Raw genomic sequence first — 72,089 nt, forward strand, 5'->3', positions numbered from 1 at the left:
GTGTTATCAACTATCAAGGAAGGAATTAATAAACTAGTTGTGGATCCTCCAGAAGAATTATGTAACAGGATTAATTGTAACAACTAACCACTACTCACCTTACTCTTACGGCATCTTTGGTTTTTGATATTATTTGGAAGACAAGAAATGTCATCTCTTTGAATAATGAAAAAGTTGAGCCTAATATCTCATGTAGAGTGCTTCTTAAAACGTTTTAAAAAATAGGTATATACATGTGAGTAAAGTCTTATATTCAAAAAGATATCTCATGTGGAGTACTTCTTAAAACATTTAAAAGATTAGGTATATAAGTGTAAGTAAAGTCTTACATTCAAAAATAATTAAAAGAGAGATTAATATTACAAATAATTAAATGTAAACTCATAATCTTAAGCTTTTGTATTAAATGGTGTCCTTATATGTTATACTTACTTCACAAGATAGTTATCTTCCCAACAAAAACATTTGATGTTATCTTCCCAACAAAAACTTTTTTTTTTTTTAAATTAACTATGGAATCATTATTCTTACCTCTTACAATCGTGAGGGTGATTATGTTAAGTTCTTCTTAAGTTCTTTTTACCTCCCACTATGTTTTCTTAACTCTTCTTATTTCAATTGTTGTTGTTGTTTTTTAAGCTAGTTTTTAGTATTTTGTTACACATTTAGCAAAAAAAATGACAATTTTTTATTTATTTTACATTTAGCAAATAAGCTACCAAAAAACATAATTAGTTTTATGCGTAGCATACCCATTAACCGGTCCGTCTGTAAGTTATAAATAAACTTACGTTTCCCGTTCACTTCCCAAAAAATACGGTGCAAGTTGCGTTTTTTTTTTTTTCAGAATTGAAAATATAATACTAACATTATAATCGGCCGGTTAAAAACTCATCTGAAGGATATAAAATTGTTGCTGTCAATAAGAGATATCTCACTTTATAAAGCCCAAAAGATAACAATTCAAGAAGATAAAGTGATAAATTTTAACTTACTAGAGGCCTCTAGCAGTAGTCAAAAACTGCCAACCTCACACTGCCAACTGCCTTTCTCCCATTTAATATATCTTTCTCTTTTATACTCCCTCCTTAAATCTCTCTTATATTAATTTTCCCCTCTTAATCCTCTTTTATCTCTTAATCCTCTTTAATCTTCATCAAAATATTATTATGGAATGAATAGTAATTTTTTATATAAAGAGTAAAATTAATACATTCAAGAGACAAGTACTAAGTAGGTTCAACTAAAATGGATAAATAGCAAAGAGGTAAACAAGTTCATTATATTATTTTTATTTAGGTAAGATCCTTGATTTTAGATTTATGAATAAGTAGAACATTATTTGATACGTAATTTGATTATTCTTTTCTAGACAAAAATTAGTGTTATTGTTGATTTAATTATGATTATTGAAATAATTTTCTTTATTAAGTAGATTATTTCACATTAAATTGTTGAGAATTTTCCGTATACTATAATATGTTGAATTATTGTATTTATCTCCAAAATATATATGGTTAATGTTTCTGTATCTTTATTGCGAATCTTTAAAATATAAACGTATTATACTCATACTATATATATGTACATTATTTCTCTATTCTCATATTTTTCTACCAAATTTTTGAAACATACTTTTAGAAGATGCCAAATTATAATAGTTTGTATACTTATTGTATTATACACACATACTATATATTACTAACTATGCCGAAAATTACTACATACTCAACGACAGACTTTAGTAACATTTAAATTTAGCCCAAATAAAAAAGGGGCAGGAGTGGATTCACATGAGATTAACATAACCCAATCTTCAAAGTAAACCCTATATGCAAGTAAAACACGCATGCTCTTACAAATAGAACTTTTTGAACCAAATACTACAATTTTCTAGGCCCATTTAACTCAATTAGTGCAAATTTCGGCCAACTCTACCCTCCCTCTCTCTCCTTCAATCCAAACAAGTAACTCACTTTACAAAGCCCAAAAGATAACAATTCAAGAAAATAAAGTGATAACATTTGTGTGGGCCTTTTTTTGCAAGTGTTGGGCTGGGCCACCTGCCGCTACACTAGGCCCAAAGTTTTCTGGATCGAGGAGTTGGGACCGGTCCGAGAGCAAACCTTCCTGGTCCGACTTGTGCACAAACAATGCCCTTATTAGTCAGGTCTTGATCATGCGCTTACAGCAGGCAGGATTATCACGTTAACTACAGCAAACAGATATAGTAAAGACAATAATAGGAATTTAGACAAAAATAGTCAGTGGGCCTCAATGAAGGGTGCCCATTTTTTACACAATGGTAATAAAGAGATGAGTTTTAGATAGACAATAAGGAGCATATTAAAGAAATAAATGTCATCCTGCCGCGTTAAGCCATTCTGCGTCAAGAAAGGGAACTACTCCTTCAACGCTACTAATCTCTCTGAGAAAGGAATTAGCTGCTTTGAAGGAACGAGCCTAAGTGGCTTGGGTCGAGTGAGGTTTCTTCCTTTTGTCATCAGAGAGCATAAGTTAGAGGGGGAGAGGAAGATTAACCCATTTGGTGCATGCCAATCACTCTATTCTCTCTGTTTCTCTCTTACTTCTTTTTTTCTCTGTTTCTTTAATCCTTTTCTTTTGTTTTTCTTTCTTGTTTTTACTCTATTTTTATTCTTTCTCTCTTTTTCTTCTTGTTTCTCTTGCTCTCCTGTTTTTGTGATTCTAGCGACTATCTCACAGAGGTTTTTCGTCCTCCCCCCTCTTAGCTGTGCACAGCAGGGCTCCTTATATATAGGGCCAGTCGTGCTTGACTTTTTACCATTTTAGCCTTTAACTGTTTTTGTTTGGTATGGGTTCCTTTGCCGACCGTCACTGACTGGTCAATCACCTAACCAGCGCCCATCTGCCTCAGTTAGAGAAGGCTTTTTTTTTTTTTTGCTTACTCCTTGTGGCATTCTTATCTGCCACGGTGTGAATACTCTACTTCCCTCTATCTCTCACAGCATGCACCTAGTGGTTCCCACTCAGCCTTACCTCTTTTGGTTTGTATGCCATCCTAGCAGGACATTGCTTCCAAAAGGGCTTAAGCAGGAAACACGAAAATGAGTTCCCCCCCCCCCCCACCGCCAGACCATACCCCTTTATCTCTGACCCATGACCTCACCATTTCCTGTATTGGCTGGGTACAGGCTGGTGGTGCCTGGGCCTTGCGCGTGCCTTGCTTTCTTGCTTGTTCAAAATTCTGTCTGCTGCTCATTTGTCTACCGCGGTCTGAACGTCAAACTGCCTATTTTGCTGCTTATTTTTGGCTTCTTTCGACATGGGCTATTTCGCCTAACTCTTCATTTATGGCCTGCATCTTCTAAGGGCTGGGCCTTACCTAGTTGTGGGTCATTCCATGTCTTTATTCCCAGCTCCTGTTACTTGCTTCCTGTCACACAATTTTGTTGTGCCTGCCGTGAGGTCTACTTGACCCAAGCCTGCTGGGCCACTTTAGATCTTTTCAGTTTATTCTTTCTCCAGAGGCCCAATGATCTTACTGGGCCTCTTGCTACTCGCAGGCTCCCTTGTCCCACCTACTTTCATTTGGGCGTCCTTGGCCCACTTACTCTCTCGGGCATCCTGGGCCCTTTTTCAATTCTATGTTTCCTATGGGCTTTTACTAACTTCTTAGGCTTCCTCGGCCCAAGTACTTCTCACCTTTTCTTTGGGGGTCATGAGTTTTTCATAGCCCTTTATTTTCTTTACTTGTACTACTTTGGGCCTGCTGTACAGCCGTGGCTCATTCTCACTTTTCCACATTCATACAGCCCATGAGTTTGTTGTTACTTTCTTCCGGGCCTTTTTAGGCCCACTTACTTCCTCGAGATCCATTTATTTTCTTTTTAGACTCACTATCCGTTATTCCTGCCACTTAACTTAATGACATTCCATATACCTTCTTTTGCCCATGACTTTGGGCTTGCTTCCCTGCTGGGCTCACAAAAAATGAACATCTACAACATTAACTCACCAGAGGTCTCTAGTAGTAGTCATAAATTGCCAACCTCACTCTGCTAGCTTCCTTTTTCCCAATTTGATATATCTTCCTCTTTTATACTCCCTACCTATATCTCTCTTATATTATTTTTTTCCCCTTAAACCTCTTTTATCTTCATCAAAATATTATTATGGAATGAATAGTAAATTTTTTATAAAAAGTAGAATTAATATATTCAAAATGGGCCTTTTGGACCAATTCTGCAATCTACCATCTTGTAAGCCCATTTATGTTCTACATCCTACTCCAACTTAAATATATACACATGAGCCCATTTAATTTTCTTAGAGCAATTGCAGCAATGGAGCTAAATAACTATATAGCTATTTTAGCTCCACTCAAACACAAAAAATCCTCCTACAGCAGTGGAGGTAAAGTAAAAAAATTTAGCTAAAGTGCTACAGTGCTCATGTATCAATACATGAGCACTATAGTTGAGAGCTAAAAAAAAAAAAAATTTATTCACCTTTCCAATTAAATTGTGGTTGAATATTTTTTGGGTAGTGGGATATATTATTTTATTGTAGTAGATATATTATTTTATTGTGATGTTTATATTATTTTATTGTATTGAAAGCTAAAATAGATCCACTGCTGCAGCATGTTTTGTAAAATGAGTAGGTAAAATAGATAAAGTAACTTTTTGTGGAGCTAAATTGCTAAAATTTTAGCTCCACTGCTGTGGATGCTCTTACAATAACACAGAACTCAAAAACCTCTCAGAGACACTGGCAGAGTAAAGGAAGAGAGCCTAAATAAAAAAAATGGCAAGAATTTGAATCAATGGTTCAAATTCTCGAACCTTCCAAACTCTAATTCCATCTCCAACCTCATCTCTCTTCTCTCCGGTTCATCCTAAACCCTTCCCCTCCGATTCCTTCATTCTCTCCAGTTCCTCACGCGTTCACTTCTCGGACCTTCCTTTCTTCCAATCTCGACCTCTCTCTTCTCCCTCAGGTACCTCTCAATCCCACATTTCCATATTTTTTTTCTATATTTATTAATTTACTTTTTTTTTAAAGTTTGATTATCATCGATTATTACTCTTAATTAGGAATTTAATATTTGATTATCAAATTTCGATTATTGTCCCTCAATTTTTAAAATTTGCAAATTTAGTCGCTGAAATTTTTTTTTTTTAAAAGATAAATTTCAAGGACTAATAAATTGATGGAGTAAAATTGAATTTAGGCCAAATTACAAGGAGAAAACATTAAAATTGATAATTTTATAAGACTTCTGTAAGATCAAATGTGTTTTTGTGGGTACTAAATGTTGGACCGTTAAGAAGTAACATATATTTCATAAAATGAGCGTAGTTGACTTGAGATGAAAATGTTAGATGGATAACTGGAAAGACAGGGATGACACCTGTCAATGAAAAGATGAGGGGAAGTCGTGTGAGAAGTTTAGAGAAGAGTGGTTGATGTACCAGTATAAAAGAGTAGATAAGAAGAACATGTCAATTAAGGAAGTAACAAAGAGTATGACTTCATATAGAATAGAATGACGTGGAAAGGAATATATGTAGCCGACCCTAAATAACATTGAAGATCCATAGACAACTCAAAAATTATGACCAAGGTTTGGTTATTCTTGCATTAATATTAACTTGTTAATATTAAAATTTGGTTTGGTTTGGTTATTAAAAATTTTCTATGGAGAGCAAGCCGTAATGCACTTCCTACCATGTCCAATTTGGTTCACGGATGTGTCATTGATGATCCAACATGTCCCCACTGCACAAACCAACATGAAGATGTGCTGCATGCGCTTTGGTACTGTCCATTGGGACGAAGACCCTCAATGGAATTTTAGGAGAAATATGAGTTTTTCGGACTTTCCACTGCTACTATCTTTTGTTCTGAATTCAGATTGCAGCCCAGAATTTTTTTTCAATGCTCACCTGGACAATATGGTTTAGGCGCAACAAGGTCAGATTTTCTCCACCAAGTTTCGCAGTGAGCAATTATTTCTCTCATGAAGTTCGGGTAGCACAACCAAAGAGGCAGCCCCCAACAGCTAGACCAAGAGCAAGGTGGACAGCGCCTCTAGGTGAGATTTATAAAATAAACTTTGATGGGGCAGTATTTACAGGTGAAGATAGAGCTGGGATTGGGGTTATTATTCGAGATAGTCAAGGTATGGTTATGGTCTCCATGTCTCATAATATTCCTCTTCCCATATTAATAGTGGAACATGAAACATTGGCAGCAGCTAAGGCTCTATAATTTTCCATAGACCTGGGATTTGTTTCAGCTATTTAGAGTAAGATTTTGAGATAGTTATGAAAGTTTTGATGGATGATTCGCCCTCGTTGGCTTCTTTTGGCCTTCTAATCCGGGATGTAAAAACATATGTAGAACAATTTCAATGAATTTAGTTTTTCACATGTTGGTAGTGAGGATAATTCGATAGTTCACAATCTAGCTAGGCATGCACGACATATCATTAGTTTTTTTTATGTGGATGCATGGAAGATGTTTCATTGCACACCCTTGATGTTTATTAGGCATACTTGCCTTTAATAAGAATTTCAGTCTTCCTTTCGCAAATCTGAGTCAAAATGTACTATTGTACTATAAAAATTATAAAGTTTCAAAGATGTGTGGATAGGGGTGATACGGAAAACTTCAGCAATGGCATTAGGTTGTTCATATACTAAATATGGTGGTATCATCTGCTAAGCTACTCAACCCCTTCAAAACAGGTAATTAGGCAAACCCATTTCTAAGATCCTATACTCATCCCAAAGGATTGATTTGGACATATAAACTGGGATGTCCTTTTCTTAGGACCTTTAGAAGCAGGTTATCTAATAAGCAAGATAGTTGCAAGTTGGTGCAATGTCAATTGCCAAAGTTAATTATCCATAATTAGTCACCAAATCAAAAGAATTTTTTGGGTTGTGGTTGCCAACCTTCACAATTCACACAAAGCACCACTCTTTGTGGCATGCGGGATCACAATACTGTCACACTGTTTCCATATAAAGGGGTTTTCTTTTCTTTTTTCTTTTTTCTCCCTTAATAAGATATTTATATGGATAAATTACACAAAATTCTATGGGGTTTATTAAAATGACACTCCTAATGTTTGTATAAATATCAATTGTCCTTGAGGTTTGTATAAATACAACAGTTAAAGTCTATTTCTATCAAAATTAATTGATAATATCTTCAAAAGTTTATTGTTTGAAAAAAAAAAATTTCTTGCATAAAATATGAAGAAATGACACTTTCCTCCCTTGACGTTTGTGAATAAATAACATTACTTGTATCATAGCAAAAATTTAACTTCTGTATTTATACATATCTCAAAAGGGAGCGTCATTTGATTATTGAAACCTGTTCCCTTCATTCAAGCTCAAAAGAAAGAATGAAGAGATGGGAATGGAAGTCCATTCAGCAAGGGAGTGGGCTATCGAGTTAGAGCATTCACGGCAGTGAAACTAAAAATTTAGTTTTTTAGCTCCATAAAAAGTTACTTTATTTATTTTACCTACTCACTTTATAAAACATGATGCAGCAGTGAATCTATTTTAGCTTTCAACACAATAAAATAATATAAACATCACAATAAAATAAGAAATCTACTACAATAAAATAAGATATCTACTACAATAAAATAATACATCTACTATACACAACCACTGCACACAATCATCACAGCGCCACACACCCACAACCACCACCACCACCACCACCACAACCCACAGCAAAGAAAAAAAAAAAAACCAAGCCCACACCCACAAGACCCACCAGGCAACACCCACACCCACCACCACGAAACCCACCCGAGCCACCACCACGAATGCACCGATCTACCCACAAACCCACCCATAGCCCACTGATGCCGACGAACCTAGCCACAAACCCACCCATACCCACTGATGCCAACTGAGAAAACAACGGTAACCCATTTGGGTACTTGGGAATCGGGTCAACTCAACGATGGGCCTTGGGGAGATCGGCGATGGGGCTTGGGGTGGGTCGACGGAACAGATTGGCGATGAGGGAGCTAGCCGGCGAGCTGAGGGATGAGGGAGATGAGGGAGTTGGCCGACAAGCTAGAGAGAAAAAAAATTGAGGAAGAAAGAAGAAAGAAGAGAAGCCGGAGGGAGATAAAGAAAATAGGAAATGTTTATTTAATGAGAGAAGAGAGAGAAGTGTAATAAAAAAAAAATTACCATTGAGCTATAATGCACATCTAAAGATAGATGTGTACTGTAGTTGAGAAGCTAAAATTTTTAGGTTTAGCTCCACTGCTGCAACCTTCTTTTTTGTGTTTTGGTGTAGATAAAATAGCTATTTAGCTACACTGCTGTGAGTGCTCTTAGCTTACTAGAGTAAATATTTAAATTGTATACATGTTTATTGAATACATATTTAAATTGTACCCATTCATCAATACAAAAATATATTTGTGAAACCGTTTCTATTTTGTTTGATTTTCTAACTTAAAATTCTGTACTTACATTTTAATTCTTGATTTGAGTGAAATTTATATTATTAGAGTAGGGATTATGTGGGTTACATGCAAGAGGGAAAAAAACTATTAAAAAAGCCAAATCAAATATCCTAAATTCATATTACCAAGTGTTCTCCACAAACAATGTATTTGATATTACAAATATACAATCTATGTTGCAGCCAATTTTGGATGTATTTGAAAGATTGAAGATTATTTGACATCTCAAATTCCAAAATCAATCTCTCAGGCATAACACCATATTCACATTATTGAAGAGATACCTAACCTTTTTTTTTTTTTTTCCTGATTTTTAAATCAACCCACTCTGTAACTGTAAAATCCCACCAAGTTAAACTAAAAACCATAGTGGCTTCGTGGTTACTACCAAATATGCATTAATTTTCGTGGAAGATGATAGAAGCACTTAATTTGCATATTTTACCTTATCGAAAGAGGAAAGGACAGAAAAAGTTAGTGCCTTTGGATTTGGTCTTGGCTTAGCCAATTAGCAAAAAGTTAATAAGAAACTAATTCTATCACGAAAGTGAAACCAAAAAAAAAATTCTATCACGAAAGTTAACAATTATTTCGACCATTATAGCATTTTATGGAGCATCCGTACCATTTCGTAACAATCTTTATTGTATAGTTTTATGGGATGATTAACAACCCACGACCATAAAATGTGAGTGCCAAATACATTGCTTAAACAGTTCCTATAGCTTTTAATTAATAGCACTTCCCATTCTCTACTGTACTTGAAGATTTCTTCAATTTGATTCTGTATAGTGCATGTTAGTCCACATGTGCCACTTTACACAAAACGAATGGCAGAATATATAATTCAAATAAAATAATGAAGCATGGATAAATAGGTTACGATAATCGATCATATATCAATTTTTTTTCTAGCTAAGTCCAGTTTGCATTTTAAAATTGCATTATCAATTGTCCATTAAAACACCTTAAATTTGCCAAAGGCCTTATATCTGAATTGACACCTCTCCATGTACAAAGTGTTTGGGGGTGTAAGAGAGAAAAGGTTCGAGCTGCGGAGTTAGCAACATATTGTAATTATCTCTCTCAAAAAAAAAAAAAAAAAAAAAACCTCAAATTTTGTTGGAAAGCCTTCTCTGCCTATAACTCCGTGAGAATTGCATTGGTCAAGTGTTGCCAAAGACTACCTAATCCACTTCCTGTTTACAACTGGATGAATGTATCTATACATGTATCCATATTACGATTTTTCTATATTCTCCGCCTATGTTGACGCGAGGACTCTGGGGAGGACTCCGATCTTCGCTTCAGTAGATGTGAGGACTCTGGGGAGGACTCTGAGGAGGACTCTGGGGAGAACGCTGAAGACACTGAGGAAGACTCCGGAGGACACCTTACTCTAATGCTCCTGAGCAGTTCCTTTGGCAAAGGATTTCTCCCACAGAAATCTCTAAATACCTGGATGCAATAACATAGTCATTGTCAACATCAAATAAGAGTTGAAGCAATTAAGCTAAGCATTTGCATCCAAGTTTGCAAAAAATGTTTTATCTTTCCATCTAAAAAGTTAGATTATCTATTGTACCATATCATTTTACAATACACCCAACATCTTGGTACTTATTTTTAGAATTCATTAAAATAATATATATACTTTCAACCAAAAAAACTCAGCGAAAAAAAAAAAAAAAACCCCTGCTAATCTCCTCCGCCACAACAACCAGAAAAACCACCGCCATCACAACCATTGCAAACCTAAAAAAATTCAACCCATCTCAGCCTAAAAAAAGCCATAGGAAAGCTAGCCAATCATTGCTGTTCTCAACACCGACAAACACCAGCTACCAGTGAAAGAAATCTGGGTCAAAAGCCCAAAATTATCGCGGTAGACACAAATGTTCTACAGTGATGTTTTTTTTTTGTGACGTTCGAAAATGTCGCAACAGAGCCACTCTTTGACAAACCTTTAGTGACGTTTTCTAAATAATATAACATTTTCCTACATTTAGGTACGTGTTTGCAAATTATCAATCCCATAGCAGTTGTCCTCTTGCTTTTTAGCAACGTTTTTAAAACATCACTATAGGGTTGATTATTTGTAACATTTCCATAACGATTGATCTCACCCATAAAAAAAAAAAAATTAAATAAATAAAAAGCAGCTGATCTCAACCACCATACCATCGTTCACCAGCCATATCCCATATTGTCGTTCACCAACCACCAACATTGAAACTCAATCATCACCACCTGAACCCATATCGAACCAAATCACAACCCATTGACCCAAAACCCACTGCCACAAAAATTACAACCCATCAATCCACAGCCCAACTGTCAATCCATATTCACCCAAAGCAAATCTACAATCTTAACCACCAAAAACTGTTGGGTTCTAAGACCTTTAGGTTTAAATGTATTAGAACTCTAATTTGTAATGTTAGCAAACCATGATCAAAACGTTTTAGTTTTGTTTAGACGTGCTCAAAGTATGTGTCTTTTATGTAAAGTTGGAATCGAGTTGCTATAGGATTTACTGTGTAAATCTGTCTAGCCCGATCGATCGAGAATTAGACTCGACCGATCGAAAGTCATGCAAATTGTTTTCTGCAGAATTTTCCAACTCAGTCCAAGCCCGTTTTACGTGTAGAGTTTTATGTTTTACCCTAGGTATAAAAGGGAAAACCCTAACCACGTTTTATTAATGCTCTTTATGCTGTGTGTGTGTGAATCTTTTATGAGATCTAGAGGTGTTTGCTTTCACATACACTTAAGGTTATCAAGATCTAAATTGATGTCAAAAGTTTGGTGATCAATTCAATTGCAGATTCAAGAGCTTAAAGATATACAAGCGGGAGTGCTTGTGCTTGCTGGAAATTCAAGAAAGAAGTAGTCCGTAGACTCGAAGCTGTCACGTGGTCATGGTAGTAAGTTTCCTACTCGGAGTAGCAATAGGATGTTAGTAGTTTAAGTCACTTTTGTGTAAACTTCAATTTTTTCATAGTGGATTTAGTTTTACCTTGAGGATAGTTAGGTTAAATCCTCCCCAGGTTTTTTACCGGTTTGGTTTTCCTAGATCATCATATCATTGTGTTCTTTATATTTCCGCTGCTTTGTATGATATGATTTATATGTGTTAACCTAAATTTGCATAATTTATCTAAGTTAATCACTTGACTAAATAACTAGGTTAAACTGGTTGTTTTAAGGAGTCTAAAAACGTACAAAAACTGATCTACAACCACAACCATACACACCCAAAATGGCAAGGGAGAGAAGATAGAGTCGGAGAGTGAGAGGGAGAAAGCTGAAAGAGGAGAGAGTGGGGGGTTGAGAGAGGAGAGAGAGAATAAAATAAATGATTTTTAACTTTTTAAGTTTAGAACCAAGTCACTATAATTTCCATAAGTATAAAATAAATTTTTTTAGCAATAGCAACCCAAGTAATGCATGTGTTTTGTGGTTTAATGGTATAAAATAGCAAATTGGGAGTTCTAGAACTACCAATGCTAATGCTCTAATTATGATAAAGTCATCCAATGCTTATTCCACTAGGAAGCCAATAAAAGAAGAAATTTTTTAACCTCTTTTGGCGCCTTGCCACCTCCAAGGGCAAGGATGGTGTCTCGGAACTTGGTCCCCATTGTTTTCATAGCCCCTTTCACAACCTCATCCTGTTGTAAGACATAAAAATCACTCCCAATATAAAATGAGTACGACATAAGAAGAATTTTCAAAATAAAAAATCACTCCCAACATGAATGTAGTAAGACATAAGCAGAATTTTCAAAATGTTACGAAGCTCTGACCGCTAATTGTTAAAAGAAAACACATGAAAGACGCACAAAAATAACATGCCTTCCAAAAAAAAAAAATTGCAGCAATGTTTAGTCTCTAGAATTATGTCACACTACATCACACAAAGATTGAAAAGTGCACATAAACATTTGTATGCAAGGTTGATGACCCTAAAATGACACTTCAATTTGGGATGTTTGTCTCAAGTCCTAAGTGGATGCCCCAAGTGGCACAGACAAACAGCCCTCCCTATCACCATGGTCTACAATCCAAAAATCTTTATTATATTGGAAGGGTACAAAGCTCCAGGTTTAGATGGTTTTACTATGGCTTTCTATCATCATTGTTGGAGAGTAGTGGAGAAAGACGTTTTAGCTGTCTTTGAAGAGTTTTTTCAACATTATAAGTTTGAAAAATCTCTTAATGTTACTTTCATCGCCTTAATACCAAAAAAGAATGGCGCCTCCTATATCAAAGATCTCTGGCCTATTAGCTTGGTGGGAAGTGTGTATAAAATCTTGGCTAAGGTTTTGGCAAATTGCTTAACGGCTTCAAAGTGGTCTTATATCAGTTGATCGCTGAGTCTCAATATAGTTTGTGGGTGGAAGACAGATCCTTAATTCGGTTCTTATTGCAAATGAATGTGTTGATAGTCAAGTGAAGAGTAGGGTTCTGAGGGTTATCTGTAAGCTTGATATTAAGAAAGCTTACGATCATGTGAATTGGGAGGCTCTTTTGGATTTGTTGAAGAGAATGGGCTACGGGGAGAAATGCTGTAAGTGGATTTGCACTTGTATATCCACAGTTCAGTTCTCTGTATTGATCAATAGGTCTCCAGCTAATTTTTTTGGTACTTCAAGGGGATTGAGACAAGGAAACCTGTTGTCTCCTATGTTGTTTTTTATCGCGATGGAATTTTTCAGTAGGATGTTGAAGAGAGTTAATGGTGCTGCCTTAATCCGTGGTTTTAAAGCTAATGGCAGGAGGGGTGGTGGGGAATGTGTTTCACTTCTCCTGTTTGCAGAAGATACTATTCTATTTTGTGATGCAGATGTGGAGCAAATCCTTCATGTTCAACTGTTGTTACTTTGTTTTCAGGCTGTGACAAGCTAGAAGGTCAATGTGCAAAAGAGTAAAATGGTTCCAATAGGGGAGGTAAATGACGTGCATGCCTTGGCTGAGATATTGGGACGCAGGATTAGAACTTTGCCTATGTCTTATCTTGGCATGCCGTTGGGGGCCTCTCATAAATCACCTTCAATTTGAAATCTATTCTAGAAAAAATTGAGCGAAAGTTGGCTGGGTAGAAGAACTTGTATTTGTCTAAGAGGGGTAGATTGACGCTACTCAAGAGTACGTTATCTAGTCTTCCTACTTAATTTCTACCACTTTTCACTATTCCTACTCATGTGGCTAACAGAATTGAAAAGTTGCAAAAAGACTTTCTTTGGGGTGATACCAAGACTCATTTGGTAGGATGGGATAGAGTATGTGCGCCTATGGCCAACGGTAGTTTAGGTATAAGGAAAGTAACTACTTTCAATAAGGCTTTATTAGGGAAATGACTTTGGCAATTTGGGAACAAAGAGAATCGGCTTTGGAAGAGGGCAGTAGCTTCAAAGTTTAGGGAAGAGTGGGAGGGATGGACTTCTAAGTTGGGTAGGGGAGTTCATGGGTATGGTTTATGGAGAGGTATCTTATGGGTTCGGAGGATTTTAGCCAAAATACTTAGTTTGTTGTTGGGATGGGGAATAGAGTGAGATCTAGGCAAGATGGGTGGTGTGGGGATCAACCTTTTCAACTGGCTTTCTCGAGGTTGTTTAGTATTGCCATTGACAAGGAGGTCTTTGTAGAATCTTCTTTGACAAGGCTAGGTGTGGGGGAGAGAAGAAGTTAGGATGATCGTTTCATTCGGGACTTTAATGATTGGGAGATGATTGAAGGGGTGACCTTTCTTCATATCTTGGGAGCCAATAATCCTTTAATGGATGTTGGAGATCGAATGAGATAGAAGTTGAAGCTTAATGGGGATTTTGACATCCAGGGGTTTTATAACAAGTTGCAAGGTTCTCCTTCTGTTGTCCTTCCCTAGAAGGGTATTTGGAGAGCTTAGGCTCCTCGGCATGTTTCCTGTTTTGTTTGGTTTGTTGCTTGGAATAGCATCCTTACAGGTGATAACCTAAGACTTAAGGGGTTTGATTTGATGGACTGGTGCATTATGTGTTGTCGTTGTGGGGAGATGGTGGATCACTCACTACTTCATTGTGAGAAGGCTTATAGGTTGTGGAGTTTTATTTTTACATCTTTTGGTATTTCGTGGGTCATACCTAGAACAATTCCATATCTGCTTTTTGGTTGGTGAAATTAGTTGGAGAAGCACTCGTCTAACATCTGGAATTTATTTCTGTTGCGCTTACTATGGTGTCTTTGGAAGGAGTGGAATTGGTAGCTTTTGAGGACTTGGATAGTTCCAAAAATCAAATGCTTGCTTCTTTTAGTGGAACTCTATTCGACTGGTCTCGGGCTTGGGAACTCACGACTAGTGATTTTCTTCCTTCTTTTCTTAGTTCTCTGCTCTTTTGTAATTAGTTTGCAACCTAGTTTTCTTTTGTTTCTTTTTTCTTTTCTTGTAAATGTAGGTTTGCTTGGTGCTTTTCATGCATAAAGCAGCCTTTTGTGTGTGTGTGTGTGTGTATATATATATATATATATATATATATATATATATATATATATATATATATATTATAAAAAAAAAAAAACTAAAATTGGAGATGATCCGCAGTAGGTAACAAAATTGTGCATCCAAAAATGCATTGCAATGGACACTGCTAAATCTTCAACGAGGTGCCCTAATGCATCGTCATTTAGATAAGGCACTACAAATAGAAAGATCAACCACGTGCAATATGGAGATGTGCTCTTGTTTAGAAACTGTATCCTACATGCATAAATTAAAGTATAATAGAAAAAATGAATGTAAGTGACACGACTATGAAGGCCTATCTTTTCAGGCAGCTCTTTTGGACTTACCTCCTCCTGATTCAGTCCAGCCTCCTCAAAGGCAGAGAATGCATCTGCCGACATCACCTCAGACCACTGCCAAATGCAGAAATATGATTTCATGGTAAATTTAGAAGGAGGAATAAAAGAAGCGTAGACATACAACAATAGAAAACATGCCCACAATTCATGAAAGAATTACATAGAATGCGAAAGATAATTATGAATACTATAAAAATAAATAAAACCTTGTAACTGTAGTATCCAGCTGCATATGAACCTAATATTCACAAAAAGTTTAATAAAGGAAACTATCGAAAGGTGGTTAAACAAGCAAAAATAATAATTAGAAAGTAAATCTGAGAGTGAAAACAAACCTTCAAATATATGAAGGCAACTACAAAGAGAACTATCTCCTGGTAGTAGAGGGACCACGTGCGTTCCTTTAGAAACCCTCCTATAAAAATCAAAGATGGATTCTGACCCACCAGGAACGTAATTTGTATGCAGCTCCAAATCTACAATCGCAATTCTTATCTGCAAAATTATAATGAATGCTAAGAAATTAGTAAGTCAATAGTGCATATGAACATCATAGAAATTTCAATTTATTATTTCCATAATCATGTAACTGAGCGACAGAGGTTTATAATTGCGACTTCCATGACAAAAATGCAACATCAAAATCAGGATAAACAGTAATCTTAGTCTCGTTTATAATTTAGAAAATTTTGGGAAAAAAGAAACATGACAATAATTGAAATAAGGGATTGAACTCAAACTTTAAATAATTCCACTCAGACAAAATATCCAAATTAACTAGGAACATCTTTAAAATGACTCCTAAAGAAGTACTTACCATACTAAACATGCTTAAACACTTCCTAAATCAAAAGAGTTTTCCATCATGAAAAAAATCCCAAATTAATAGTTGAGTACTCAAACCAGCCTTCCCTCATATCCTACAAGCCTTCAAAGTGGGCTGCCGGTTACATTTCACGTTAGCATGAGATCAAAGCTTTCGAATACCCATTCCAACACTACCCTGACATGTGTCCTTTAATTAAATTTAAATGTAAGATTAAGAATATTTGGAGGAAACGGAGGAGATGATTGCTTAATATGGCACAACCATAGTGTGGTTAAGAAACAAAAAACCACTTTGGAAACCTAAGGTTTAGTCAAAGTTCAAGAATAAATGTCCTTAGTAATTAGGTCATTAGTATTTTAGTTTATGTTCAATTTGTAATTGTTGGGTATGGGCCATGGTTGTGGGCTTTGAGTTTTTTATTTTTAATTTTTATAAGTAATTGGGTTTCAATTTATTATTAAGTTTGTCTTATTAGTTTATGAGTCTTTATGTAATTGTGGTGTGCCTTTGTATCAAAACTCCTTTCCCTCTCCCTTGTGTGTGTGTTTGTTTTTAAAAAAAGAAGTTTATGAGTCTTTATAAATGAACTTTGGTTAAATTCAATTAGTGTTTGTTTACTGGTCAAAGTAGGCATGATCAGGTCCTATTAGGAAACGTTTAGATGTGGGGTCTGTTATGAGTTGAAACTAGGGGTAAAAGTATACTGTGAAGTATTTGCCTGATGGTTTTATTGAGCATTTGAAGGCTCGCATGGTTGCCAAAGGGTATACCCAGACATACGGTGTCGACTATGTCGAGACATTCTCATCTGTTGCTAAAATTTCTCCTGTCCTGATTTTGAGCTCCTTGGCTGCTAATTTGGGCTGGCCATTATTTCAATTAGACGTTAAAAATGCCTTCTTGAATGGCGATTTGAAGGAAGAGGTGTATATGGAGCAACCACCTAGGTTTGTTGCTCAGGGGTAGTCTAGAAAAGTTTGTAGGTTGCATAACCATCTATGCTCTTAAATAATCTCTCAGAGCTTCGTTTGGTAAATTCAGTGAAGCAGTGATAAAGTTTGGATTTCGATGTTGCAACTCTGATCACTCTATTTTCTCATACGGTGTCGACTATGTCGAGACATTCTCTTCTGTTGCTAAAATTTCTCCTGTCCTAATTTTGAGCTCCTTGGCTGCTAATTTGGGCTGGCCATTATTTCAATTAGACGTTAAAAATGCCTTCTTGAATGACGATTTGAAGGAAGAGGTGTATATGGAGCAACCACCCAGGTTTGTTGCTCAGGGGTAGTCTAGAAAAGTTTGTAGGTTGCATAACCATCTATGCTCTTAAACAATCTCTCAGAGCTTCGTTTGGTAAATTCAGTGAAGTAGTGATAAAGTTTGGATTTTGACGTTGCAACTCTGATCACTCTGTTTTCTCATACCTCTGCAAGAGGAAAGATTTTGTTGACAATATATGTTTATGATATTATAATCACTGGTAATGATCAAAAGGGTATTGATGATTTGAAGAGATACCTTCAAAACTCCTTTCAAACTAAGGATCTAGGTACACACTTTGTTATTTCTTTGGTATTGAGGTAGCACGATCTAAAGAAGGCATCAGTTTATCACAAAGGAAGTATATGTTGGATATTTTGGAAGAAACTGGCTTGTTAGGATCTAAACCAATGGAAACTCCTATGGATCCTAATGTCAAATTGTATGAAGATCAGGGGGAGTTGTTATCTAATCTTAAGAGATATCGTCATCTGGTTGGTAAACTGAATTATCTCACAATTACTCTCCCAGATATATCACTTACAATCAATGTTTTTAGCCAGTATATGAAAGACCCTCGCCTTCCACATTGGGAGGCAGTTATTCGGATTGTGAGGTATCTTAAAGCACATCCAGGCCATGGTCTTTTGTATAAAGCTAATGGTCACCTGTGGGTAGAAGCCTATGCTAATGCTGATTGGGCTGGATCGCCGTCAGATAGAAAATCCACTACTGGGTATTGCACTTTTCTCGGAGGAAACTTGATTACTTGGAGAAGTAAGAAACAAACTGTTGTTGCCAAACCTAATGCAGAGGCTGAATATAGAGCCATGGCACACACATCATGTGAGCTTATATGGATTAAGCATTTACTTGAGGAATTAAGATTTATTGTGAAGTTGCCTATGACTAAGCATTGTGATAATCAAGTACCAATTTAAATTGCCTCCAATCCTGTGTTCCATGAGCAAACCAAGCATTTTAAGTAGATTGTCATATTACTCAGAAGAAAGTAAAAGATGGTGTGATTGCTTCCCCATATGTTTCTACAAAGAGTCCAAATTGCTGATATGTTTACCAAAGCTTTATGTAAAACTTGTTTGAGTTTTTGATGTGTGCTCTTTTTATAAGCTATTATCTAGTCTTACCACTGATGCCTTTTCTTGGGAGTGTATATGGCGTATTAAGGTGCCAAAACGGGTGTCTTTTTTCTTATGGACAGCAGCTAATGATGGGATACTCACCATTGACAACCTTATTAAAAAAGGTCAGTTTTTGGTTAATAGGTGTTGCTTATGTTGCTGCGATGGGAAATCAGTGGATCACCTACTACTTCATTGTAAGTTCTCTTATGCCTTATGGTGTGAAGTTTTTGCAGTGTTTGGGATTCAATGGCTAATGCCAAGGTCAGTGAACTCTTTTTTCTATATTTGGAGAAACTAGTTTGGAAAGCATCGTTCAACCATTTGGAATATGGCATCGGCATGTGTAATGTAGTAAGTTTGACAGGAACATAATTCCCGCATTTTTGAAGATAAGGCGAGAACTTTGGAACATCTAAAAAGTCTACTTTTTCGTACTTTGTTTCTTTGGGCTCGTGTTTGGAGGTGTACGAACTGTACTGCTGTATCTGATTTTTTAGTTTCTATTTCCTTTACTTCTTGATTTTCTTTTATTTGGTTCATTGTTCAACGTGTTCACCATCGTGAACATGATGTTCAATTATTTTCAATAAAAGTCTTATTACTTATAATAATAATAAAAAAGTAAAACTTTTTTGGGTTTATTATGTAACAAGCTAGGATTGTAAGATATATACTCTCCAACTTAAGGGGGAGTGTTATGAGTTTAAACTAGGGGTAAAATAGTAATGCTATTGCACTCCTTTATATATAAATAATATTTCATGTGTTAAGGTTAACTTATCAATCCCTAAACACTTTCATCTTAACAACAAGGTCTACATAAGAGCACTTGCACAAGTTATTGCAAAATTGAAAAAGTGGTCTGTTTTATGCATTTTTGCTCAAAAACTACCTACATCAGTCCATATATAACACAATATATATACATTATTGCTATAGTAGGAGCAATTGTACTAGTCATCATAAAAAAGAAAAAGTGGTCAGTTTTACATATTTTTACTTAAAAACTACCCACATCAGTTGGTCTATAACATTGTACATATACAAAATTGCTACAGTAATATCATATATTTACAAAGTTACTGTAGCTTTCTATTTGATTATTTAAATCTTTTTTTCTTTTTCCTCTCTCACCCTCGTCGAACTCTCTCTCTTCCTTGACTTTCTCTCTTTCCCTGATTCTCTTCAATCTAGAATAAAGGGTCTTCTATTGAGGATGTAAGAGGTATTTCCAAAACTTTATAGAATCAATTGTAATAAGGGGTCTTCTATTGAGGATGTTGTGAACTTTCTTAACCAGAGGCTTCATTAGGATCTTCAATTTTTACACTTTTCTGGATCTTATCAATTCTATGCCTCTTAATGGTGAAGGACAGGACAAACTATGTTGGAAATTGGCAGGGAATAAGAATTTTAAAGTGAGTGAGTGCTATCTCTACCTTTTCTCTACTCCTGACACTTTTTTCCCTTGGAAACTTGTGTGGCATTCAAAGATCCCTCCTAGGGTTGCTTTCTTCTCTTGGACCGCCGCATTAGGTAAGATTTTGACTCTTGAGAACTTATGGTATAAGGGTGTCGCAATTGTAGATTGGTGCTATATGTATAAAAAGAGTGGGGAATTGGTGAACCGTCTTCTTCTTCATCGTCCTATTTCTTATGAATTATGGTCTATGGTGTGGGCTCTATTTGGTCTTCTATGGTTTATGCTGTATAGTGTCACTGATTTTTTTTCAAGTTGGCAAGGTTCCTTCGGTGGACATCGGGGCATTAATCTATGGAGGGCTCTACCACATTGTGTCCTACGGCAAGAACGGAACTCAAGATGTTTCGAAGAAAAAGAACACTATTTTGGAACTTAAATCTCTCCTATTTCACACTCTGCTGGAGTGGAGTTAGTCCTTTAATCTTTTTCCTTATTCTTATTTTTTAGAAATACTTGAGGTTTTGAGGATCGAGGCTTCTATCACTCTTTGTCTCCTTCTTCTGTCATTAATTTTCCTTGGAAAATGGTGTGGCAATCAAAGGTTCCTCCTAGAGTAGCGTTCTGTACTTGGACAGCTGCTTTAGGTAAGATCTTAACTACAGAAAATCTTTGGAAGAGGCATATTGCAGTGTTAGAGTGGTGCTTTATGTGTAAAAGGTGTGAGGAATTAGTGGATCATCTTCTTCTTCATTGTCCTATAGCATATAAGCTGTGGTCTATGGTTTTTTGTTTGTTTGGTATACATTGGGTTATGCCGTATAAAGTTAGTGAGTTGTTAGCTTCTTGGCAAGGGAAGTTTGGTAGATATCAAAATATAGGTTTATGGAGGCTTATGTCACATTGTTTTGGTGCTTATGACAGGAGCGGAATGCTAGATGCTTTGAGGATTGTGAACGGTCTATTCTTGATATTAAGTTTTTCTTTTTCCGTACTCTCCTTGAATGGAGTTTAGTTTTGCTTTCTTATTCTTGTTTTTCTCTCCCGGATCTTATTGATCGTTGTAATTTGAGTTCTTGATTTGTGCCACTATAGTACACTTCCAATGTACTAGGTTGGTTTATTTTTAATAAAATTTCTTACGCTACTTATCAAAAAAAAGAAAAAAGAAATACTTGACCATTGTAATTTAAGTGTTTGATGTACTATTATCCATGTACACCCTTGGAATACCTAGATTTTTGTTTAATATAATTTGTCTGTTATTTATCACACAAAAAAAAAAAGGATTAGAAGGTGAATTCAAATGAAGCAAATTTCAAAGAATTATCCACTATGAAAGAAAGTTTAGATAGGCTATCGGTCATTCTTCTAGGGTCAACCCCCATGTTTCTTCAAACTTAATATTTATTTCTTCTTTAAATCCCTATGGATCAAGCACTAGCCAGGTGCCTCCACAGCAAGCATAACCAATATTGGGCTCACACATCATTGTTAGTTTATGAGTATTTGTGTGTGGGCTTTGGTTCAATTCATTGAGGATTTAGTTACTACTCGAAGCAGGAGTCCTGCTACTTCTATTAGGAAAAGTTGCAGCTTAACGACCTTATAAGTGGGGGTTTTTTTTTTTTTTTTTTTTTTGGTGGAGAAGTGTGTAATTTTACTCAAACAAAGATGTATTTTATCAATTAAACTACCAAGTGTTTAAGTATAGCGGCATGTTGCCTTTTATGGTTCTTTTATCCTTTTCTCCTTTGCCTCTTTTTGATATTCAGTCATTATTCATGGTACTACTCACACGTAACCTAAATGTGCATTGTTAACGCATACTATTCCCCTCAAAACCCTAATCATTTTTGAACCTTAACCCCTTTTCTTTTATCAAAGTTCTAAACCATAAATTCACAAATCCCCCTAGCTCTATGCCTACCAAAAGCACATCCCAATTTGTCCTACGACTTTGCTAATGAGTTCTAGCTCAAATCGTACTTTTCCTATAAAAATGACACGGAGGGTCAGATCATGGAATCAAACTTCACTAGGTCCATTTATATCCTATCAAAAAAGAATTATTTGTATCTTCCAGTCAAAGACAAAAAATGAGGTGATCACAGCAGTAGAGCACCTTGAAACACCACCAGACCCATACAAATACATATAACTATTTGGTTTCCCTTGTTTTTCATGATTTACGCTAATATGGAATCAATGTTAATATCCTCCCTCCAGGTTCTAACAATTTTATTGTCAAAGCTTCTAATTCAGGTATTTCCCAATCCATTAAATTAAAAAGATGCATTAATCATAGCAATAAAGGAAAACTTGCTTGCTTTATTGTCAAGCTGATAGACACCACATTTTTTAATACGAAAGTCAATCTCACAAATTATGCGGCAGTGCTCTCTATCTCTATTAGAAGTTAGAACATTCTAAAGATTTCTAATGCCTTTAATTAGCGCCTCTCTAAGACCTAGATGCAAATTATTATCAATTAAGACAACACAATCTCCCCCAAGTTACCTAAATTCCAGATTGTTTAGGTATCCAAAATGGGAACTGGAACATCGTATGCCACATAACATGGAACATGAGTTGAAATGAAAACCCAATACAAAAAACACACCAAAATTAATGAAGGATATATGACTAATACATGGCAAAAGAAAGCAAGGAAAAATAACACCGACCAAATACACTGACCTGATTAAGACGTTCTATGCTTCCCAATAAACCCTTAGCGTCAAGGAAATTGAAACAACTAAATTCATTGAGACTCTTGCCGAACTCATAGTGCTTTGCAATGCCCAAGAAAATATTCCTAAAGAACCCATTAGTAAAAATTAGATGATGAAAAGCTAGTATGCAACATGATAGCTTAGTTAGGTATAGTATAGGAAAAGCCTTGTCTCAATATGGATCAAAGTTCCTATTATATCCAGTGCACAAATGAGAAGTTCATGAAAATTTAATGCCATAAAGCTTAGTATCCATGAAGACAAAAGTTACTTGTGATAACACCATTTTTCCATGAACTGAGAAGAAAATTCGGCAGCATCCAACTCTATCCCTCGAATACCAGCAACTAGGCTCTCATCTTGCTTAGTCAGCATATGCTGGAGTGAATGACCAAATTCGTGGAAGACAGTCACAACCTGCAAAAAAATCATTAATGAATTTGACAACAAAAATTATTTCAAACTTCAAAACCCAAGTAATTATCTAGCATTTTTCAATGTTTTTTTAATCTTAGCGTTTGGATATCGCTTATTTTGCTGAAAATTGAAAACAATAAAAAAATAATTTTCGGTTACTGTTCATACTGATAAACACTGTTTATATGCCTTGATGCACTGTTCATGACATGAACAATGCACCAGGCACTAGTCCCAAAGAAGAAAAGAAAAAAAAAAAGGCTGAAACGCAGAAACACAGGGCTGAAGACGCAATTCAAACGCTCACTTAGGACTACATTATATACCATAACCTAAAAGCTTATGTAATTGGGTTTACTTACCTCCTTAAATAACAATAAGCTTGGTTTTCCCCCAACTGGTGGTGTTAGATTGTACACGAGGAAGGCAAATTGGCAACCTATCACATGACATAACACAATTTCGACCAAAAATCCCAGTCATCCATGTACTTCTCGTTTTCCCATATGGTCGAGCATATGGATCCAAATAGAAGTAAGCAATAGGATTATGTGAAGAATCTTTGACACAATAGAATTTGACATCATCGTGCCAAACCTGAACATAACAATCGTATATATTAATGGAAAGTGATAGAAAATATAGCAAAGCACAATGTAGCAACTTTATTTAAAGTATAAAGTAAGTAATATAAAATACCGAAGCTAAATGATCAACTTGCTCAATATTGATTCCAAATAGTGTCTTCGTAAGGTTGAAAAGGCCATCTAGAACTGCTGGCAAGGATAGATATGTAGCCATCGATTCCTGTAGAATACAAAAGAAGGAAACACTTAGTACTATGTTTGGTATATATATATATATATATATTTTTTTTAATAATGAATTGGAAATGACTGAAATTGATAAATAATAAAAGGGTGAAAAAGAATGGATTGAAAATATGGCTAGTTTTCTCTAGCGTGTTTGGAGGTTTATAAAAGAAGGAATGGAAAGGACATATATATATATATATGTATTTTACTTTTACAGCCTTCACCCTTTACTCAAAATAGGGGTATATTCAATATTTTGCTTCCATAACCTTTGGCTTGGAGAATAATAGATGTTGCTCTTCTTGTAGAATACAAAAGTAACAAAACAAAGGCAGGAAACACCCAAATTTCTCCAAGCAAGTAACAAGAAAGAAAGCAAATTTTGGCAACATTAAAATTAATAGTTAATCAATAAAACTTATTACTTATCAAAAAATTAATACTTAATCAAGTACAATACACACATATATTAGAATCATATAAGCTTTTGTTTATTTCAATCATATAATCTTATAAACTTTAGCTTTTACTGTTCTCTTTTTACTTTTCCTTTTTTAGATTTTTTTTTTTTTATAGAAGCTTAATGTAAAACCTATTGTTAGATCAATTAATAGAGCCTAAACAATGCATAGCTTATTTTGAAATTTACTGAAAGAACTAGTTTCTTTCATGGAGTAAATGTCTTGCACACTTTATTATAATATTTCATCACATTAGATACATGTGATTTCGGTTTTATATGTATGCTAACTACATTTAGAATTTGGTGCCTTACTTTCAATCAGGCTAGTGCCTTTTTGGACCTTGGTGCGATAAGGTCACCCTTCAACTTTAATTACCTCGGTACATATGCTAGTGCCAAATTAGGTATAATTTATTAGAAATGTCATATGAATAAGAAAACCATGACATCCAACTTGAAATTTAAGCCTGTTATACATGATATAGTTATTTAATTGTCTTAAAACAATGTGATTCAAGAAGGGTTTGTCTCTTAAAAAAAATGAAATAGAGATATTAAATAGTATAACATTGATATATAAAAATAAAAATAAAAGAAGCAAAATGTGTAACTTAAACCTCACCTAATTTTATGTTTTCGGGTCTTATTTTAGTTTTATTTGAATTAAATTGATCAGTTTGGGTTAGTAATAAAGCCCAAGAAGTCCAAGTCCAAGTCCTATAAGGAGTTTTAGATAAAGTCCTAATTCAATTAGGAATAGGTATGAGTCTTCTATTTAAAGAGTCGTAATGCTTTTTATTGAGATGGTCAATGATAGCATTTTCAATTAGAGCTATGAAGCTTTGTTTACGGTTTGTGTGATGAAAACTATTGTGAGGTATGGTACCAAGGAACCCTAAGAGTGATTCCTAGATATTTATCTTTTCTTTAATAGCACTGTTCACGGTTATCGTTCATAGCACTAGTCACAGCAATCCAAATCTGGTTTTTCTCCTTTGTTTCACCCCCCCAAACCCTATTAAACCTTGTTCCCCCTTGTCCTATGTCAATTTGGTATTAGAGCAAGGATTTTGCAACATGTCTACGTGATCGGGGACATCATTTAGGGGGAAATGGAGCGACAGTGAACACGATGATGTTCTTTTTCAAATCTTGGCACAAGTCAATGGATTTAACCTACGATGGAATGATTTAGAGAGTCAACTTTCTAAACCTAATTATAAAGAAGTGGAAGGTACAAAAGGGGTAACATCCAGAGACAATAATGGTGAGAATGATAAGAATGGAACAAAACAAACCAGCAAATAAGGGTGTCAACACCAATCAAGGGTCTAACTTGAAAGGGTATCGTACCCAAGGAAGTACCACAGGATCCGATTCTTGAGTGGACTAGAGATCTTTTAGAAAGAAGGAGATACGAACCTTATGATACAGCTGGTGATATCACAAAGAAGGTAAGGATGGAGGTTCCAGACTTTGAAGGAATGGTTGATCACATGGCATTCTTAGATTGGATTACTTCTATTAAGGAGCATAAGGAGATTAGTCCAGCCGCCCATAGGCACATGGCAAGAGATGAAGGTTAAGCTTCGAGAAAGATATAAGCCCTCTAATTATCAAGATAGGTTGTGTGAAAAACTTTCTAACTTGAAACAGGGCAGCATGTCAGTGGCTGAGCATATGCAGAAATTTGATGAACTTAAGACTAAGAGTCAAGTAGCCAAAGAGCCTTGCCAAACACTAGCATGATTCAAGACTGGTTTGAGGGCTGATATACGAAGGGAGACGCTTAGACAACCTGTTTATAATGTCAAACATGCATTCCAAGTGGCTCTAAGCATGGAGGAATACTTGAGGTATCCAATTACTAGGAAAATTGGGTCACAAACCAGGGAGACAACATTTAAGAAGTCTTTTGAGTCAAGTAGTGGTGCTAAACTATTTAATCGGTCAAATAGGTCAAAACCATCTACCAATTTGGCTGATTCTAACGGCAAAGGAGTTATGTCAAATAATTCCAATGGAAGAAAATTTAAATGCTTCAAGTGTGGTGAGGTAGGTCATATGGGTAATCAATGTCCAAAGAAGAGAAGCTTACACATTGGAGTTGAAGATGAAGAAGAAGGAATACAGCAAGAGAGGATCATAAGGAAGATGCATTTGATTATGGAGCGTTCATTGCAGATGACTTGGAGGAGAATGAGGAGGATATTTCTCTTGTTTCCATAGTGAGACGTATTTTAGCAGCCCCTAAACTAAGGAAAGAGGATTGGAGGCGAACTTCAATTTTTCACATGCTGGTTCGTTGTGGAAACCAAGCTAAAAAGCTTATTATTGAAGGGGGATGCTGAATGTTGCCTCATCTACCACGGTTGAAAGCCTTAAGCTTTGGATTGAACCTCATCCTCAACCATAAAAAATGGCTTGGACAGAAAACACCTCTATTCTGGTAGCTCGTACATGCCTTTTTCTTTTTCTTGTGGTATTTATAGTGATTCTATCATGTGTGATATTATTCCTATGAAAGTTACACACATCCTTCTTGGTTGAACTTGGCTCTTTGATTGAAATGCTAAACATAATGGGAGAAAAAATACCTACACTCTAATAATTGGTAAGAAGGAGGTCGTTTTGAAACCCATGACCTTAACCGAGATGAGTAAATTCAAAGACTCAAAAGCCTAAAGTTATTGAAGGCAAAAAGAAAAGAGATATGGAAAACACTACCAAGCCACTCCATGCTCTTACCAAGAAGAACTTTCAAGTAGAAAGCAATAAGGCCGATGTTGTCTTTGCTATAATTGTGCGAGAGGTAAAGGAGCCAACTGTGGGTTGTGAGGTTTACATGCCTTTAGAGGTGTCTATTTTGTTGTCTGAATTTTCTGATGCAGCACCGGGAGAATTTCCCAATGAGCTTCCTCCTTTACGTAGCATCCAACATGCGATCGACCTTGTACTGGGATCTCAATTGCCTAATCTTCCAGCTTACTACTGAATCCAAGTGAACATGACCTTAAGAAGCAAGTAGAGGAGCTGCTGTCCAAGGGATTTATTCGAGAAAGTTTGAGTTCATGTGCTGTTCCAGCTTTGCTTACACCTAAAAAGGATGGCTCTTGGCACATTTGCTTGAAATTCGTGTCATTAACAAGATTACAAGTACCAATTCCGGATTCCTTGACTTGAAAATATGCTAAATGTAATGGCTGGTCCTACTATTTTCTCCAAGATTAATCTCAAGAGGGGATATCACCAAATAAGCGTAAGGCCGGTGACGAGCGGAAGACCGCTTTCAAAACAAAAGACGGTCTATTTGAGTGGCTAGTCATGCCATTTGGACTCTCCAATGCACCAAGCACATTCAAGCAGTTCATGATGCAGGTATTCCAACCATTTATTGGTCACTTTCTTGTCATTTATTTTGATGATATTCTAATATATATAGCAAGACCAATGAGGAACACATTTTTCATCTTCAACAAGTTATGAGAGTTCTCCACCAAGAGAAACTGTATGTGAACATGAAGAAGTGCTCCTTTATGAAGTCGGGTGTTTTGTTTTTGGGCTTTGTTGTATCTTCTAAAGGTGTGGAGGTGGATCTAGAAAAAGTCAAAGCCATTCAAGATTGGTCAATTCCTACTACTTTGAAAGAAGTTAGTAGTTTTCATGGGTTGGCCACATTCTATAGGAAACGCTTTATTAATAATTTCAACACCACATGGCTCCAATTACTAATTGTTTGAATGAGGGTCAGTTTGTTTGGACAAAGGCAACATTGAAGGCTTTTGAAGAAATCAAGCAACGGATGATTGCAGCTCCTGTCTTAGGCCTTCCAGATTTTTCTAAAGTTTTTGAAGTAGCTTGTGATGGCTCTCAAGTGAGCATTGGAGGTGTACTCAATCAAGAAGGATACCCAATTGAGTACTTTAGTGAGAAACCTAATGATGCAAAGCAAAAGCACTCTAACTATGATAAAGAGTTTTACGCTGTGGTTCAAGCACTTCACCATTGCGTCACTATCTGATTTCTATGGAGTTTGTGTTATACTCAGACCATGAGGCTCTCAAGTACATTAACTCTGAAAGAAAGTTACACTATCAACATGTAACACATAAAATAAAGTAGCTGATGCACTTAGTCGAGTGGTATTCATTCTTTCTTCAATGGCAGTCCAAGTTGTGGGTTTTGATTTGCTAAAGCGGGACTATCCTTCTTGCAAGGATTTTAGCATTATTTATGCTGATTTGGTGGCTGGACAGCATGCTGAGTATTTTGAATTTTCTTTGCATGATGGTTATCTCTTTAAGCATACTCGTCTTTGCTTGCCTAATACTTCTATACGTGAACAAGTTATTCGAGAATTACATTTAGGTGAAGCAGCAGGATATTTTGGGAGGGATAAGACCATAACAATGGTTGAATACCGATTCTATTGACCAAGCTTAAAGAAGGATGTGGCCAGAATTGTTTCAAGATGTCAAATTTGCCAAGGAAGGGAAAGAAGAAAAATACAGTTTTATATATACATCTTCCTATACTACATGAACCTTGGCTCACTTCATTGCATGTTCTAAAACTAACATTGTAGATGTTGCCTTATTGCTATACTGTTCTTTAAAGAGATTGTCCGTCTTCATGGGTTATCCAAAACTATTGTTTCATATCGAGATGTGAAGTTTATGAGTTACTTTTGGCGTACTTTATGAAAATGTTGAATACACAGCTGAAGTTTTCTTCTTTGTTCCACCAACAAACCAATGGTCAAACCAAAGAAATTAATAGGAGTGTGGGCGATATTCTCCATTGTCTTGTGGGAGGTCATGCTTCTAGTTGGGATTAAATTCTTCCTATTGTTGAGTTTACCTATAATAGCTCTGTGAACAGATCTACAGGCCGTTGTCCCTTTGAATGTTGACAAGTGTACTCCCTAGGAAACCAATTGACTTGGTTCCTCTACCTGATACAGCCCATCCTAGAGTTGAAGCTGATGCTTTTGCTAAGCATATTTGTGACATACATGATGAGATTAGAAGAAGAATTGCAATAAGCGATGAAAGCTATAAGACGCATGCTGATTTACAAAGATGATTTGCTGAATTTGAAGAAGGAAACATGGTTATGGTGCAGATCAAGCCTGAACGCTATCCTAAAGGCGCATACAAAAAGCTTCATTCAAGGAGTGTTGTTGCCAACAAGGTTCTTAAGAAAATCAGCTCTAATGCTTATGTCCTTAACTTACCAAAAGGTATGGGTATAAGTAATGTTTTTAATGTTGAAGATCTTACTATATATTGTGGCCATGATGATGATGAATCTGCTGATGCAACAACTGTTCAACTTCCACCAGCACCAAGATTGAAAGAAGAGATTGAAGATATTGTTGATCATCAAGTGGTTTCTACTAGAAGTGGAGGTTACGAAAAGTATCTTGTGAAATGGAAAAGGCACCCGCTTTCAAATTGCACATGGATCACAGATGAGGAACTTCAAGCGATTGATCATGATCTTATGACAGATTCTATGCTTTTAACTCGTCGGGGTCAAGTTCTTTCAAGCCAATGAGAGATGGAGGACCATGGCAGCAACCATTGAAGACATAAAAGGCCTCCTAAGAATTAATTAGTTTTAATTGTCAGGAGTATTTTCATAATTTTATCTTTCCTGAAATGGGCTGTTCTAATAGTCCATTAGGTCTTATTTTAGTTTTATTTGAATTTAGTTAATCAGTTTGGGTTAGTTTTCCCATAAAATTAAATAATTATTTTATGGTCATAAATAAACAATTGCTCATTGTTTAATGTGGTTTCTTTGGAGAAAGAAATAACAGGTGTTTTGAAGATAATGAGAGATTCACGCCAGAACTTAAGTTATTTTTCTTTGGAACCTTATTGGATCGGTTGTCTGCTTTGTGAAACCAATTACTCTCTTTTTTTCTAGATTTTCTTGATTTGTGTAATTTTCTTGTACTTGATTTGTTGACCCCTTTACACTTCTTATGCGCTAGGGCATCTCTTTTTTTATATAAATAAATCTTATTACTTATCAAAAAGTTTGGGTTGGTAATGAAGCCGAAGGAGTCCCAAGTCCAAAGTCCTTATTAGGAGTTTTAAATAAAGTCCTATTTCAAGTAGGAATAGGTACAAGTCTTTTTTTTAAAGAGTTGTAATGCTTTCTATTGAGAGGGTTAATAATAATATTTTCAGTTTAGAGATATGAAGCTTTGTTTACGGTTTGTGTGATACAAACTACTCCAAGGCGTGATGCCAAGAAACCTAGGAGTGATTCCTAGATATTTATCTTTCCTTTAATATTACTGTTCACACTTACTGTCACAGCACTAGTCACAGCAGCCAAAACTTGGTTTTTCTCCTTTGTTTCACCCACCCAAACCCTATTAGACCTTGTTCCCCCTTGTCCTACGTCAATAACCTAACAAATATCCTAATCTCCCTTCATCTTGAAACAAAGATATAGTTACAAAATTTGAGAAATATATGTCAAATGTAACTTACAATTTGACTAGTGGAATTTGGATTATATCTTAATTTTAAATCAACATGAAATTAAATGTAAATGTATGTGAGTGCACATGTAAAAAGATCTAACCTCATTGATTGTACATGATACATCACGAACCGCATTAATCCAATAATGGAGGTCCCAAAATTTCAAATCATCAGCTTCTTGTGCATCACATTCCTTACAGAACCTTTTTATATATTCCAATTCTGCAAGGATAAAACACACAGTCTAGTCCTTAGCTATTTCCAGCTTAAAAGATATCAGAAATAGTCGCATTGAAAAGTATTCTAGGAATCTAGTCATTCATTACGCAGTGGTCAAGATGTTGTAAACTGTAGTCCTTAGTCTATATGGGTTTAGTGGGTTATGCATAAAAAAAAAAGGTTATATAGAATTAAATGGGGTAGGAGATTCAAATCATAATTCTCCATATAAAGAAGACCGGACAATGCCACTAATTTCATATCCATCCAATAGTTTTGAACCCACAATCTCACTCTCACAAGGGGAGTTAATGTCATTTAAAATAAAACTCATTTGCAATTATTAGAATATAAATACCTTGAACTGCAACATTGTAGTAAGCACTGCGAAGTTTTTCTAAAAGCTCTTTTGCTTCTTCAAGAGTAGCCACTTTGGTTAACATGCTTACCTGAAAAATATAATAATTAGCAATTCTTCCAAAATAGTAATATTAAAATAAATAAATAAATAAAACATACCTCGGCATAATTTTTGTAATTGAGAAGCTTAGCCTTTTCCAATCTAAGCTTCAAAATGTCGTCAATTATTTTTGTATTATCCCGAACTCCAGCAGAGGCACAAGTGTTATACGCACAATACATTTCTTCACGCAAAGATCGGTTTTCAGCATAATAGCAATCCTCTAATGTTAATATCCAAGGCCCATTTTCAGCATTAGCATTTTCATGACCCTAATGAGATACATTATATATGCATAAGATAAGATATACCTGGGGAACAAAATAGACTTGGGGATCAAAATAGATATTAAATAACCAAAGGAAATTGATTTCAACAAAGAATACCTTAAACATTGCTCTTTGTGCAAATAATTCAAGAAACGTAGGAGCAAATCCTACAACATGATTCTTATCTATAATTAGTTTTTCATCAAACTTCTTTTTGTCTTCCATAACATTCTCTACAAATTTTTGTGATAGTCTTGTCAAATCCTGTGAATGAAAACAAGATTAAAAGAAAGGAATGGCTAGGCCAAGTGAACAATTGAAATGAAATGACAAATATAATCATCAACTCTCTTATTTGATCAAAATAATTTGACATATATTGCTTCCAAATTAGAGGGAAGGAAGAAGTGTATATAATTTTATGTTAAATCCATCCCTACCCTCCCCAAATTAAAAAATAAAAATAAAAGAGATAGGAAATACTTTTTTGCAGGGTCAAACAAAATTTTCCTCCATATACACAACAAATGTCATGGCACATAACAACATATCATTGTGCCCTGCATGTACTTATTCTATAAAAAACAAAAACAAAAACAAAACAAAAAACCAACTTCCAGGGAAAGCATAAATCAAAGAAATGATAAAAATTGTTAAGTAGGTTTGATCCTTTTCCATTAGATTGGAGACATTAACAACCATGCCCTTGTTTTGTGATGAGACATATTGTTAGCTTCACGCACAATTATACAAACATATAACAGATTTGGAATCTAATGTAAAATAAAATGAAACAACCTAGAAGATGAGAGATGAAAGAGCGCCCTTAAAAGCAAACCTGTTCAATTTTGTTCAATAGCTCTCTTTTATTATCTTCAAGCTCAACACCATTAAGAATTGCATTTTTCATCTGGCCTGCATGTAAACGTGTAAAGAACTTACTATCAAAAATCATACAGCACAAGTCCAGATTCCAATCCCATAAAATTAACATGACAGGACAAATTTCAAGATTCAACAAAGAAAAGATGTGTAAGATCTTATTAAAGCAAACATGGTATAAAATTAAGGAAAGATGGATGTTGTTTCACCTATACTAACCCAAACCATTGCAATGGAAGAAAAAAAATTCCTGAAAGTGGTTTTTTTTTTTAACAATCTCTACCAAAAAGTTTGAAACAATATGCATAAGTGCACACAAGAACAAAATGAGGAAAACACAACGCACAAAACAGAAGAATTGGAAAACCTCTTGACTAATTATGATGAAAGCTACTTGAGGTACTCACATTCTACAACACGCTTGCGAGCATCGCTTAGTGTCTCCCAATCATGAGATTTCCGGATAGCTTTAAATGCATTGTAATTTGTTTTACTTTGATTCAACCTCAGTTCAAACTTAACCTCCTCTGGCTGCAAACCACAAGTAAAAGAATACAAATAGAAAGGTGAACAGAAGTCACAAAGCATGGAGATAAAATCAAGTCCAATAACAATTGCTCAAAGGAGTGCTAAATTTTCTAGCCTAAAGGTTCTTTGGCAGAATGTAACTGATGCAGCCATGGAAGATTAATTTGCTACCGCTCTGCAAAAACACTTATTCAAGAATTATTTTAGTCCAATTAAAGTAAAAGTCATTTGGTTTTAATGGTCTAAGTATGAGTCTTTTAGGTTAAATCAGTTTTTTATTTAGGTTTTTATTTCATTAGCTATGGACAATTTTATATACAATTGCAAATCTCTAATTTCTGTCATTCCTGTGAACTAAGGGTATTTTGGTAATTTAGATGAGTCTAAGAGACCAGGATTTATTTTCTTTGGATCCAAGTTAGTATTTAATTAGGTTTTAATTTAGTAGTCAAACCAAGAGTCCTAATATAAGTAGAAGTAGAATTCCTAACTCGAAATAGCCTCTAAACACCCTAAAAATTTCTATCTAATTCTTCTTCTTTTCTAACTCTAAACCCACCACAACACATTTATGCCTCTGGCTTGTAATTGTAAGTTTGAATTAGTGTACGTATAAAATGGCACTACAAGGACATAAGGATACCTGAACTTCTTCAATGGCAGAACTGAGCTCAGGAGAATCCTTGAGCAGTTTGAGCTGGATAACAATATTCCAGCCAAAGACAAGCGGTTCACTATCTTCTCCAATGGCACAAGGAACTTAGTCCATAATGCCTCCACTGACAGCTCCAATGGCTCCACTAAGAACGGCTCCACTGACAACTCCAATTCGATCAAATCATGCTCCTAGAAAACCCATTAAGCCATTATCAATAACTAACAAAATTTTCCATAAAGAAAAAAAAAAAAAAAAAAAAAAAAAAAAAAAAAAACCTAACAAAATTCAAATCCCACAAATTAGAAACTCAGGAACAAAACGAGTGACACAACAAAACAAACAGAGCACCAATACCAAAAACAGTCCAATGGGCTCAACCAACTTGACAAAAAGCTTATTGCTTTTCCTTCTTGCCTTATGTCTTAGCTTTTTTTTCCCCCCTAACTTAACAGAAACTAGTTTTTTTTATAAAAGATAAACAAACTATAAGCTTTAATCACACGTTCAGCAAATAAGCTACCATAAACTATATATTTTGTCTCATATTTAGCCAGCAAATAGCTTTATAGTTGTTTATGTTCAAAGATATAATTTCATAGTTTATATCAAAACCTCTTGGTAATTTTTATGTTAAATTTGTGACAAAAACTAAAAAGTAGCTTTTTTTTAAAATAAATTATAAAATACACTAGTCTTGTTAAATTTTGAAAAAGTTTAGACAAACAGCAAAAGCCATTTTTTTGTTGTTGTCAAACACAACAACCAGAAACCAAAACACAAATAGAAGAAACCCACAAGCTTCTTCAAGAGTTCACGGATCCCTGAGCGAATGTGTTTGGGTTGTAGGACATCAAAGGGTGGGAACTCAAAGTCTTGGAGAAGAGGGTTATCATCAATGGATTCTTCGTCAAAGGAAGCTGCAGCCGCCAGTGAGAGGGAATGAAGAAGAGTGAAAGAAAATGTAGTTAGTTTGGAGGTAGAAGAAGAAGAGAACAGAGATATGGGGAACTTGGAGAGGAAGATAGCGCTAGGGATGCTACAAATATATAGTTATTTGTAATAAATAAAAATTATATAAATTTTTTTTCAATCACATGTCAATAAAAAAAATATTTATTTGTTTATTTATTATGTTGACCATATAATTAAATTAAATTGGGAAATGGAAACTGTTTAGGGGATGAAAGGGCAGCGAGTGTGTGATGTGCGCGGGAGTGATAGACTATATATAGCACAAACATTTTTCGATTATATATTATAGTGTACTGTATACTACTATATATAAGTTACGTTTTTGCCCAAAAAAGTGTATGTTTTTGCCAAGAAGAGTTGTGGGGCATTTTGGTCTTTTTGAAAGATAGCAATGACTAATGAGTAAAGAAAGATGGTGATTGATGAATAAGTGAATGTGGGGTGAGAGAGAGAGAGACTGACAGAAGAATATACATGACTATTACTATTCCAATTAGCTCAACTGGTAAATTATCTGATGGTTGTATAAGAGATTTTAGGTTCAATTCTTGTCTACACCAAAAAAATTGATTGATATCTTGGTCTAATGATAAAGAGTTTTTTTTTTTTTTTTTTTTTTTGAACTCGAAACGATTGAAACTTTTATTTCACTAAAAACCAAGGGTACAAAGTAAAGCTAGACCGAAACATCTAGCATTGGGGGGGACTATCAGCGAAAACATGTTGCAATATCCCAAAGAGATATGAAAAACATACTGTCTTGAGAGAATTTTCAACTCCGCAGCGTTTAAGCGTTGGTATTACTCAAGCAATCTTGTTGCACTTTCGAAAATCACCTTCGGTTGGAGCTAGACCTTCTCGAAGTAAAATCTATTCCGGGCATTCCATATCATCCAAGCTATGATGGACCACTTCTCCAGCTCCGCGGGACTAAGTTTTTGTTGCATTTTCTGGAAGAGTAGAAAGAAGTCGATAGCCTCATTCCTACATTTATGGATGCTACCTTTGAATAAGGCCCAAACGTTCCACGCCAGTGGACACTCCCACAACACATTGCTGGTTGTCTCAGTTCGGTGGCCACATAGTTCACAGTTTTCCTCGATTTTTATTTGTTTCTTCTGTAGGTTCTGCCTTGTTGGTAAATATCCTGAACAGGCCCTCCATAGGAAAGTGCGGACTTTTGGTGGCACGTTCAGCTTCCATATTCTCCTCCATGTTTTTCCATGATCATGCACCAAAGAGTGTTCAGCGTGGTAGGGCTGCTTTAGGCGTAGGGCAACCTGGTATGCACTTCGAACCGTGAATGTCTGAGCCTTGTTCTTCGCCCAGACCAGCCTGTCTTGGGTGTTTTGGTGGTTTAAAGGCATGGCGAGTATGGTTTGACAGGTTCATCAATCAAAGGTAGAGAAAAGCTTCCCCCTATCCCATTGCCGAGACTCCGCATTCATCAATTTGTGAACTGCCATATTCACAGGTGGTGTGTTGAGGAAAACTAAGGGGTGGGGCAGCCAAGTATGAGTGGCCATAAGTATTTTTCTGCCGTCTCCAATTTCCCATCGTGAGCCATCATATATGATGTCTCTAGCAGCTAGAAATGAGCGCCATACAAAGGATGGATTATTCCCCAACTCGGCATCCAAAAAGGAGGTGCTTGGAAATTATCTTGCCTTGTATATCTAGTAAAAAAGGGACCCGTTGTTGTGAGTTAGGCGCCATGCTTGTTTGGCCAGCATAGCAAGATTGAAAGCATGAATGTCCTTAAACCTAATTCCCCCTTTCTTCTTTGATGTACATAGTTTGTTCCAATTAATCCAATGAATTTTCCTTTTCTTCCCATTTTGGCCCCACCAATATCTAGCCAACAGAGAATTTATGTTGTCACAAATGGACTTAGGAAGCTTGAATAAACTCATTGAATAAGTTGGGATAGCCTGAGCCACCGTTTTGATAAGGATTTCTCATCCCGCCTTCGAGATAAATTTTTTCTTCCATCCCATTGCCCTCTTTGTGATCCTTTCTTGTAGTTCCTTGAAGGTTCCCACCTTTGACTTCCCATTGGGCATTGGGAGGCCCAAATACTTTTCACATTCCTTCATGACTCGTGCTCCCAATAGTTGCTGAATTTCATTTCTCACCTCCTGTCTTGTGTTTTTGCTAAAGAAGAGGGATGTTTTTTGTCTGTTAATTGCTTATCCTAGTGCACCTTCATATTTACTCAAAAATTCCAACAGTCTTTGACATTCATCTATTGTTGCTTGGCAAAACAATAGACTATCATCAGTGAATAACAGATGTGAGATACGTACCCCATGTTTGCTAGACAAAACACCCTTGAGTGATCGGGTTTCTTAAGCTTTTTTCAATAATGCGGGCAGCCCTTCCGCACACAAGAAAAACAAATATGGTGAGAGTGGGTCTCCTTGTTTTATTCCCCTTGAGAGAGAAATAAAACCCTTAGGTTCCCCATTGATAAGAACTAAGTAGGATGCTGTGGTGATCGTTTCCATTGCCATGGTCGCCCATCTACGATCCAGGCCCAATTTTAACATTATTCTTTGTAGAAAGCCCCACTCAACTTTGTCATAGGCTTTGCTAATGTCAAGCTTCACCACCATTTGTCCCACCTTACCCTTTCTCTTATTCCGCATCCTATGCAACAATTCATAGGCTATGGTGGTATTGTCACTAATCAATCGATTAAGAACAAAGGCTCTTTGAGCGTTAGATATTATCTTTGGTAGGATAAGCTTCAACCTGTTTGCCAAGACTTTAGATAAAATCCTTGATACAACATTTCCCAAACTAATGGGCCTGTAATCAAACATCTGCTTTGGATCATTCTTTTTTGGGATTAGTACAATATGAGTGTAATTCATTTTACACAACATATGTCCAGAATTTAAGATGGAAAGAATAGCCTCTGTTACATCATAGCCAACTACATTCCAGTATTTTTGAAAGAAAAAATGTGACATACCATCAGGTCTAGGTGATTTTGAGGGATGCATTTGAAATAGGGCTCATCTAACCTCATCCGATGTGTACCTCTGTAATAATGCAGTGTTTATGTCCGGGGTGATACATCTATCCACCGCATCCAGTACACCTCCCATATTCGTGGGGTTTGCTGTGGTGAAGAGCTCTTTGAAATATTGTTTGGCTACTTAGGCAATACATTCCTCAGATGTGTGCCAACTTCCATCCATATCTTGCACACTCGAAATATAATTTTTTCAACGCCGTTGGCTTGCCTGTTGATGGAAAAATCTTGTATTCTTGTCCCCTGCAAGTAGCCAAATAGATCGAGACCTTTGTTAACTTAATTTTACTGTGAATTTATTTTAATAAATGTATAGGTTTCATTCCAAATTTTCGTTTGTTCTCCCCCTCCATGACTATGAGAGACATTAATTTCAAGTTTCATCCTTGTTCTCATTATATATATGAACACCTTAAATTCTACCCAAAGTAATGTTTTAATTTGTTCTAATGATTCGTTTTACTCAATCATGAATATCGTTGTTGATTACAAGGTTTGATTTTTCTATCCTTGACTTTGTTAAGGATACAGATACATCCAAATGTTGCTAATGTCCATCCACATATTCCATTGTCTTTCCAAAAATTATAGACAAAAACACTATTTTGGTCCCTACATTTTGCAGCCACAATCAATTTGGTTTCTACATTTTGGTAGAAGTCAATTTGGTCCCTACTATTTTTAACTTGCACTCAATTTAATCCCTATTGTTAACTCACTAACGAAAAATTCTTACATGGCAAATGGTTTGTACAGTTGGCATGCCTAATATTAAAATATTAAATTAGATGTTGATGTGTCTAAATTTGAGCAGTTGATATGGCCATGTCAGCACTTAAATGGAAAAAAAAATACTACATCAGCTTTTAATAATATTTTTTTTGTACCAATTTTTTTCTTTTCTTTATTTCTTCTTTTAATATTCTTACAATCTTTCTATTCAATACCGTAGTGACGTCTTCAAGAGGAGGAATACTGGGCACTTAAGTCCTGTCTAAACTGGGCTTCTTTTGGGGATAGGAACACATCCTTCTTTCACGTTTCAACTGTGGTGAGAAGGAACATAAATAAAATTAGGTGCATTATAGACAACAATGGGGAGTGAATCATGGAGGAAGAGGGAGTTAAGGAGTTCATTTTGATTGGCTATAAAAAGCTATTCTCTACTGAGCTGATTTACTCTACTTTCTCGTCAGAGGTCAGCCAATTCTCTAGTTGCTTTTTGATGGCAGAGGAAAAAAACAGACTTAGTCTGCAAATTTCAGAGTAAGAAATCAGAGCAGATCTATGGGCTCTCAAGGCCTTCAAAGCCCCGAGGCCTGACGGTCTTCATGCAGAATTTTTTCAGTATTTCTGGCATGATGTCAAAGAATCAGTGTGTATGGAGATTAAAAGTACTGACACTTGGAAGCTACAGGCCCATCGGCCTATGTAACTCTGTGTATAAGATTGTTACAAAGATTGTTGTGGGAAATATTCGTCCTCTTCTCAACAAACTTGTCTCTCCGGTTCAGGCTACATTTGTTCTAGGCAAGAGAGGTCTGGACAATATTATACTTGCATAAGAGCTGATCCATTCCATCGACAACAAAATGGGGAAAGAGGGGTACATGGAGATCAAAGTGGATTTGGAGAAGGCCTATGATCGGATTAAATGGAATTTTATACATAAAGTCCTCCAAGCTTATCTTTTTCCTAACAAGTTGATCACTTTAATAATGAGTTGTGTCTCCTCAACAAGTATCTCTATCCTGTTTAATGGAAGTATGATGGATTCCTTCCAACCCTCAAGGGGCATTCAACAAGGAGACCCGTTGTCCCCATACCTATTTATTCTTTGCATGGAGTACCTCAGAAGCCTCATTGACAAGGAATGTATTGAAGGGGATTAGGCCCTAATTAAAGCTTCTCGAGGAAATTTAGAGATATCACACCTTTTTTTTGCGGAAAATCTAATATAGTTCGTGAATGTTAATGAGAAAGGGAGTGAAGCCATAAAGGAAGTGCTGGATCTGTTTTGCAGTGAGTCTGGGCAAAGAGTTAGCACAACTCAAATCTACTTCTCTCAAAATGTGGAAGCTGGTCTAAAATCCAAGATTTGTGAAAAGTTAAATATCCAAGACACTAACAACTTGGGAAAGTACTTGGGGTTTCCTTTGAAGCATAAGGGTTTCAGATCGAAATCAGTTTAAATTTGTTGTTGAGAGGGTCATTAACAAGCTGGCTGGTTGGAAAGCCCAGCTTCTCTCCTTTGCCGGAAGGATAGTTTTAGCTAAATCAGTCATGTCCACCATTCCTAACTATGATATGAAAGGTGCAGCCCTCCCCTCCTATCTTTGTGACAAACTTGACAAGATTAATAGGGATTTTTTGTGGGGCACCATGCAAGAAAAAAAGAAGATGCATATGGTGGGTTGGAATAAAATTATCAAACATAAAGAGAAAGGAGGACTTGGCATTTAGGCAGCAAATGCAAAGAATATAACCCTACCAGGTAAATTAAACTGGAGAATGTACCATGAACGTGACTCCCAATGGGCGAAAGTTTTACTAAACAAGTACTGCACCCAAGCTTGAAAAAATGCCAAGGACCCAGACAAACTTCCTTGTTCTGTCATTTGGAAAGCAATTAAACAGGGGTTCCTTGTTTTCATGAAGGGAATAGGATGGAATGTAGGGAGTAACTCCAAGCTAAAATTCTGGTCTGATAATTGGGTCAAGGACAAATCAGTTAGAAAGCTAATTCAGGGACCAATCCACCAGGCATAGCAGGATATCACTATTAAAGAGATAAGACAAGGAGATGATTGGCATTGGAATGCCATTTCTTTTGATCTGCCACCATGTATAAAAGGAAGAATCCTTGCCACACCCATTCAGCTATATGGAGAGAAAGGGGACTCTATGAATTGGAAAGCTTCAAAGGATGGGGAGTTCACGGTGGCAATAGCATACACTTTGGCAAGACCTGAGGAGGAGCACAGTGATTGTTTTAAAGGGAGTTGGATCTGGAAAATTGACTCACTGCCAAGGATTTATCACTTTCTCTAATTGTGTCATCATAATAGTGTACCAGTTAGGGAGGTAATTGCATCGAGAGGAATTGAATGTGAAGCCGTGTGCCCTCTCTGCAACTTTGATGCAAAAACTATAATTCATATGTTGAGGGATTGCCCTTTTGTAGCGGCTTTCTGGAGGAAAATTGGTGTGCCATCTGTTTTGAAGTCCACCTTCAATCTTGATATACTTAAATGGCTCGAAGCCAACTGTGTGTGCAACCCGTTGATTAAGGTGAAAGGATGTCCGTGGAAGACAGTGTTCACCTTTGCTGTCTGGCCACTTCGGAAACATAGGAACAGAGTAGTGTTTGAAAACACTACGCTAAACCCGAACATTCATGACTTATGTTTGAAGCAAGTCATTGAGTATGTATACTATGTGGGGAAATCATTTAGAACCATACAAGTGAGGTACTCTCGTGTCAAATGGAATAGACCTCTGGAAGGATGGTGTAAGCTAAATTTAGATGGAGCATCATTGGGAACTCCAGTGAGAGCAGGAGGTGGAGGATTAATTCGGGATCATAAAGGTGCTTGGATTAGAGGTTACACTCGTAATATAGGATTCACTACAAGTGTCATAGCTGAATTTTGGGCATTGCGGGACGGGCTTCAGCTTGCCTTACATTTGGGAATAGCCTGTCTGGAAGTTGAACTCAATGCAAAAGTGGTGGTAGACTTGAACTGTCTAACTCAGTCAATAACAAAGACTATTCTTCTCTCTTGAATGATTGTAGGTACCTTCTCAATAGGCTCCAACAAACTAGGGTGAATCACACCTTTAGGGAAGCAAACAGGGTAGCTGATGGACTGGCAAAAAAGGGATGTATGCAGCAAGAAGAGTTTGTTATTTTGTTTAACCCCCTACCCCTGATATTGTAACTTTGTTAATGAAGATGCTACTGGTCTGTACTATGTAAGGTGTGTTGCCAATACTTTGCCTTTCATGGCTAGCTAAGTTTAATGAATATCCCTCTTAACCAAAAAAAAGAAGAAGTCGTGATGTCTTTTTATATATTTTCATTCAATAGCATGTGCAAATGATATATAGTTTATAGGATATACTTTGTCTTCTCACATTGTGGTTCAACCATGGACCTATTGCTGAAGTTCAAATGGCTCTACAAAATTTTGTTTTTATTTTCTGAATATTATTATTTTGGTTTCTTGCAATTTCTTGCTAACCAAACAGAATTTCATTCTAATTCTTTTCTTGCAATTTCTAGATAATCAAACACTAATATAGTCCAACAATTTCAAATCAACACAGATCACATTGTTTCTAAATTCTAACCATCTATTTTGCTTTCAATCACAGTGAATCTTATACCATCAATCAAGAAAGATCAAATAAATTCCATAAATTTTAGCCAAAATCTCCAAATTCAAACTAAAACCCCAATCCAAATTTACTAAACCCATATTCAGCGTTCACCACAACCCAACTGCCCAACACCACAGATCCACCACGGAGCATGGACCATGGCCACAGATTGACCGCAACTCCTCTAATTCAGATTCCCTTGTCTTAAGCCTGACCCATAAGGATCTAGCCTCTCATCATTGTTGTGTTGTGTATGAACTCATTCTAGATGTTGTAATCAGTGAGAGTACATTCCGATTACTTTCCGGTGAAGATTAAATGCTATTGATTGGAGGGATGACTTCTTCATCTTGGAACTTGGCCTTCACGTTGTCAATCATATCGGAGATTTCCACCTCTAAATGGATGTGTAGACACTCAATTTTCACCCATGATTTAATCAAGGAAGATGATTAGGATGACCTTCCATGTACCCCAAAAATCATCATTGCATTACATGCATTAATTTGTTCATTGCATATCATGAAAATGATCTTGAGGTTTTATCGGTCGCAACGGTATGCTCGGTTTCCAAATCGGATCATAGGATCGAAAGATATCGCATGATCAAGTTTGCATGGTCAGCATGCATTGTGTCTAGGTAGAGTTGACCACGCATGATTAATTTAAATTAATTCTGATTGGTTAAAAAAATTAAAATTAATTAAAGAATTTTGTGATTGGTTTATAGTTAGTGTTTAAAATAGGATTGCTTGCATGGGATTAAAGGGGATAATTGGATAACAATAAAATTGTGGATAATCTGAACTTCATCAAGATTTATTTTAGAGTATTTATCTACAAGATAATTGTTTCTAAAAGGACCTGAATTATTTAGAAAAGAGTTCAAAAATTAGAATACGGATGGAAAACGCGTCCAAGTGCATGTCCTAACGCAGGAAAACCCTAAAAAAGGAGTCCAAAAGGCACCCAAACACGAAAGTGTGATTGACATCCAAGAGTGGCATTCGGCACTTTCAAAGTGCCGAATTGCACTCTTTTGGGCCTGGCCCAACTCTCTTCGGGTGACAATAAGGCACATCATTTTCAACTTTTTTTCCTGAAAGACACTTCCCGATTCGCATTCTACCCATCATTGTTTATTTTTTAAGCACTCCAGCCTCTATAAATAGAGATTGGATCTCAAAATTCAATGGAATCTTGGACACGTTTTTTTTTTGGGAGATAGACACGTTTTTACACTCTTAAATTACTCATATTTCTGACTCTCCTTTTTGGTATTCTCTCTCTTAAAGCTAGGGTTTTTAGGTTTCAAAGATAATCGCATAAGTTTTTTTGAACCCTAAAATATCCACTTAAGAAGAATAGTGCTCAATGCAAGAGGTTGTTTTTGATTACCCTTGTCTTTTCTATGTTTCTTTTGTTGTGATGATGCATGTTTGTATATTTCTTGCAATTAAATTGTTTCCAATATCCATAACATGAATTGTCTATTTATATTGTTAAAACATGTTCTTGTTTTTTTTTTATATATTATTGTTGTGATCTCTTTCTTAGTTTCAAAAATCTGCATGTTATGAATTCTTTTCTCAAAATAAAAACGGATCTGCAACTTCATTAGATGTAGATCTGAATTTTTCTCAAAATAAAAACGGATCTCCATCTTCATTAGATGTAGATCTGAATTTTTCTTAAAATAAAAATGAATCTACATCTTCATTAGATGTAGATCTGAATTTTTCTTAAAATAAAAATGGATCTTCATCTTCATTAGATGTAGATCTGAATTTTTCTCAAAACAAAAATGGATCTGCATCTTCATTAAATGTAGATCTGAATTTTTAAAAAACTGATTTGTATCTTCATTCGATACAGATCCAATTTTTTTAACATAGCAGATTTTGGAAGTAAAAAAGGATCATGAATAGTTGTGTTTGTTGTGTTTGTCTTATTTAATACATGTAGTATGAATTTATTTCATGAATGAAATTCTCTTCTTAAGAAACATTTTTCATCTTTTTTGAACATATAAAAATAGATCTGATTTTTTTTAAACATACAAATTTGATTTCTTTTTATTATCACAAAACATATCTAGATTTTTACAAATCAAAAACCATTTTTTTAAGTTCTCGAAAAATAGATCTGATTTTTCTAAACTTAATTCAATTTTTTTATTCATAAAAACATATCTGAATTTTTACAAAGAAGAGGATGCATTCATAAATAAATTCACGTGATTTAGTTTTGTTCATATGTGCAACATGTCATATATAGCATGCATAAAAGGGGTACATTGGTTACAAGAGTCTAGAAGACCAGACTCTGTCTGGGTAGAATGGGTGCCTAACATCTTCACATTCCGTAACCTAGCCTCCGAATTTAGTTCTTTTGGATAGGTAGATCTATGCATTGTCTTTTATTTTTATTTTGGGTAGCTTGTAACTAGAACCCAAAGCCATATAATTTTCAAATTTTCAAATATATATTTTTACTCAATCAATGAAAGGAAACAATTCAGTCATGTATTTTTGTATTTAGTTTTTCTTATTTTTTGTGTAAAAAAAATATGTGGCGACTCCACACCACTTACCCAAAAAGAGAGGTGCCGTAAAAATCACTCGAAAAATCCCTCTTTTTTGAGAGCACCCCTAATTTTCGCAGTCTCTCACATGATGGTATTTGCCGGTTAGGACTTTCACAAAGAGCAGCTTTAATAGAAAAGGGATGGATCTTTGTAAGAGAAAAAGTGAGAGATTTCGATAAGAGAATGGTGGAAGAAGACGTAGTTGATTCAATGGAGATGAAAGGGAGTGGCTTAGTGGATCTAGGTTTAGAACAAAAGATTAATCATTGAGAGAGATGAAAAGAAAAGGCAAAAACAAAAGATTCATACATGTTTTTCAGTTTTTGTGAGGTTGTGGGTTTCCAAAAGAAAAAGGAAAAATAAAGAAAAGGTAAAAAATTGGCACAAATATATATATATATATATATATATATATATATATATATATATATATATATATTATCAAAAGCTAATGTGGTATTATTTTTTTCCATTTAAGTGCTGATGTGGCCATATTAACCACTCAAATTTAGACACATTAGCATCTAATTTAATATATTTTAATATTAGACATGCCAATTGTATAAATAGTTTGTCATGTAAGCATTTTCTGTTAGTAAGTTAACGGTAGAGACTAAATTGAGTGCAAGTTGAAATTAGTAAGGACCAAATTGACTGCTACCAAAATGTAGGGACCAAATTGATTGTGACCCCAAAATGTAAGGACCAAAATGGTATTTTCGCCAAAATTATAATAATGGATAATTGATTAAACATTTTTTGTCATTATTTAATTCCTCATAATAGAGTGTACTCTAGAGAGCTACAGAAGGAAGGAACATAATTTCATATTTTGCTCTCTTTATTAGCTACCTTCAACTGTTGCATGTATTATCACTTAAAAAATATTATTTTGCTATATCAATTTAATAAATAGAAAAAATTACATTTGACTTTGCATTTATGCTACTTGTTAGCAAGATGAAGTTGAAGGCTACCTAGAATTGTCTACCTACGAAATTCAATCTCCGCTTACATCAAAAGCTACGAAAATCAATCTTCACTTACACTAAAAACTGATTGATGTTTTGGTCTGATAATAAAAAGTTATTATTAGAAGCAGACATCATAAGTTAAAACTCTCTTAAAAAATTGTTTTTGCTACAGTTGCTATGTGAGATGCCAATTTCTATGTTGAAGTTAGGACTGTCCATGGGTTGAGCCGGGTCGGTTTTGGACCTAGCCCGACCTGACCCGCCGGCATCGGGTGGAAGGCAAAAGGACCTGAAACTGACGGCCGGCGTCAATCAGTTGAGTCGGTTTCTAGTTCGGATGGTGTTTGGGTCGGTTTGGTCAGTGGAGAGAGTCGCCGAAGCCTGCAAATGTCACCAGAATTTGCACTCTACTCACTTGAATCTACAAAACTAACTAGATCAGCATCGAAAATCGCCGAAATCTGCACCAAAATCGCCAAAATCTGTTGGGATTTGGCCGCATCTAATCTTGATCTTACCAAATACGGTTGAGACTCACCAGATATCCTCGAATCTAAGCTTGATCTCATCGGATCTCCTCGAATCTAAACTTGATATCGTCGGATCTCCTCAAATCTAAGCTCGATCTTACCAAATACGGTCGAGATCTCGCCAGATCTCCTCTAAGCTCGATCTTGCCGAAGTTGGCCGGATTTGTATATAACATCGGTCGGGTCGGGTGGCTCGGGTTTTGGGGAAGAAAACCCGCCACTCGACCAGCCGACGTTGGGTCTTGGGCGAGGAAACCCGTAACCGACTGATGAGAGCGTCGGTTATGGCTGAAATCGGGTGGTTATCGGGTGGTTTAGTCGGTTTGGCGGGTGTGGGTCAGGTCTGGACATCCCTAGTTCACTACAACAAAATGTACTTTTAGTGACGAAAATTAGTGAGGAAATATTTTTTGTCGCTAAAAATATAGCTTTAGTGACAAAATATGAATTTTGTCGCTAATAATGAAAAAAATTATAACATTTAGCGACGAAAAATAAATTTCGTCGCTATTGTGATCTAAAAAATGGGCAACCGTGGAGGGAACCTTTGGCGCTAGCTTAATTAATCTATAGTGACAAAAATTTTCGTCGCTAAAAGTTGAAATTTTTAGTGACGAAATATTTCATCACTATAGGTATTGCTGTGAATAGTATTGTGGCGAAAATATTTTCGTCGCCGTAAGGAAGAATTATCGATGAAAAATATTCGTCACTAAAAATAATAATAGTTTTGCACTTATATGTTTTAGCGACAAAATTAAATTTCGTCAATAAAAGTACTCTATAACGACGAAATATGAATTTCATCTCTAAAAATCTTTTAAAATCTAGGTTCTTTAGTGATGAAATTAATCTTCGTTGCTAAAAACTTAAAATCCTAATACCATTTGCGACGAAAATGAAGCAATAGCGACGGAACAATCCGTCGCTAAAGACTTCACTATAAATACCCCATCCCCTATTTCATTTTTATCTTCAGCTCCTAAACATAGCTCCCAAAAGACCCCAACCCACCGTATCCGTTGAGAGCCTACTGTCGCCGATAATAGCCCATCGTTGCCGATAACAGCCCATTCGCGACGGTTTCGTAGTTTTATTTCTGCTCCAACCGTCGCCGATTCGAACCCATTCGCGATGATTCGAACCCATTTGTCGCCGAATCAGACCCTTCGCGACGATTCCTGGCTGTTCGAACCCATTCACGACGATTTTGAAGTTTTATTTTAGCTCCACTGTCGCCGATTCGAACCCATTCACGACGATTCAAACCCATTCGTCGCAGATTTAGACTCTTTACGACGATTCCTGGCGATTCAGACCATTCGCGACGATCCCGAAGTCTTCACCGCCAATTCCGACCCTTCGCCTTCCAAGCTCCGACCCTTCGCCTTTCGAGCGCTGACCCTTCATCTTCTGATTCCGACCCTTCACCGATCCAACTTGTATTTGTATTTATATGTTAGAAATTTTGATATTATTAGCATTTTTTATGCTTTTGGAAATGAATAAGTTATAAACTAAGTGTGTTTATTGTTGTTTTTGTAGCTCTTAGTGCAAAGGATCGTGCCGGTCTTGTTAATGCGTTAAAGGCAAGTTTTTTCTTTGTGCTAGTGAGAAATGGTTTTGGTTTTGGTTAGTAATTAGTTCATTAAGGGCAATAATGTTTTTTATGAATTGTGTAATGAGAATAATGTGAAAAATATGCTTTGGTGGCTGGTAAAAGCTTGGTTTGGGGATATGTTTTTGAAATGGATTGATTTTAGCTGAGATTAAAAAAAAAATTTTAAAAAGTGGGTTTGTGCATTTTCCAAGAGGTGAACTAACATGACTGGGAAATAATGGGTGCTTTGAGATTCATTTTCATGATTAAACATAGTTGTAGGAGTTTAAAATGGTATTTAATTTGATTGCAAAATGGATGTTTTGATTCGCGGGTCTTATTTTGCTGATGATGCGTTGTTGGATATGTTCTGATGTTTGTGCAGGATAAGCTTCAGACTTTGGCAGCTGGGCACTCAGATTTCCTAGAAACTTTGTCACCCAAAGTCAGGAAGCGCGTTGAGGTTCTGAGAGAGATTCAGGTTAGCTTGCCTCTAAATGCTATCAGTTATGAGTGTCGTCTTGCCCTGTTTTGCTTGTTCAATATTGTGAAAATTTAATCTTGGTTGAGTATGGAATTGAATTGATTTTGTGATTATTTTGTGCTTATATTCTTGTTGTTACTGTGCTTTAATAAAAAAAAATGGGTTTTTTTTTTTGGGTATGTTTAAGTTCTTGGCTTTTGTGAGGTTGATGTATAAAAGATTTAATTTTTTTTTTTTATGTTTTTGAGTTTTGTTTGGTTGAAAAGAAAATGTGGGAGCTGGGTTTTTAAGTTTAAGTGGTTACCTTTTGTGAAGACTATGGCTATCAATTTATGTAACTTTGATGTGTTAGAGTTTTTTTTTTTGGCTTCATTTATGTTTTGGTATGGATTAAAGTTGAGAATTAATGCTTGCATGTATGGTTTTCTTTTGGTTTGGTGTGTGAATGTTAGAGAGATTGGACACGGACACTAGTGGAATACCGAGTACAAAGTGCATTAGAAAGGTAAGAGTGCTTCTTTTTTCTTTGACAATTGGAACCTACAATGTGTCACTTTTTGCAATAGAAGTGCAACTCACTCAGGTTTTTCTCCTCATCACTTTTCGGATTGTAGTAAGCACTACCTATATTACATGTGTAAGCTATTAGTTTGTGTATTAATTTATGAGAGGATCATTTTTAAGATTGAAGTACTTATAAATTTAATTTTTCTTTTGCAGGCTAAATACACATTATTTGCAATAATTTTGGATTTTTTTTTCTTCTAAAAGTTGTAAGCTTAGCTTGAGCAAAATAAGTAAATTTTAGTTAAAAACCTTATAAAATTCTACACTTGTGATGTTGAAAATTGGATTTGTGGTGGTATGTTGTGTTGGAGTAAGCAGGTGGCTTACATGGTGTTATAAGGTGGTTTAAATACATATTGAGAGTGTTTTTCAATTATTGTAAATGTGAATGAGCATTGTTGATTAGATGTGATAAATAGTATTTTATTTGATCTAAATACTTATAAAACTCTATACTTGTGATGTTGGAAATTGATTTTGTGATGGGTTGTGTTGGAGCAAGCGGGTGGTTTGTATGGTGTTATAAGCTAGTTTAAACTAATATTGGGAGTATTTTTCATTTCTTGCAAATGTTAATAAGTACTGTTGATCAGATGTGATGAATAGTATTTTACGTGATTTAAATACTTGTAAGCATTATAGTTGTGATGTTTGTGATTGGTTTTGTGGAGGTATGTTGTGTTGGAGCAAGTGGGTGGCTTGCATGATATTATAAGATGGTTTAAATTCATATTAGGAGTATTTGAGTGTGCAATGTATATTTGTTTAAGTATTAATATAGACTTGTGCATTAATGAATGAGATAGAACTTTATCTAAGTAGCTTATAGATTTAGATATTAGAATACATTATGCATGAGTTGTCCTTATTTTACTAAAGTAGCATTCGCTTTATTGTAGTCAAACATGGATAAAAGTTGGATGACATTGGGTAAGACACCTGATGACATTGGTTAGTACTTTATTTTAGCAATTGACCCGCATTACATGGTGTGACTACTTTTTTTGATGCATTATTTGAAACTAATTGTATTATATTACACTTGAAAATCTATATTTGCTTTCTACAACTTATACATTAGGAGTTGTGATTTTAATTCATTGGTGTGACTACTCTTAATGCATTGTTAGAAATGTTTCTTATAACGTAGTTAATATTTTTACTTTACGATTTTAATGTAGTATTGTTTTTATATTTGTGCAGATTTCTTGTTGGTGGCTTTTAGAGGATTTACTTTTGGCATTACTTGAAGACATATGAGGACATCTTCCGTTAGTTTTAATTATATTATGCTACACTTTTTGTATTGCTATAAAACATCTTGAGTTATTGTATGTGTTGCAAACAATTATTGTATAGAAAGAGTTTGAATTAGATACTTCTTTTATTTTTTACTTGTGGAATGTATAGATCTTTTTTTTATAAATGTGTTGTTGAAATAAATGTGTTATTTAAATTTGAGGTTTTAATAATGTAATGACAGGTTACAGGTTAATATCAAAGTTATGAAAAAAAATAAAAACAGAAAATAAGTTTTAGCGACGAATTTTTTGGTCACAAATATAGCAACAAAATATTGTTTTAGTGACGAAATATTTTGTTGATATATGTAGCAAAATTTTGTAAGAAATGGTTTTAGTGACGAAAATTTTCATCACTGTATGTGCTTGGAGTTTCTTAAAAATTGTTTTAGTGACGAATTTTTTCGTCACTATATGTGCCCGAAAATAGTTTTAGTGACGAAAGTTTTCATCACTAAATAGTGTTTTTAGCGAGGAAACGTTTTCGTCGCTGAAAGTTTTTTCTTTTTAAAACAAATCGGACTTTTAGTGACGAAATTTTTCATCGCTAGGACTTTTAGCAATGGGGTTTCAGCGACGAAATGAGTTTCGTCGCTAAAAATCCGATTTCGTCACTGAAGGTTCTTAGTGACGAAAAACTGGACTTTTAGTGACGAATTTTCTTCTCACTAAAAATACATTTTATTGTAGTGGTTGAAGTTGACAATGACGTACATTTAAATATAGGTGAGTTATTTTTTTTTTCTTTACTATGAATACCCCATAAATATCTGATATTATATTTTTCTATGTTTGTTTTATTTGGATGGTAAAGGTTTAACTGCAGTTATCCAAATTTAATCCAAAAAATAAAAAACAATTATCCAAATTTAGGGAACAAAATGAAATTAATTAAATATTACTCAATGTAAGTATTGCTAGGTTAAATTTATTTATTTATTTTGATAGGGGTAAATTTACCTCCCAAAAACAATTGATATTTTCTTCCCAAAAAAAAAAAAACTAAATAAATAAAGAGCCGCTAAACACACGCACGCCTTTAGTACTAGTACATATTGGCAAGGGGAAAGAAAAGAAGAGATCACAATTCACATTGGCATCAGCCCCGAAACTGAAACCCTAAAGTTTGCCTTGCGGTGTGAGAATGGGAGAGATATATATACATCGGAGATTTATTCCACCGCTTGACGATCCCATATTTTCGACCTCGAGGAGTGCAGCACAATTTGGGACGCCTTACAAGAAGATACCATTCCCGATGCCCATGAAGATCCCCCTCTCGATTTGCTGCGATACCTGCTCCTATTTTATCCGCCGCGGCAAAACCATTCTCTCTCGCAAGGAGCAGGTTATCGGCGAGGATTGCATGGGAATTCCCATCTACCGCTTCCGCTTCAACTGTACAAAATGTTCTGCTCCCCTCAGCATTAAGGCCGACCACGTAAATCTTGACCGCGTTGTTGAGTCTGGCGCTACCAGATTGACTGAAGAAGAAGAACGTCAGGTTGCAGTCAAGAAAAGACGACGACGACGACGACGGGTTAGGAAAGCTACTACTGAAGAAGAAGAGGTAGTGGGGGATGGGGATGCAATGAAATCTTCAGAGAACAAAAGAGAGATTGCTGCGCTGGATGATGAGGTAGAAACAAACAAGCAGCCTCTGTAACTTGTGGCTTTTAGACATTTTGCCAGAGATCATTATCACCGTGCTTGCTTGCTTGCATCACATTTGCGGTCCATGGATTGTTAAACTGTTGGGCTCTCATGAATAAATGTAGTTGTCATTTTTTGCTAAGTTCTTTTGGTTCTCTCTATAGTGTTGTTATTTGGTTCTAACTATATTAATTGGTTTATGTTCTGTTTGGTTAATGGAGGAAAGTGGGGAAAGAAAATATTGGCGAAATAGGTAGAAGATGGAGAGGACAAGTGAGGCTGTAAATGTTTTCCGGAAAACGTTTTCAATACTTTCAGTTGTTTGTTTTGCTGTAAATTCTTAGTCAAACAGAAAATTTATATGAAATATACAATCATAATCTCTTTGATTTTAGGCCCGAAAAATTTGTAAAACATTTTCGAAAGCAATAAAACCTCTCTTTATCAAACATAAAACCCCATGAACCAGCAACACCTTCCCCTTCCCCCATTGTTGATACCTCCCTTATAGTTGAATATTTGTTGTTTTATTTGGATGTTAGAGCCTTAGAGGTTCTGCACTGGGTTTTGGTTGGTTGTAGATATACTGAGTTATGTTATATATTATTTTTTGGTTGGTTGTAAGATTGGTCTGGGTTTAAGACCTTTGGTTTGTGGATTTACTAAATTTTTTACCAATAGTTTTGCTTTCCAATCTGGGTTTTGGTTGCTCTGAGGTTGTTCTCTCTGATAATGCTTCATCCCCGACCAGGACAAGCAGAATCAAAGGTGATGGACATTTGGGCCTCTTCCATTTCTTTGGTTTTGGTGCTTTCAGTTAAGGTTTTAAATGTTTGAATTGGTTTTGTATTATGGGTTTAGTATTTGGAGCTTGGAAGTGGGCTGGAAATATACTTTTAAGGTTATATAGGATTTTGATCTTTTAAAATATTGCTTAATGATTTTCACTGTTGGAACTTCTAGCGAGTTTAGAATTTTTTTTTTTTTTTTTTTTTTTTTTGGAAATATTAGTATCGGATACATTTTGAATATACATATATTGAATGTTTTTTTTTTTTTTGGTTTGACCTTTGTTTTTATTTAATGCTAATCTAAATAATTGGAGTGAGGACAAGATGCAGTTAGGGATATAATTTGTTTGGTTTGGATTCTGGAGTGGATATATGGTAACTAGGAAGCATGGACACATCATTTGGGGTGCTATACTTGTGTTGTACCAATGTCGTACCCATGTCCTATCGGTGTCTTACCAATTTTTCAGAATTGCTCATGTTGTCTTGTTGCACGCATATTAGAGTCCTTGTCTGTGCTTCCTAGATGGTAAGTTTGTTCAATCTTTCTATGCCATAAAGGCTTTAAGTTTAGGAGCTAATAAATTCCCATTATGCAAGAGGTGATAGGGGTGGTTTTAACCTTAGGTACCTTGATACTAGACTTTTTGAGGAACTACATGTTGTTGACACCCCAATGTGAAAAATTCTATGAGATAAGTTTGACAATTTCGTGTTCTCCAATCCTATTGATCTACTTATTCATACGAGTCCAGTGCTGAAATGGCCATGCTGATTGTTTTTGGTGAAAGACCTGATGCGCTCACACAGCAGTTCTACATTCTCCATTTGAATTTAGAATGCTGTTATATGTCCAAGTATATGCTTCTATATGGCAGTAGTAAATAATGTGCAGAAAAATATGCTTCTATCTAGCATTATATGTCCAAGTTATTGGATTAAGATACGCATAAAAAAGAAGAAAAAGTTATAGGATCAAGATACAATAACTTAAGTTTAAGTTCGCAGATATGTCTAGCACTCTAGTTTTTCAGTTTGTGCTCTGCTATATCCAGAAGATATTATTTTTGGTGTTACATTGTAATAATTTCTTTATATTTTGGGGAGGAGTTGGGGGTGGTGGTGTTGGTGCCGTTTCTCTTATTCAACACTTATTTAGTAAATCTGAGGTCAAGATTAATGATATGACATTAGGTTGTTTATCTAAATTCCATATGGATTTCGTGATAGAAAATATTTTGTCAGTCTAGGTTTATAACTAAGGTTCTAACACACACACACACACACACACATATATAATTGTATCTTTATAAAGGGTTAGATACGGTACCTTATGTATTGTTTCTTCGGTCCTGATGAGGACAAGGAAGAGCTCAAGGAAAAAGAAAATTAAATATGCAAAGATTCAAGAAGTGTGATCTAGTTTTGATGTCGGACCTTCTTTGCACATTTGATAGGTCATTTTAGTTATTAGTATTGAGTCTTTTAGGTTGAGTAGCTGCTGGATCAGTTTTAATTAAGGTCTATTAGAATAAGGGCAATTTGGTAATTTTCAGAAATCGGGAAAGGGCTGTCCTTGGCCGTACCAAATGCCCAAGTCTTATTTTATGTTTACGTATTATTAAGTCTTTTATTTAATTATTATTAGTATTCCTATTCATTCTAGGAATAGGTTATTTAGAGGCCAAGTCCTACTAGGAAAATGATAACTATAGCCTCTATATAAAGGCTCCTTTGTGGTCATGTTATGGCAGAATATTTTGATTAATAAAATTCAGCAGCTTATTTTAAGCTTTGTTTGTGTGATGCAAACTTCTCCTAGGTGTGATGCTTAGGAAGACGTAGGTGTGATTGCCTACTGTTTTATTTATGTTACTTTCTATTATCCCCTGTTTAAGCCCCAAGCAGCCATCAATATTCATTCTTTTCTAACCTAAACTCTTAAACAATAATCCTTATTCAAGAATTCATCAAAAAACCTAGTATAGTGCTGAACCTTCTTAACAGTCCTGCATCAGGTCCCCTTTTTAATTTTCAGCCACCTGTCTAATTAAAATACTTCAACAAACGGCATTAAAAAAGACAAAGCTTTCTGTTTCTATTCTTATTTTCCCTGGCCCACGATAAAACATCTGCTTCATATCTCTTTTAACTTTCTCAATCGCTAAAGTCAGAACTCAAAACAACCAATTTGGCTTCTACAGAAGGTAAGAAGGGCCAGATGGTGGAGGGTAAGAAGGAGGTAAGGAATGACGATTGCCTCCATAGAAATCCTCCACCACTGACCTAGTCATCACCAAAACCCACAACTGCCACTTGCTCTTAGCCTCCACTCAAAACCCCACAAGCCACAAGCTACTAAAACAAAAAAAAAAAGACCAATTTGAACCAAATTCGATCTGAGTAATGTCGTTGCAAACTAGTGCTCAATGGAGTCCTGAGGCTTGATATGCAGATATGGATTTTTGGTTTTGGAGATTTGGATTTGCGGAGGAAGCCATGAGAGAGAGAGAGAGAGAGAGAGAGAGAAGGAGATTTTTAAAAAAAAATTATGGCTTTTGTTGATCATAATGATATAGATTTACCATATGGTATTGATAAAAATCTGAAATAAAAAAACTTGTTGGGAAGACTGATCCAAATCTCTCAAGTTATTCTCAGCATAAGTAAAAGTTCCAACCTGAAGTCTGAGATTTGAAGACGTATCTGATGTTTTATCGTTGGACAGGGAAGATGAAAAAGAAAAGAGAGAGAGAGTCTTTTACCGCTGTTTGTTGAAGTATTTTAACAGGACAAGTGGTTGACAATTAAAAGGGGAACCTAAGGGGCGGAGCCAAAAATTTAAAATTTCTTCCTCAAACTTGTACTAGTCCGACAGATAAAGAATACTTGACCCCTTCAATTTTCCAAACACTAGTAATCAATCCAATGTTCAATAGCCACTCTCTCCAAATAGCATGGATGTCAACCCATTTCAAAACAAAACTTTATTTTTTTCCCCTTCATTTTTATTGTCAAGGAAGCCACAAGTACTTTTTCTTGTTTTCCTATATAGTGCTGCCAATCCGTTGTTTATTTCTTATCAACACATCTCATCTCAAGATTATTCAATATAGTCGACCAAAACCGTCACAGTTTGTATGGGTGTTTAGATATTTAAGAATATGCTTTGTTTATTGAGGTTGTGTTCATTTTTTATTCCTATTGCTATGTGATACCATATTACATCTCTCTTCCAAGTTAGAGTTTATCCGCACTTTATTTTGGGAATTAGGTGCCAAATAATTCATTAAAAAAAATTAAAATATAGGAAAATTTTAATAATATGAATGATAATAAATTGATAGTGCTTAAAATAATAGTAAAAATTTTGTTTCCTTGAGTGTGAATAAAATCCATAAAGTTGAGTAGAAATTGATGAAGTGTATTCTATGAAAGATTATCATATCATCTGACATAATTTTGATGCGAAATCTTGTGTGTGGATATTATTATATATGTCTATGGTGAATTAGATAGCTTTTGTTAATTCATTAATGTTTAAGAATATGACAGTTTATCAAAGTAGATAATTTTGTATTTAATAGATTTATGAATTATGATTACTATATCAATACTATAACTCGGCCCCTCAAGTGAACATTCTTGGCTACACCCTTACTTAAGGAACAATATATAAGATACTATATCTAAGTTTACCCTTTTAAAAATATATGACTGGAGAGAAGCTGTTGGGTATTCGGTATAGTCATTTTGGAGACTAATGTTGTCATGAATTTGTGAAAATGTTTATTTCAGGCACATGAGAGTATAGTGGTGGTATTATAATTCTTATACTCCATTATTTTTATTTTGTTATGTAGACTGATAACAAAAAAAATCAGAGCGGCTCCCTCTGAAGTTGCATCCGTCCTTGCTGTGGGGTTGCAGTAGCACTTTAAATGCCAAACTTAGAAAGCTTTGGTTGGAGAACTTTTTCAACAAAGATGGTGGTCACTAGACATTAATGTTTATGTAAATCTTGCACGATGTTAGTGGTGGTATTATGTATATGTATTATGGAACAATGTAGTGTTTTGGATGGTTTTGTATTAAATCTTGGAGCGGTATAGTATTATGTTAGGTATTATGAATGGTTATGTCAATATAAACTATGGTTATGTATAAGTGTTAAGGATGGTAATGAAATTTCGTCATTTTCATATCCAAAAAAAAAGAGGATGGTTATGTTTTAAGCATGATAATGTGATATGTTGAAATATATTAAAAGTTTTCCTCTGTTTGGTTCGTGGAGGAAAGGGTGAAAGAAAGAAGGGGCTTCTTGTATTTATCTCTTTTATGTTATTGTAACTCATCTCATAGTTTCATTGTGGGCACAACAGAAAGTTCAGTATGATTTTTGAAATAATATAGTGTATCATACCAGCATCCAAAGACTCTGCATGTGCTGCTTGTTAGCCATGGATATAAATCAAAGTTTCATACAAAAGTAACAAAACATAACTAAAATTCAAAACTCATACTGAAATTCAAAACTCATACCGAAGTTTTTGACCACACCAAAACTATATAGTGCTCTTTAATGGCTGAAGATAAAATAAAAAATAAAAATAAAAATTGATATTTTGCTCTACGGGTGGAAAGAAAGGAAATAAGGTACTGAAAATTTGAAAGAAATTAATGAGGAGAGAAAAAAAATTGTAATATTAATTAGATAATGAGGGAAAAGGAATAACATTTAATGATGGTTTTATAACCGTTAAATCTTTTAAAATTTACTATATATATATATAGAGGGGCTGCTAAGGTTTGTCAATTGTCATGCACTGATGGTTCTTCTCACTATCTCGTTGCCTTTATATACATGTTTCTTCAAAACACTGCCAGTCTAACAAAATACAACCCCAAAACATGAATGAGAGGTAGAAGTCCATTTATGGAGAATTGTAGCTGAAGCCTTACCCCTGAGAAGCAGGTTAGGCTAGCTGTGGAATAAACCTTGATAATGATTTTTGTGGTTTGTAATGAATTGGGGTCTAAAAAGCGTGGGTCTCCAAGTGGTATCAGCCTCAGGGAAGGAATTAATAAACTAGTTGTGGAATCTCCAGAAGAATTATGTAACAGGTTTGTAACCACTAACCACTACTCACCTTATATTATTTGGAAGACAAGAAATGTCATCTTTATGAATAATGAAAAAGTTGTACCTATGGATATCTATTCTAGAGCGCTTCTTAAAATGTGCAACGATTAAGTATATACATGTGAGTAAAGTCTCACATTTAATAATAATTAGAAGAGTAAGTGGTTAATATTACATAATTAGTTGCAAACTCATACTTTGTAACTTTTGTGTTAAATGATGTGCTTGCATGTTATACTTTCTCCACAAGATGTTATCTTCACTATGTCGAAAATTACTACATACTCAAAGACAACTTTAGTAACATTTAAATTTAGCCTCCCAAAAAGGAGACATGAGTGGATTCACATGAGATTAACATAACCCAATCTTCAAAGTAATCTTTATATGTAGGCCTGTCCACAGGTTGGGTTTGTGCCAGACTCGGAATCGACCCGACAACTTCGAGTGGAAGGCAAGTTGACTCGCTGCCAACCACCAGAAACCTCAGGTTGAGTCAATCTTGGTTGAGGTCTATGGTGATCAATTTCGAGTGAAACTGATAGAGTAGAGCATCCGTAGAGATCTAGCCAGATCTTGTCGAGATTTGGCTAGATCTGCGTTTAAGAGAGAGGGGGAGGGTCGAAGAATGGTGAGCTTCGGCAGGGAGGTCAGTTGGGTCGGTTGGAGTTAGTTTTCATGTGAAGACTCACTGGTTTCAATTTTTGGAAATAAAGATCCATTGCTGACTGTCGTCGGGTCAATTGGGTCAGCTGGTTTGGGTGGGTGGGTGGGTCGATTGTTGGGTCAGGTTGGACAGCCCTACCTATATGCAAGTAAAACACATACTCTTACAAAATGGGCCTTTTGAACTAAATCCACCCATTTAACTCAATTAGTATAATTTTCAGTGAGCTTTAGTCCCACTCTCTCCTCCTCAATCCAAACAAGTAACTCGCTTTACAATGTCCAAAAGATATCAATTCAAGAAGATAAAATAGTAAACTTTAACTCACTAGAGGGCTCTACTCCCCTTTCCTCGGGCCTTTTTTGAACCAAATTTTATAACTTTTTGGGCCTATTTAACTCAATTATTAGTGTAATTTCCAGCCAACTTTACTTTCCCTAAATCCAAACAAGTAACTAGCTTTACAAAGCCCAAAAGATAATAATTGAAGAAGATAAAGTGATAAACTTTAACTCACTAAAGTTCTAATAATAGTCAAAACCTGCTAAGTCTTGCGAGTTACCTTTCTCCCCCATTTAATATATTTTCCTCTTTTATAATCCCTCCCTAAATCTCTCTTATATTATTTTTTTTTCCCCTTAAACCTCTTTTATCTTCATCAAAATATTATTATAGAATGAATAGTAATTTTTTTATAAAAATTAAAATTAATATATTTAAAATGGGCCTTTTGAACCAATAATACAATCCTACTATCTTGTAAGCCCATTTATGTTCTACATCCTATTCCAATTTCCAACTTCATCAAGCTATGTATGGTTATATAAATATACACATGAGCCCATTTAAATTTTCTTACAATAATAACACAAAACTCAAAAACCTCTCAGAGACAGTGAGAGTGAAAAAGAAGAGAAACCAAAAAAAAAAATGGCGAGAAATTCAATTCTGAGCAGCCACCGCCAAGTTCTGCGTCAAATCGTTGGTTCAAATTCTCGAACCTTCCAAACTCTAATTCCATCTCCTCCACCTCCAATTCCAACCTCATCTCTCTTCTCTCCGGTTCATCCTAAACCCTTCCCCTCCGGTTCCTCACGCGTTCACTTCTCCGACCTTCCTTTCTTCCAATCTCGACCTCTCTCCTCTCCCTCAGGTACCTCTCAATCCCACATTTCCTTTTAAATTTACTATTTTATTTTAAAAAATAATAATTGATTATCATCGATTATTAATCTTAATTAGGAATTTAATATTTGATTAACGAATTTCGATTATTGTCCCTCAATTTTTAATATTTGCAATTTAGTCGCTGAAAATTATATCTTCTAAAAATTTCAAGGACTAATAAATTGAAAAAAAAAAAAATTGATGGAGTAAAATTGAATTTAGGCCAAATTACAAGGAAAAAGCGTTAAAATTGATAATTTTATATTTCATAAAATGAGCGTAGTTGACTTGAGATGAAAATGTTTTGATGGATAACTGGAATTACATGGAAAGATAGGGGTGACGGTGACGCCTGTCGATCAAAAAGATGAGGGAGAGTCGCGTGAGATGTTTAGAGGAGAGCTGTTGATGCACTGGTAAGAAAGAGTAGACGAAAAGGACATGTTAATTAAGGACGTAACAAAAAGAGTATGACTTTAGATAGAATAGAATGGCGTGGGAAGGTATACGTGTGGCCAACCCTAACTAACTTGAGGATCCATAGACAACTCAAAAATTTATGACTAAGGTTTGGTTATTTTTGTTGTTGTTGTTGTATGGAAGAATTTTTTAGATAAATAATGAAATTTTATTGAACCAAAAAAAGATTGATAAAAAAAAAAAAAAAATCTAATTTAGACCAAATTTCAACATTTGAAATTTTCATATGGAAAGAAAATGTAGTGCATGATGCATATACTGGTTATAGGCTGAGCAATATGGACACGGACAAGACACAACATTAGGGTATGGCAACAATTTATTTCTTGAAAAATTAGAACGCGACTGCATGGGAATACGAAAATTAATTACTTAATTAATATTTCGTTCTGTATTTTTTTATTTATGTTTAGCATATTCTATGTTTATATTAACTAGGTGCCTCCTGATGGTTGGAGGCTTGGGATGAGATGTAGACCCAAACATCTTGGGTTCGATCCTCACTAGGAGTTCTCCTAGATTACCTATACATGTTTTGACAGGTGGGATCGTGTATCCATGGTTTACTCCCCAAGGGCGGGTCCAAAGGGCCTGCCTTGGTGAGGTTTCACAACATTAAAAAAAAAAAAAAAAAAATTATGTTTATTTTAAATATAAATAAAAACTATCAAAATCTTTAGAGAAAGAATTTTATAGAATAAAAGAATTATATATATATGTATATTTTTCCTCCTATGACATGAAGGATATGTATGCATGAGTATCTCAGCGTATCTGTGTTTGACATGGGCATGCCGAGGACTTTGGAGTGTTTGTGCTTCTTATGTTACAGGCCTAAATAATGTTTTGATGTTGTTGATATCTTTCAAGCTTGATTGATTGATATTTCTGTATCTGATCGATGTTTGGAATCACTGATTCCACTTGCAAATGGTTGCTTCCACACTCCCCTTCTCTGACTCATTTGGGACTCACCATGTGAGAGAAGAGGCTTTGGAAGCAGCAGCTGTTATTGTATTGGATCTAATTAATGTTTGTGTTTATAACAACTCTTTAACTTGATGAATAATCAAACATTGTGTTTTGTTTTGTATGCTAAGCCCATGATTTAATTTCAGGTCCATCAAACATTGTCCTCATTAATTCAGAAAATGACTTCAATAGTTCACTTAGCAAAGCTCAAGGTACATATCTATCCCTCTTGTAAAAATATATTCTGTAAAAGATATTCATTTGTAGATGTTTTCTTTGTCTGCAAAGTTTCTGTTGTTTACTTTCTAGAGAACTTATCTTTGCTATGTTTTTTTTTGCTACAATTTATTGGCGATAGATGACTTGGTGCCAGCGATTTTCTATTTCACTGCAGTTTGGTGTGGGCCTTGTAAGTTCTTATTTGTTTAGTTTTGTTAGTGAAGAAATTGAATCAAATGGTGTTTTATTTTCTGTGAGATTAAATTTCAATAAGTTGTTTTATATTCTTATTATGCAGGCAGGTTCATTGGCCCTATCATTGGTGAGCTGAGTGAGAAATATCCTCATGTGACGACTTATAAGATTGACATTGACCAGGTAGGAAGGATTCATGGTACTGTGATGTAGTCTTTTCAAATATAGATCAAATTTTCTGGAAATCATACCATGCTCATCATACATTTTCATCAAGGGAAAAAAATAAATTTTTTTCAATCTGGGATTTATTTTTTATGGGGAATATGATTTATAGTGTGATTACATTTTACTCTTCAACTGATGTTTTGGTAATGTTAGTTTGCAACTTTTGACTTTCAAATATGGTTTAATAGTTTTTTTATTAATTTTTTTTTTTATGTCTAATCTCGTTGAAAAAAAATCACAAAAGGGGCTCAGTCTCACCATATGCATGGGATGTATAAAGGAGACGCATCAAATGCCATCAAGAAATACTATATATGGTATAATAGTTTAATGGTTTGTAGAGGATTTTTGTATTCTTCTTTCTTTATTTTCCCCTTATTTTGTTTTATTTTATTATCTTTCAAGATAGAAAATCATTTAACCATGTGAGTAATAACTATAGTAAATCAAATTAGAATATGCATCTAGTTGTTCTCATTTAGCTGTCTGTTAGAAGGAACTGATATCTAAGGAGTAAGGTAGAAAAGGCCAAAATCGTAAACTAGTGTACCCTTTTTTTTTCTTTTTACCTTTTCTTATACTTAACTGGCAGATTGCATACTAGTATACCATTGTTAGTTACCCAAATGATCAACCAATATACGTTGCTTTTTAAAAATTAAAAAAAAAACTGTTCTGTTTATAATTTAACTGTTACATAGCTACATGTTCAAACCTAATTGGGTGTCTTCTAGATAAAAAAATAAAAAACTTTTTCCTCCCTGTGCTTTTGGGGTTCCCATTGATGAAAATAGTTGGGAGATTTTCTTGAGGTGGTTTGGTCATGTACAAATGGGAGAGGGAGATCAATACACTAGTGAGAAAGAGTGATTTGATTTAAGTTGAGGGAATGGAATGAGGTAGAGAAAGACCTAAAATGACACTACTAGTAGTGAAAAAGAACATGTTAATTAAGGAAGTGTCAAACAGTATGTTTTAGAAAGATTAGAACGGTGAGAAAGAATACAGGGGAAAGATCCATAGCCAACCCATAGTTTTGGGATTAATGTTTGTTGTTGTCGGTTTGGGGGGGGGGGGGGGGTGGAGTCTCAATGGATATATCACTAAGGAATAGAAGTATGGCTATGGTCACTATTTATTTATTTATTTTTTGGAGATAAAAGATAGGACCTTTATTCTGTAATCATAGAATATTTATTATTATTGGAGATAGAATATTTATTATTTTTTTTGGAGATAAAAGGTAGAACCTTTATTGTGTAATCATAGAATATTTATTAAGTTAAAGGGAAAATTCTATAGGACTGCTATACAACTAGCTATGCTCTATGGTCCCAAATGTTGTGCTGTTAAGAAGCAACATATTAATAAAATGAGTGTAATTAAAATGAGAACGTTAAGATAAATAAGTGGAAATACATGAAAAGAAAGGATCTAAAATAAGGAAATCCGCTTAAAGATAGGGTACCCTCTATTGATGAAAAGATGAGGGAGAGTCACTTGAGATGGTCTGGTCATGTTTAAAAGAGTTATTAATGCACCGGTAAGAAAGAGTGAGTTGATCCAAGTTGAGGGAATGAAAAGAGGTACAAGAAGATCCATTATAAATTAATAGAAGCAATAAAAAATGAATTGTCAATTAATAAAGTAATAGAGAGCATGACTTAATAAAGAATATATGTGGCTAACCCTAACTAATTTGTTTAGGATCCATAGCCGACCCCAAAATTTTTTGGATTAGGTCATCTACATAAAATAACAAAGAAACATAAAGCAGCATCTCTATGACCAATAGTATGCATCTCAGCCTTAGAGATTCTGGCTCTTGTGTATGACTGTTGTCCAGGGAGCTGCTATACAGTGAGTGTAGGGCTGCTCGCTTGTGGTCATGTAGCAATGTCTGGGCCATATCCAGAATTGTGAAGGATGTAGCTACTTGTCCTCAAAATAAAACATAATCCTTGCATTCCACGCAGCCCATACCAGCATTGCCCATATTTCCACCTCCTCTTCCCAGCATTCCATGATGACCCCTGAAATAAGTAGAGGAAATCATCACCCATATCTGTTGACCACTTTTGAATTTGCCTGCAACCATGGCCCATACATTTCTATCCGTGGGACACATCCACATCGCATGTACCACAGTTTCGGTTTCTTGGTTACAAATGTTGCATATCAGGTCCACCTCTATGTGCCGGCTTTGTGGGCTTTTTTGTGTTGGCAGTGAGTTAGTGCATGCTCTCCAGATGTGATGCTTTACCTTAGATGGAGTCTGCAGCTTCCATAGCTTTTTCCAGGCTGGACAATCCACCCAAGCCCGAGAACTCTCTCCTTGTGCTGGCTTATTTAATCCAAGTGCAAGGTGATATGCTGCTTTCACCTTGAAGTCTCCCTTAGGAAACCCGACCCACCCCAGACTATTAGACTCATTACCTGTGCCCCTAGGGACAAGTAAATTCCCTTTTCCTCCTTATGTTGTCCTAGGTCTTGTGTGAGCCACTAATCACCCCAAATCTTAATTTCCCACCCATCCCCAACACACCACATAGTCCATTTATATTTTTTTTGATAAGTAATAAGTGTTATTGATATAAAAAAAGAACACCCTAGTACACAAGGAGTGTACAAGGGGTCAACAAATCAAATACAAAAATTGCAAGAGTCTAGGAAATCAATAAAAGAAGGGAATGATTGTTTTTGCAAAGTAAACAACCATCCAATAAAGTTCTAAAAAAGAATAGCTTGAGGTTCGGAATAAATCTCTCAATATCTTCAAAACATCTACTATTTCTCTCCCTCCAAAGACACCACATTAAGCAATGAGGAACGATGGACCATAGATAACCATTTCAATGACGACCAAAGCTGCCTTGCCAACACCCTAACAGTCCCAAAACAGTATGCGGCATAACCCAAGTTACTCCAAATAAACCCAAAACCATAGACCATAGATCCATAGCAATGGGACAGTGAAGGAAGAGATGGTAAACCGATTCACCATTACCCTTGGACATGTAGCACCAATCCAAAATCCACACCTTCCTTTTTTGTAAATTACCACATTGTCCATTTATATAGCAACTGGATGTATACTAACTCCAAACATAGTAAGGATTGTTTCCTAGCTTTGCTTGAAGGAAGGAGTTATTGGGGAAATACCTTGCTTTGAACACGAGATAGAATAATGAGTGTGGCTGCTGCATTAACTTCCACCCCTACATAGCAAGCATTGCTAAGATAAATACACGGAGATCTTTGAATCCTAACCCTCCATTTACCTTCAAATCACACTGTTTGATCCAACATTTCCAATGTATTTCCCTTTTTGGCCCCTTTTGACTCCACCTATATTTAGCATTCATTTTTTTTTTTTTTTGACAAGTAACGAAAAAATATATATTAGAGAAGAACACAGCCCCGTACATAGGAAATGTACTAAAGAGGCAAAAGCATCTAGAAACCAAATTACAATGATCAAGCAAAATAGGAAGGGAAAGACAAGAAAAAAGATGGTAAAACTAAACACCATTCGAGAAGAGTAAAAAAGAAAAAAAGAAAAAAGACTTAAACTCAAGAATGGACCGTTTGCGACCCTCAAAGCTTCTAGAATTTTGTTCCCGCCAGATACACCACATCAAACAGTGCGGCACCATCCTCCAAATCACTATGTTGTAATGACGCTTGAAATTGCAAGCCCAATAATCCAACAGATCCACTACCCTTTGCGGCATCACCCAACAAATTCCAAACAAGCAAAAGACCATACTCCATATCTCATAAGCTATAGGACAATGAAGGAGGAGATGATCTACAGATTCACCACACCTTTTGCACATATAATTGAGTTCATAGAATTTTGAAGTTCATATAACTTAGCATTCGTAGAATTGAGTTCATCAAACCATGTCTTAAGAATTTTGAAGCAAGACATCATGTATGTGGGTATGGCTTGAACCATGGATTTTATCAGTATCTCTCCCCGACCTTGAAAGTGTGTTTTCTTTCCACCCTTGGAGCCTCTTCATCAACCTTTTTTTTTAATGCTATTAAAAGTGCTTGCCTTGGATCTTCCCACCAACATCAGTAGGCCAATGTATTTATCATGTCTTGTAGTTGCTCGGGTTCCCATTAGATCATGGATTTCCTTCATGGTAGCATTGGAAGTATCTTTGCTATATTGGTCTTCTCCCAAAAAAAAATTTTGACTTATCAAAAAAAAAAAAAATCATAATAGTCTAAAACCTATAATATGTTTCTACATTCCTCAGTTGTAGCATGGCAAAAGAGCCCTATCATTTGCAAACAAAAGGTGGGAGAGCTTGGGATCACCCATACAATTGGATACTGTGAACCTTTCTATTCACCTCTGCTTTCCTCAATAAGGCAGAAAGGCCCTCAGCAAAAATCAAGAATAGTTATGAGGAATAGGATCACCTTGCCTTGTTATAGCTTTCGTTTCCTCATTTACTAGGACCACATATGATGTTGTTCAGTTGTAATCAAATTACATGATTTGGGACACCCTTCTCGAGTCAAAACCATTTTCCAAAATCATCCCCTGCAAAAAACTCCATTCTACTTGATCATAAGCTTTGCTCACGTCGAGTCATTTGCTCAAGCTTTCCTTTATGCCTAGATTGCTTGCTATACAAAAATTCATAAGCTAGCACATTGTTGGAAATAATTTTTTTTTGATAAGTAGCACATTGTTGGTAATAATACGTCCCAGTATGAAAGCACTTTGGGAATCAGAAATAATATATCAAAGAATAGACTTTAATCAATTAGATAGGATTTTTTTGCACTATTTTGTAGAGGATATTACAGAAACTTATTGGCCTATAATCCAGGATTTTCCTATATTACACTAGAAATGTACTATAGGGGCAAAAAAATCAAGAGAGCCCAAGCTACAATGATCAATTAAAACAGGAAGGGAAAAACAAGAATAGGTTGGCAAAACTAGACTCCATTCAAGGAGAGTAAGGGTATATGCCTGAAATTTAAAATAGATAGGACTGCCTTAGTAATAGATTAACCAATAATAGACCAATATTTATGATAAAAGAAGCTAGACATACTTTGCGGATCTGGGGCTTTGAAAGTTGAAACTGTGCATTTGGAAAGCAACTTTTTGTATTATCTATGGCTGTGAATGGCTGGAGTAGGCTTCTTTTATGATTATCAGTAACCTCTCCATCTATGGCCTCTGAAAATTCATTCTCAAAGGACAGGGTAGAAGTAGTGAATATTTTAGTAAAGTGTCTCTCTGCCAACACACCAATGTCCTCATCACTAGTCCACCATTTCTCCTTCTCTCCCATGAGGCCTAAAATGGTTTTTGGTCCGTCTCAGTGTTGCTTGTAGATTATAAAATTTTGTGTTTTTGTCTCCTGCTCTAGCCATGTAGCTTGTGATCTCTATCTCCATCGCAACTCTTCCCTTTGTAGGATCTCATTTATGGTATGACTGATTTATAGACTCTTTGTTGGATCCCATAACATCATTCTTCATCAACCCTCCAAATCGGCAAGTTTGGTGTCCAATTCCATATGGTTTCCTCAAAAAGTTTGTCTCCCCATTGATCTAATTGGATTCAACATTGTTTAATTGTTTTGTGCACCATGTACGTTGGATTGCCTTGGACAACTTCTGATTCCACACCTCATGAATGATTTTTTCACACTCTTCTCTCATAGCTCATTTTTCTTCAAGCTTACACTTTTTTGTGGGGGGGGGGGGGGGGGTGTTGGTGGGCATGGTACATGCTTCACCATGCTTTCTTTAAACTAGTCCATTCATGACAATATGGCTACTTTCCTATCAATACTCTTGAATATTGACGAACCCCTCTCTATCATTATTCCATGTATACAACATTCTAAATATACTCTAGGTTGAGCATTTTGCATTCATCAAGTGCTTCTCTAAAATCCAACATTTTCTGGTTTCTCGTAATTGTCTTGTATGTCACTTTGCTCCAGGATCTTGTTAAAGTCTCCAAAGCATAGTGATGACAAAGAATGCATGCTTCCTAGCTTCTTCAACAATGCCCAAGACTCAGGTCATTTAGGGAATTTAGGACGTCCATAAAAACCCTTCAATCTCCATCTACCACAAGTGCATCTATATGGCATTGGGAATAATTTTTTTTTTTTTTTTTTCCAATTGGGGCTTCTTCGCTTTACATCATTGTCAATCCACTGCTTCTACCCAAACTTCGACAAATGAAGGCATTTCTAAAGCCAAACCGACTTTGAATTCATGACATTCTTCCAACATCCAGTTTTGTCTCAACGAGGAACAAAACTGTGGGACCTGGAGGCTTCACTATGTTGTGAAGAGATTGAACTGCTTGGGCGTTCCCAAGCAGCCAGCAGTTCCAACTTAATAGCTTCATTGATGTCACTGTTCGGCTGCACACCAGCTTCTGCCTTTGAACTTTCGATATTTTCCACACTGGGCATACCCATCAGTGCTCGCTTTTTCCATGGTAACTTTGTATCTTGGGCTTCCTCATAAAAATCCCAACTCTCTTTGTCCCTGCATGATTGAGCGGCATGAGAACAGCCCCACACTGCATGGCATCAGTCCGCACAACTCTCTTCCACGTGGTCTGCCTGAGCCCAATATTCTCTTTAATTTCCTTTACTTTTTCACTGTTGCTTGTTGACATCCTCAAGTTCAAATCACTGGCCGCAAATTTCAGTCAAAATGGTCTGACAAACTTTGTTGGATGCCAGCCAGTGGTCCAGGTTTTGAGGTGAGTGGGTATTATCATTCTCTATCCCCTTCTATTGTCGTTTCTTTCCGTGGAAAATGATGTGGTAATTGAAGATTCCTCCTCAGGTAGCTTTTTTCTCTTGGACTGCTGCTTTAGGCAAGATTCTAGCTATGGATAATCTTCGGAAGAGGCACTTTGTTGTTATTGAGTGGTGTTATATCTGCAAAAGGTGTGGGGAATCTGTAGATCATCTCCTCCTTCACTGTCCTATAGCATATGAGATGTGGAGTATGGTCTTTTGCTTGTTTGGTATTTGTTGGGTGATGCCGCAAAGGGTACTGGATTTGTTGGATTCTTGGTCATGCTATTTCAGGCGACATCGCAAGATAGCTATATGGAGGATTGTGCCGCACCGTTTGATGTGGTGTGTTTGGCGGGAACGGAATACTAGAAGTTTTGAGGGATACGAACGGTCCATTCTTGAGTTTAAGTCTTTTTTCTTTTTAACTCTTCTCGAATGGTGTTTAGTTTTACCATCTTTTTCTTGTCTTTCCCTTCCTGTTTTGCTTGATCATTGTAATTTGGTTTCTTGATTTTTTTGCCCCTTTAGTACATGTCCTTTGTACTGGGCTGTGTTTTTTTAATGAAATTTTTATGTTACATATCAAAAAAAAAAAAAAAAATTCAGTCAAAAAAACTCTTTCCCCACAGCATGTCCCATCAGCAGAGGCATTTGAAGACAGTGAGTTTATGGCCTTTGGAATGTACTGGGATTGGTCACCCAAGATTGTGGGATTTGTTTCAGAGATTGACCCAGCTGTGCATGATTTTCTCTTCAGGCCTGATTTTTGGTCCTTTGGCGTTAATGTCCATATGATTCATTAAATCCTGATATATCTCCATTTTTTACAGAGCTCAAAACTCTTCCTTGATTCTGGTCTTCTACCAATTGCACCCTTCGTTGTTGCCCCCTTTTTTCACACTCTTGTGAATCTTGGAATTCATTAATGCTAGAATCTGCTGTGTTGAACTTTCCATTTCACCCCATCGCTGCCCTGCTCCACCACTGTTGCCGCCCCATGAGTGCCAGTGTTCGCCAAATGTTTTGTCCCCATCCACATCTCCCCCATTCCTTCAGTCCTGCCCCCCAGGCTGGTCTCCATCTTTTAATCCACCCAAAACCCAGATCCATTTCCTATATTGGTTGCATGGGCTTGTTTCATCAACTCTCTTGTTGCACTGTGTTTTAGCTTCTCTAAATGGCCACACTAATTTTAAAAAGAAAGATTTGTACCCTTTTTAAAGGAACCAAGAAATTCATTTCATGATGGTTGCATCTAAGATTAAATAGTTCTTGTAATCGTGCATGGTCCAACTGGACTTGGAGATCATATAAGTCTGTAATGGTATTGCATTAGGTTGTAAAAGCTGAAGTAACTTTAGATTAAATGAGATAATGGACAAGCACATGTGTATGACAGAGAGAGAGAGAGAGAGAGAGAGAGAGATCCGCATCTTTCTTATGAAAGCAATTCTGTTCAAAGGCAATTACTGAGGCATTTTGTCAAAGGCGATTCTCAATTTGTTGGTAAATGTTGAATAGAAGGTTGTTGTGGTCATCATCATTGGAAATATGGTAGTCAAAAAGGCAAGCACCTAGGTGCCGCTAAAGTGCCTCTAAGACTCTAAGTTGAGGTGCCTTTAGAGCCTCTATTGGAGTGCCTCAAACCTTCTCACCATCTCCATGGTGAGAAGGTACTTTTGCCTCCTCATGCCTTTGGACGTACAAGCCCTTGGCACTTTAAGGTGGCCTTTCGCCTTTGACTACCTTGATTGGAATCCTGTTAAACAAGTATTTTACCTTACAAATAATTGGAAGCTGTGGTGGTTTGGGACATTGAGGTGTTAGGATATATAGGCCACTTTAGAAAGAACTGGATTTGAGTCACAAATGGTTATTTAGAATTATAGTGAAAAGAGCTTTATGCCTCTTTAACCTCTTCCCTCACCCCCCCCCCCCCCCCTTCTTTCTTCAAACCAAAAAAGAAAGAAAGAAAGAAACTATTTCAGTTTGTTCTTCATTAAGTTCTTGTGCTTTCAGCACATTTCTATGCAAATCTATGCTCCTTGAAGAAATATTTTCATTTGCTTCATAGAACAATGTTCATTTGTTTTATTGAAAACTGCTCACAGAATTTAATGGGTGTGTTCTCAGCTGAGTCTCTATGGGAATTTAATTTAAAAATTATCCTCCACTAGAATTCCTACAAAAGCAATTGCATTACATTATGCTTTACTTGATTGTATTGTCTTTCATTTTTTTTTTTCAATCATCATTTGACATGTGGCTTCCTTGACAAGTTAAATTATTCTGGATTTTGGTATCATAACTTATCACACATCAAAGTTCGCAGGCTAATTAGTTTATTCTATTTACAGGAAGGCCTTCAAAGCATATTAAGCAAGTTAAATATTACGTCCGTGGTAAACAACCTGATCCTTCTTTTCTGTTTTTTATTTCATTTTTTAAAAAATGTTCTTATGTCCATATGTGGCTCCAGAACCTGTGTATATATAATTATCTTTGTTTCCAAAAAATTACTGATTGATGTAGTGTTCAAAATGCTTATAGTTGGCTTCTATATTTGCATATATTAATATGGGTAAAACTTAAGTAGAGTTCTTTATATGCCATACTAGGTTCCCCAATTAACTTTAAACAAATACTTGCATTGAATTTAATTATCATTGGAAAAGATAATGTTGTTTGTAATTAATTGCAGAATTTAATCTCAAGGCTTAAGGAATTGTACCTAAGTTTTGCCTTATTAATATATGATAGGATCATGATCAAGTTATATTTGGTATAATTTTTTGTCAATGATACATGCATCACTTAATAACCTTTTATTGGATTATTGGTTTTTTTGTTATTAACATGTATACCAAATTTTGTGTAAATCAGATCTTTACTATTGAATCCATATAAGTTAAACATTCTATAAATGAGGTAATTATTGAGTGTTAATCATCTCTACATTTTGCAAGCATGGATTGTATAAAGAGAACATAATCCAATAGTGAATTTGTCAAAAAATACATCCATTAAAAAAGTTATGAAGTGGTACAAGTTACATGAGGTAGTTCTTGAACATAACCATATATAATATATTTGTTACTAAGCTGGATTTTTTTTTTCAGCCAACACTTCATTTTTTTCAAAATGGGAAAAAGGCTGCTGAAGTGATTGGAGCTGATGTTGCTCGCTTGACGAACACTATGGAAAAACTCTACAAGTAATTCTTTCCTGATCTACTTGACATCATCTTTATGCCTTTGAGCATCTCTGAATGTTGTAAACAAATTTCTGCTCCTTTTGAACCAGGTGTTGCATAGTAGGCATGAAGGTTTTAAATGGTCAAAGAAAATGGTTCTTTTTAAACATGATTGATAATATATGTGGCTTCAA

At 35.6% G+C, this 72,089-nt stretch overlaps 1 protein-coding gene and 1 pseudogene across 1 annotated transcript in view; one reads left to right on the plus strand and one right to left on the minus strand.

Moving 5' to 3' along the window:
• Nucleotides 1-9,745: 9,745 nt before the first annotated feature.
• Nucleotides 9,746-36,279, minus strand: LOC142643101 (putative cytosolic oligopeptidase A; annotated as a pseudogene).
• Nucleotides 36,280-59,403: 23,124 nt separating this feature from the next.
• LOC142642246 (thioredoxin O2, mitochondrial-like) overlaps nt 59,404-72,089 on the plus strand; it is a 13,617-nt gene continuing 931 nt past the window's right edge. Inside the window, exons 1-6 of the mRNA XM_075816582.1 lie at nt 59,404-59,785; nt 61,398-61,463; nt 61,610-61,660; nt 61,769-61,848; nt 71,060-71,104; nt 71,822-71,916. Coding sequence (XP_075672697.1) covers nt 59,563-59,785; nt 61,398-61,463; nt 61,610-61,660; nt 61,769-61,848; nt 71,060-71,104; nt 71,822-71,916 — 560 coding nt within the window. The 5' untranslated portion in view covers nt 59,404-59,562. The remainder of the gene's footprint in view (nt 59,786-61,397; nt 61,464-61,609; nt 61,661-61,768; nt 61,849-71,059; nt 71,105-71,821; nt 71,917-72,089) is intronic.

The sequence above is a fragment of the Castanea sativa genome, chromosome 7 (genome assembly GCF_040712315.1).
Source record: "Castanea sativa cultivar Marrone di Chiusa Pesio chromosome 7, ASM4071231v1".
Taxonomy (NCBI): domain Eukaryota; kingdom Viridiplantae; phylum Streptophyta; class Magnoliopsida; order Fagales; family Fagaceae; genus Castanea; species Castanea sativa.